We start from the raw sequence: 72,089 nt of genomic DNA, 5'->3' as shown, positions 1-72,089 counted from the left end.
TAGGCATTGATAACTGAAGCTGGTTCACAGATATGGGGAGGGGATGGATCAGAGGGATAATCTCATTTGGTGAACAGAAGTAGTTCTTTCACCTGCATTTCTGATAGAACTAAAACAGAGGACCGCATTTTGTATATCCAAAGCGCTTTCAGGTAGACTGCTCAGGGTCAGGTAATGTATCACGAGGAAAGTCTTGATAAATGTCTTCAGTTTTGCTTGGGAAGAAGCTGCTCAACAGATTACACATTCTTTAGGAAGGAGTAATATAAGACATGGTACTGGGGAAAGAGAGTTTATTGATTACCGCCTTGTGTCTCTAGTAGCGGTTTCCCGCCTGCATCTTGACATATTTCCCAGCTGACCGCTGGGTAGGACTAAAGTCCCCCAGCTAACTCCAGGTTGGGCCTAGAGGCTCTTATTGGTGCTTTAAAGATGTGCGGCCTCGTGCAGTGCGGGTGTCTAAAGTAGAAGTTTTTCACCTATATGTTGCCGCATTTTGCTACTGACCGCAGGGGTGGGACTTCGCCCCCCAGCTAACAGCAGGTCCAGGGCAATCCAAGAGATTCTCATTGGCGGTTTAAAGCGCTTCTAGCCTCCGTAATGTGGGATGCGCCCAGGCTGAGACAGGACCGTCTGCACCCATCCGCGGCTGGACTGGGCCACCCCTCTAACCTCTGCCTTCTGTGGTGAGAACCTTCTATTTTGCAAGCCTGGCTTTTTGCTGAATTGCACCTCATCATTTGTAGCCCCGTGGGCTCTTCAGTCTTTGACCGTTAATCGACTTTTAGTGTATCTTGGGTCCTAAAGGGCTTTTTTCACAGCCTCCTTCCTTTAGGTTTGCCCTTATTCTCAAGTTATCTTTAGGCCCTAGATTTGGGACATTGCATACAGTGGGCAAAAGGAAAGCTGCGTGGATCCCCCTACAATTACCTCTCTTCCAAGATCCCCTCTATGGATAGAATGTTGCGGAGAGCGATGGGGGTGGTCAGCTCCATGGAAATTGAACTTACTGAAAGGAGATTGTCCCTGGGATCAAAATCCTTGCAGGCATTGGTATTAGACAAGAGCTCTACTTCTTCCACCTGCAATATGCCCACAGTCGATCCTCTAAATGCCCCTCCCTCGAACAGGCTTGTAGAGGGGCCCCCCTTTTCTGACTTGTCTTCAGTCACTCACTCTGTCGAGGTGATCCCTGAGGTATGCCCCAGCTATTGGTGGCTGCTACGTGGCCTAGAAGGCAGGCCCAGAGTCACCTTTTGACCTTCTTGAGCAATTTGGAACCAGTGACTGTCTCAGGAATTAAGGTCATCTCGAAGCAATCTGCAAACTCTCATGTGGTTGATGGGTCCGCCATTGCCCTCCAATGGATTGCTCAATTAAAGGAGGACTGCATTACAGAGCTTAAAAATGTACTTGCTGCAGAACTTTAACCCATTCTACCTTGTTTGCTGACAATTGAACAAGGGCTTAGGGGTTTTAAGCCAGGGCAGTTCCAAGGTCCACAGGCCCCAAGCTCTGTCCCTAGGGATAGCCAGCATATTGTGTCCAGTCTGTCCACCTCTTCAGCCCTGTGGTCCCTGTTGTGACAGATGGAGTGGCAGTGAATTGCCCCCAATTTGTTCTCCTTTCTTCTCATGGCATACAGCCCCTATCCACCCAGTTACCCCTAGCTCAAGGACTAGGTCAAGTGGAAACTCAACGCTGTGGGTTGTAAGGGTAGTGCAACAAGAACAACACAGTCCCTGATAGAAGTCCATGCCCCATTTCAGAGACACCCTGTGATTGACCTTCTGCTAGCTTCCAGCCCCTATGTAGTGATATTTGCCAGCGTTCCACAGTTGCGTGAGGGCCTGAGGGAGGCCCCAGGTGAGCTTTTCAAAAAACCTTTGGCTTGGCCGGTCCAATACAGAGATTTTCCTCTCTCCCAAGTAAACAACATCTCAACATCTTGTTAACTCGCAGGGTAGGATGGCTGGGCCCAGAACAGGATGACCGCCCAGCGACTTTGTGCTCATCAAGTTTAGGTCCCCTGATCTGGTGGAGAACCTATTATTGTGCGATTGAAGCAGACGGGCGGGATTCTCAGCTATTGACTTGCTCCCATTGGGCTATTTTTACAACCCCAATTACCTTAGTAGGACAGCCACCCTTCATCAGCCCCTACGCTCACAGACCACTTCTGCACTAGCTCATGCTCCTAATGACTCTGATCTTGTGTGGGGTGTACTTGGTTTCTCTACCTCTAATCACCGTGACAGCCATGCTGATGTTGACTGATATATTCCACCATCGAGTTCCCGTAGACATGTTATACCCGTGGCAAACTACACAGTGAGCAGGGGTGTAGTGAACACGTTGTTGGGCACAACCAGGCTGTTTATGACAAATATTTGACCATTAGGGTACAGGCCTTCTAATTCACCTATGATTGGGAGTGCTGAGATGGCTGCACTTAGTGATTCCTTTGCTAAGAGACCTTCTGTGTAATTAAGAGGGTCATGTCTATGTTGGAGTTATCCATAGAGCAACCCACTGTCAAATGGGATTCAGCCAGTTGTTCTCCTATATCCCGTATCCCATTAAATCAGGCTTAGGTCTAACCCTGCCGGCAGTATGTTGGTCCCCTCTCTTAGTGTATCTCCCTCCCCTAGTCCTTGCACATACAGGGATGGGAGGGCAGGCAGGCATGACTCACGTGTAGCGTGCGAGCGATGGAGGGACGCAAGGGGGAAGTAGGATGGTGCGCAACATAAAATAAAATAATAATAATAAACTTACCTTCTCGCCAGGTCTCGTGTCTCTGTTCCTGCTCTCCTCAAGGAACAGGAAGCACAGCCAGGCCCCACTGACCAATCACAACGGTGCAATGCAGCATTGTGATTGGTAAGCACCCAGGCTCCCCTGACCAATCACAACTCTGCAATGCTGAGTTGTGATTGGTCTGAGAGTTCTTGTTTGACGCACAGCCAGGGAAGGTTTTTTAGGTTGAGGTAATATCCTGTCTGCCGAAGGCAGAACCGGAAGTACCAAGATTTAATGTTTCTTAGTGTAGACTATTTGTCCCGCCTCTGTTTTTGCCTCTCTCCCATTGGCTGGCTTCCTAAACGGAGGGCAGCCATTGGAGGAGAGACCCGTACCTCCGAATAGGCTCCGTCTTTTTCGGATTTGGGGGCGTACGTTTTGCTGTTCTTTAGACAGTGACGTAGTCTGTCACTCAGAACAACAAAACACACGCCCCCGAATGCGAAAATTACCATGCTTTCTCTGAGGCATTTCTGCTTTGCCTCGGAGAAAGACGGTGGTGGTTTCCAGAGCTGCTCTGCTCGTCCCCCCTCCCTCCGCCTGCAGCTCTCCTTCGTCCTGCTCTAGCCCCCCCCCTTCCCTAAATCAGTCTTGTGTGTTCGCTTGTTTTTTGTTTGCTGCTTCGAGGCATTTTACATCTCCATGTCTGCAACCCCCTTATATTCCTTCCATTGCTCCAAGCGTTAGACAGGGAGTGAATGCACAATGGGAACTGAAGCAGAGAAATGTTCCCTGAGCTTCGAGGCATTGAGGCAGAGGCGGGTGGGATTTAAATGGCTTGCCCAAGATCACAGGGAGTCTCAGTGACGTACAAAATGGGAGCAGGTGGCTCATCGCGCTTCCTGCCCCCAGGCCTACAGTATAGCTTTAACCAGTAGCCCCCCCCTCCAACCCGCCCAGCCCCCACCCGCGCTAATGACATGTGGTCACATGAGACGCAGTCTGCCCTGCTCCGATAGAGATGGTCTTTGTTGTGACGCTGCTTTGAAACAGGCCAGCCCTGTGTGATCGTTTACCAGATGCCTCCAGACACTTTTAGAGACATGAATCACCTGGTGAGAATTCTTGCAATGGAACATTTTCACAGGGACCCGCAGAACGCTGCGAGGTAAGAGTGACACTGTGGCAGCCGAGACACCTTTCTTTCAGTTGTGGCTTTTCAAGCAGTAATTGGAGAAGGGGGCGAGCTCTGCTAGCCGGAAGGCACGAGCTGGCGCGAGGCAGCGGCCAAGGCTGGTGGGTGGCTCATAGGAACCCGCAGCGGCCGCTCGCGCCTTACACACTGTTTACTGCTGAGGAGGCTGCAGGCGATGATGAGGATGAAGTAAATGTGCATGTCCTTTGCTTGGGGTGGTTATTCTAAACCCAGGCAAAACAGCTAATACATTAAGAACTAAAGAGCAGGGTCCCATTGTTATTAATGTATTAATTTTCAAGGCAAGTGACTTGTTGCAAAAAAAGCTGAGCTAGGTAGAAGGTTTGGTCAAACATTCTCCAAAATGGAGTCTCTCCAAGCTCAAGGCACGAGTCCTCAGCAGGGACAGAATGTCACACTCCCTAGATGTTTCACTGGCGACTAATATATTCAAATAGGCCTTTCAGACATGCACATTTGCAAAGCAAACTGGGGCACTGCAGGGAAGGATTCAGAGGAGTTTCCCACTAATGCCCTTATTAAGAGTGCCACAGTAAGATAGGGCACTGTACTACCAAGGGCTTTAAGTGGGATATAAAAACTGGGGGCCTCTCAAAGGGGCGTGGCCAATGTATTTAAGGGCGTGGCTTAACACACGTAAGTTAAAAATGTGTGCTTAGCTTTGTGTGCCACCCGACTTGTATTTTGCTGTTTCTGTCATTGCATCCAGATATATGATACAAGTAACATAACACCTTCAACAAGCCAGGACTATTGGCTTTGTCAATGGTTGTTAGTTGCATATAGTAAATGGGGAACGACTATGCCGTGTATATAATATTGAAAAATCTTCCACTTACAGTCCCGGTAACACCACGACAATGTTGCTGCTCCTGAGTTTCAAAAAGAGAAGAGAAATCCAGAGAGAAAATGACTTTTTAAAGGATTTCCCTTCCCTACAACGCTCACATGCCATGACGTCATGCCGTAACTTCTCCACAAGTGAGAAGTGAGCAGTGTGAGCACACGCACTTCAGGGCACAAAACAGAGCCTGATAGAGACCCGTTTCGAGGCCTCCTTTAAAAACAACTGCTGGTGCTCAGCACTGGTGAGACCCGGTCCACTTAAAGCCCTGGTACTACCAAAACTGTGTGGTATCATCTCGCCAATACAGCTTTTGCATCAGAGGTGAGAATTAACATGCAGGAATCAGCATCTTCAAATACATATAAGAAACCTCTGTACTGACCTATAATACTTTCAAAATAGAATGTATCTAAATATTTCTCAGAGATGCAACTTTGATAGAAAGTATTCACATAAACATATTACTCTTTAGTTTTTCATTTATTTTCATTTTCATAATTTCAAGAATTATTTTTTTGGGACATTTTATAGTTTTTTAGATATCATAAAGCTAGAAACATTAATTTGATTGGAAAATGGATAAACAATGTTTACAATAACAAATTCATTTTTGAACCCCACATAAAAACTACACAGTATTGAAAATCTTTCTATCATTCACTCTACATCACTCATTCCAACTCCACACATACTCTTATAAGTGAGAAATTACAATAAAACAACAAAAAGACATCAATACATCTGAGAATCCCATTTGATCTTTTATGAGTAAATTCCCATGGTTGTTCACTCTGTTAGATAATATCTTGTATATTGCTTCTTCTTTTTGATCTTATTCCTTGTATATTTCTTTGTCCGGGTATCCCAGATGTATAGGGCCTACGTACGTTTCGGTGAACTATTTAGTTTACATCACCTTCATCAGGGCCAAACAGATACGTAACAAACATATATTAAAATAAGGGGGTTCTTCACATCTGAAAAAAGAAATATAATATACTGCATATTAATTTGACAGTATATGTTGCATCCTGTTTCCCTAAAGCCAGACTATGTGCTTATACTTAGTTTCAACGTGCTGTGTTAGATAGTAGGCCCATAGTATGATGCCTCTATTAAAATAGAATTTATTGCAGTGACCAAAGAAGTTAGAGACCCAATAGATTTATAGCTTGTGACAGATTTTAGAAAAATCGTAACGGTTATATACTCAGATGAGTAGTGAGAAGGTTAGAAGGTAGGGACAGCTGAGAAAAGATTCTCACCAGTGTAACTAAGTTTTGAGAGATACATTATAGTATCAAAACATTATAGTGTCAAAACATCCACCTAGTAAGATTATATTTAGAGGTACCTACTATGAAGAGGAAAAGAAAACCGCTTGATAGAAATGCAGTTACTGATGTACTTTCAGATATTGATCTCTAATACTGTGAGAGGGAGAGAATACTTACAAAGGTTAGACTGAGGCTACTCATTATTGAATTCTGAGAGAGTTTCTTATTGCTTAAAAGCGATTCTACCTTGAAGCCGTTATCGGGCACAAACATGGTGTCTGTTTAGCAGATTTCAGAAGTCTGTTAGGATATAGGTGAAGGACTTGGTGGATCTTATGTCCTCCTTTCTCTTTTTATTGGCTGAGTCCTAAAAATTTGGACAAATGTATCCACTGTGATCAATAATGAGTAGCGTCAGTCTAACCTTTGTAAATATTCTCTCCCTCTCACAGTATTAGAAATCAATATCTGAAAGTACATCAGTAACTGCATTTCTATCAAGCGGTTTTCTTTTCCTCTTCATAGTAGGTACCTCTAAATATAATCTTACTAGGTGGAGGTTTTGACACTATAATGTTTTGATACTATAATGTATCTCTCAAAACTTAGTTACACTGGTGAGAATCTTTTCTCAGCTGTCCCTACCTTCTGACCTTCTCACTACTCATCTGAGTATATAACCATTACGATTTTTCTAAAATCTGTCACAAGCTATAAATCTATTGGGTCTCTAACTTCTTTGGTCACTGCAATAAATTCTATTTTAATAGAGGCATCATACTATGGGCCTACTATCTAACACAGCACGTTGAAACTAAGTATAAGCACATAGTCTGGCTTTAGAGAAACAAGATGCAACATATACTGTCAAATTAATATGCAGTATATTATATTTCTTTTTTCAGATGTGAAGAACCCCCTTATTTAAATATATGTTTGTTACTTATCTGTTTGGCCCTGATGAAGGTGATGTAAACTAAATAGTTCAGCGAAACGTACGTAGACCCTATACATCTGGGATACCCGGACAAAGAAATATACAAGGAATAAGATCAAAAAGAAGAAGCAATATACAAGATATTATCTAACAGAGTGAACAACCATGGGAATTTACTCATAATAGATCAAATGGGATTCTCAGATGTATTGATGTCTTTTTGTTGTTTTATTGTAATTTCTCACTTATAAGAGTATGTGTGGAGTTGGAATGAGTGATGTAGAGTGAATGATAGAAAGATTGTCAATACTGTGTAGTTTTTATGTGGGGTTAAAAAATGAATTTGTTATTGTAAACATTGTTTATCCATTTTCCAATCAAATTAATGTTTCTAGCTTTATGATATCTAAAAAACTATAAAATGTTAAAAAATGTTTTTTTCTTGCAAATCATGAAAATGAAAATAAATGAAAAACTAAAGAGTAATATGTTTATGTGAATACTTTCTATCAAAGTTGCATCTCTGAGAAATGTTTAGATAAATTCTATTTTGAAAGTATTATAGGTCAGTACAGAGGTTTCTTATATGTATTTGCTGCTCATTTCTCCCCCTCTAGACCTACAAGTATATTTGGGAGTACCCTTCATATAATATTTTTGGAATCAGCATCTTCAGCCTGGAGCTTTCAGAATCCCTTGGAATCAACCACAACGGTGTTACCGGGACAATCAGAATGAGGGCATTATAAGGGCTTTGGTCATGGGAGTATCTACATATCCATCTTTGTGGTGTTTATGTAGCGGGAACCTAGCCAATAGGCAGAAGCGCGCTGTACGGAGTCTGATATGCGCCATATATGTGCTAGTTACCTAATAACTAATTAACGATTAAGCTATCGGCAATGTAAATGACAATGCTATTTATTTATGATTTTAAAAAATAAAATAAAAAAATAAAAAAAATGTCATGAGCAATTCCAATAGCTCTACCTTTAATAATGCCGAGACCATTGCATTGTAAATGCTTGTTTTTTCTCCACGCAGGCTGTAATGCAGCCTGTATGGGGAACAGGGAAAGTGTGCATGACTGTTTTGGGCGGCCCGAGAGGGCCAGCCAAACAGTCATGTGCACTTAGGAGTCACCAAACCACTCCTTCCCTGCCCTGCTCCACGAGCAAAGCAGCCCCGTCCACCTACAAAGCAGCACAAACATACAATGATAACTGTGAAAGTTAGTATCATTTTATGTTTCTACTTCACACTGCTTGAAAGCAGAGGGGCGATGCTCCTCCGCCATAGCTGAGAAGCCGCCAATGATTGAACAATCTCTGCCTATTTCAGGAGACATGGTGCACTGAGGTGGTTCATCAGATGAGACATGTCAATTTTAGCAAGGCAGCTTTATCCACAGGCTAGGGTAGACTAAGTTGGTGCAGTCCTCACCTGCAAGGTGGAGCAACTTACAATCTCCTGTCCCGATATCTTGTGCATCTCCCTGACTGTCCCACAATTCACTTTGTATATTTACAATGTGTATCTCAGACTTGGGGCGAGTAATAGTGTCTCACCGACCTTGGAGTTGTTGTCCACACACATGGCATCTGCCCCAGATGAAGTCAGGAAATTAGTGGGTGGGGATTTTAGTTGTCAATTTAAACTTCTAGGAGATAATATTGAGTTTTTGGCCCCGGAGGAAGACAGTGATTGATCTATTCCCAAGTTAGGAATTCTCCCAATTAAAAATGGTCCTCCCTTGCACTCCAAATCAATACCCTAACATTGAATCAGGGCTTGCGAGCCTGCAATGGCAGAACTGGATCTGATAGTGAAGTCAAACATACTTTTAACTGTTTTTACTTTTAACTGTTCACAAAGTACCAGCCTCAGACTATATTCTGCCGGACGTGCGTGTCTGCCCTTATCTAACTGACATGGCAGACCTCCAAAGACAGGATAGTGATCACGACATACTCATTAACAACAAAGCTCTCCCCCTCCGTGGTATGGCAGTCAGTTCTAGCGAACCTTCTAATAAGAGGCTGAGGCCTACTAACCATATGCGTAAAGCAAGTGCCCAAGAGTTGGTGGAAGGCAGTCAACAAAATTGTATTAGAACATTTGGTAGGCCTTCTACCCCAGCAGGGTCCTTTGACTCTAGTGAAAATTAGGAGAAGATTGGTGTAGCTCACATTAGAAGGTTAGATGAGCTTTGAAAGCTCTTCTTTGTGGAGACCAAAAAGGCTGTTGGGATGCAGCCTATAAGCGGGCTAGCGTTTCTTGATGTAAGCCATAAAGCAACATGACAGGAACAAGATCCAAACCCAAGGGGCTGCATATAAAAGGGTCATTTACTTTACCAAAAGGGAGTGCAAGGCCAGGAAGTGGGAAGGGTTTTCAGATGCTGGGCAAAAGGAAAACCAGTAGACGTTTTGGAACCTGGAGCTGACAGGCTGGTAAGAGGGATTACACACCGTGGAAATCAATGACCCTGCTGCCGATTGGGTCATACATTTCTCTAGCTTATACTCTGAAATTGGAGAAGTCAGTAAACCTTCTTCAGCTCCCAGCTGTAATCTATTAGCAGGCCTGAGGCAGGTGTGTGACAGTGAGGAGTTCCCCTCTATCATACCCCAAAAAGTTAGATCTGTGATCTCTAAGATCATTCCTAACAAAGCTCCAGGTCCTGACAAAATCCCGGGAGACTTATATTGTAGTGAGATGGATATTTGGAGTACTTGTTTCTCACTTCACTGTAATGCTATATTGAAGGGGGCTCCCATCCTACCTGCCTGGTTGGGGGAAGAAATAATTCACTTAAAAGTGCAGAGTTGCTCTCAGTTCAGCACTATTTCACCGGCGCTGCACATGTACAAACTGCAGGCCATGGGGCAGCCCTTTATGGTGTGGAGCTCCGCGGTTATAAGGACGCAGTGGCTCTTACGACAGTTGTAAACCAATTCTTGCGCTGGTTGACGGAGCTTCCTGGTAGCACCTCTTTGCTTACCCTCAGGCTATATATGGGCCTTCTCCCATCTGAGAAGGGAAATGGTTGAGACCAATCCTTAATGGAGGCGGCCTTGGACCACCACTGAGCTCGTGGTGTACTGCCCGGGGTTGGAAGAAATCCTGGGCTTGCCAGGTTGTGGCAAAATCCTGTGGATAATATACATTAGAGAGACCCTTGCAAAGTCGGGTTTTAGGATTTTGTGGGATGAGCTGATGAACGCTGGGTCTGTTAGTAAGTTCACCATCAAAGCCAACCATGGCCAACATATAATCAGTTTAAGGAGTCACAACCTCCTTTGGCCCAGTCTGAGACTTTCCTTTTGGTGAAGGACAAATTTAAGGCACAGAAGTCCCTTGATGTTTTGTCATGGTACCCTTCCCCTGCTCTCTTTCGCCTCAGGTTGGGGCCAGTCACATGAGCAGGACAGGCTGGTGTGCCCTTCCTGTGGTGTCATCAAGGAAACAGTGGAGGTCGCGCTGGCCCTCTATCCTGCCTAATTGAAGGGAAAGAAAAAATTGCTACTCCCAGTATACCGGAACCTAGTGGTCAGGAAACATGCAGAGGCTCTTCACATTTTGAGATATGACATGAGACAAAGTATCGTCTTTGCTGTCTTCCGATAGGTGCTAACAATGGATAGGACTAGACGGATGATGTGCTGGCTTAACGCGGGTCCAGACATAACCAAAGCACAGAGTGACCTCATTGACTGGTTTTGCGACCGAATTCACTGAATTTATTTAATGTACTGGCTGTATTAATTTTATCTAATAACTTTTTTTTATCATGGCGCTGTTTTTTTAAACATGTTTTTATTGCTCTTGTTGGTGTATGCTTGCTTACATTTTAGTGTTCAAACATATCTTATATTTGTTTTACTTGTACCTTTATGTCTTTCAGATGAAATAAAGATTTCGACTGACTGATTACCACAAGCAGATTTTCCACACGATTTTTTGAATTTTTGATTTTATGTGTAAAATAATTGGGTTTTCCCTTTGAAATTATGTCTTTATATTTCTGTATGGCTACGGTATAGACAGCATTGTCAGCATCTAAGTAAATGTTTTCTCCAAATTGGTTCTAGACTTGTACATTTCTGTTTTAGGCTTCTCAGCCTGCTAGAGTACCAAAGACCATTTGAATAGGACCATCACCACTTCACCATATGGAGCGGTGCAATTGCATCCAGTACAGTGGAAACCCTTTCATAAAAACCAGTAGCTGCTAAATCAAGAATGTTGTGAAATATTAGTGATGTATTTGCTAAGGCAGCTGTCAAATTCCCTTGTTTCACCTTGGAACACATGCACGAGTGTTCTGCCAAAAGGAGAGCTATCCATTTTATCAGTTGGGGTATTCAATTGAAAATTAAAAGAAATAGCAATGTTGTCCGGCCATGTTAGTGTAAGCGAAGGCCTATCTTTATTAGGCTAAGATTATTATATGTAGCCAGCCCTGTGAACAGGAAAGATTAGAAGCTGAGTAAAAACCACTCATTGAACATGTCAGATAGAGCACTAGTGTCTACATTTTCTGTCATGTCATGATGTAAGTTCCTATCCCCTAAAATTTTCAGATTAGGTTTATGACCTAGTAGTTCTAGTAAGGGCTCCAGACGGTATAAAGTTAGATCTAGGTCCAGGTGGTCTGTACATGAGAACCGTTTTGAATGTACTTAGAGCATCCAATTAAAATGAAAATAAGGCGGCGGCAGATTGTGATAACTTCATCATGGAGATGGAGCCTTTAAACTTATCATTGATGTTATCACTATACAACCTCCCATCTTGTTAACCTGGTGCTTTCGGAGAAAAGAGTACCCAGCCAGGATTGTTGTAACGATGTCTGGGCCAGAAGAATCATACGAGCAAGTACCATTTAAAAAGACAATCCCTGGTTTATGAGTTTGCACAAACTCCCCAAATTCAAACTTGTTTTTAACCAATAAACAAATACTGAGGGAGAAGCTCGATATATGTTTCAAATTATCAACAGCAGAGCACGGATATCTGAAATGAGCATTGCTGATTGTAGTAGACTCTGAAAGGATAGCCTGCTTCTCTCTTAGGAACTCATGAATGGGGTACCACACTGCTGGCACACCAAAGACATACTGCTCGTGTTGAGTTAAAAAACGGATACAATTTTTTGCCGTTGGCTACTGGCTGGATCAAAAGAACCAGGTGTTGTGGCCCTTGGCGCGGTCTAGGTGCAGATTGGCTTACCTTCGACACTCCTGACAATGAATCATGTAAAGAATAAATGATAACGGGCTAAAAGTGCCGAACAGTCATGCCTATAAGATGAGCCTCAAGCTCAATCATAAATATATATGATTTCTGGTGCATATATATCTAGATCTGCTCACCTCAAATGTGTTGCGGGTGCTCTATACAGGAGCTGCTTTCCACCTAAACTTGAGAACTACCCAGAGTTCTCTGCTTCTTTTCTCCATAATTTATGCTTCACTCTAAGCCTGAAAGGGTATCGTTTTCACTTATACTGGATGCTCCCTTGTGTCTGGAGAAAGCTATACCTCTCTGAAGAGCTGTAATGAGAGCAAAACACATCAGGGTTTGCTTTTAATCATTTCAGGTTGGTATTTTAACAATTCAAAGCTGTAATACTGTGCCTGGAGTGGTAAAATGATTTTGTCATTTTACAGCTCAGCATGGACAACACTGTGCTAGTACTATGCTTAAAGACTATGCTGTAGAAATGGCAAAAGACTTGGTCCATTTCTATCTCGACGTGGATTGCACTGTGCTAATCCTATGCTTAAAGACTGATAGAAAAGCAGCCATATGAGGTGAGCAGATCTAGAGTTTCGCTGGTGTTGAAAGTGCTCTGTAAAGGAGCTGCTTTCCACCTAAACTTGAGAACTACCCAGAGTTCTCTGCTTCTTTTTTGCATAATTTATGCGTCACTCTATGCCTGAAAGGGTATTGTTTTGACTTATACTGGGTGCTCCCTTGTGTCTGGACAAAGCTATACCTCTCTGTAGAGCGAAACACTGTCAGGGGTTGCTTTTACTCATTTCAGGCTGGCTTGGTTGATATGTTACCAATTCAAAGCTGTAATATTGTGCCTGGAGTGGTAATTGGCTGTTGTCATTTTACAGTTCGGCATGGACAGCACTGTGCTAATCCTATGCTTAAAGACTTTTATAGAAAATGCAGACATTTGAGGTGAGCAGATCTAGAGTGTCGCTGGTGTTGAGAGTGCTCTATAAAGGAGCTGCTTTCCACCTAAACTTGAGAACTACCCAGAGTTCTCTTCTTCGTTTTTGAATAACATGTAGGTATATGTATGTATGTATATGTATATATATATATATATATATATATATATATATATATATATATATATATATATATATATATATACCCATGTAGCTCCTCCTCGAATGTCTCGGCGTCTCAGGCACAGCCTCGCACACCAGCAAACAAGGGAGACGGACCACAACGAATCAGCATCAGTGAGTTTATTAAATCACAGAGATCAGCTACGCGTTTCTGGCAAGTTATGCCCTTGATCACGCTGCAACATGAACGACAGACAGAATGCTTTTTTTTATGCAGTGTAGAAGAAACATCCCCTCACAATGACATAATGCATCATGTGATGAAAAAACAGTGAAGAAATACTGCCACTGAAGCTAGTACAATTAAGTCAGCACATTATCATATATCTGGATAAATCCAAAATTCGCTTGTATGAATCTCAAAGGTATTGATAGTATATATATATATACATAACTGCATGTGCAAGTTCAAAAGAAATTGACTGTATAAATACAGGACAATAATATGAAATACCTTTAGACATATACAATGTGACGGTAAATACAGCCTTTTTGTAATGAGCCTGTAGTAATGCCTAGATTACGCGATATGTGCCAATCTAGCTTAAAAACAGTGATAGACAATAAAGTGCTATGTGAGAGTAAAATATGTGCAAAAAGTGCAAGAGGGAAAGTGCAATACCGTTCATCATAAAAGAGATAAAAACATCATGATATAAGAAACTTCTCAGATCCCTGAGATCAATAGACTGCATTTCATCCATGAGTATAAATCATCTCTTAGCAATAAATAGTATCAAAATGTCAATTTTTTTGGTTAGAAACCCAATAAATACACCTAAATCATAGTAGAATTATATATATATATATATATATATATACATTAAAATATACACATATATATATACACATGAGAATAAAATAGTGATAAATAATCATGACTTCATATCATCAATAAATAAGCAGTAATACAAAAATATCAAGGAAAGAATTACATAAGAACCATACACATAAGTCTCATTTCATATTACTATATACATGTATAAAATTGCAAAAAATTATATATACAAAAATATACATGTACATAGCAAAAATTACACAGAGGAAGAAATAAATACATGATAGACAGAAAATACAGAAAGTACTGATTATATTAGATATGTAAGTAGGAGGACAGATATATATACATACTGAAGTGTCTACACCCAGCCTCAACCTCGAAATAGGGAACCTAACTAAGAGGGAATAGATCATGGATACTGAGTCTTAAATTCATACACAGGAAGGAACAGCTAGATAAAAAAAGGCATCATAAAAAATTATGCAGTTCTTCAATGTTGTTCAATCCATTGGGTCAAGGAGTGTCCAATTCCAGAATCATTTTTGTTTCAAGCTGTCTTAATAGTGATTCCCGGTCCCCACCTCTATTAAGAGGGGGTATAGCTCCAATCACAAAATATTTCAAACAAGAGAGATCGGTGTTATGGATTCTCTTGAAGTGGCGAGCTACCGGATAGGCCGGGTCTTATGTAAAATGGCGCGTAGATGCTGTAAAATCCTGACGTGCACCTGGAGCTTGGTGCTTCCCACATATCTTAGCCCACAGGTACACGTCAGGACATAGACAGCATGGTCGGTCTTGCAATTAAAATTGCCAGTGATAGATCTAGGTTCTACATCAAAGGGAGTAGAGTAGTGCAAGGTATTAATGCCGAACCTACACGCGCGACAGCTGGAACATTTGAAAAAACCCTAGATGGTTTTAACCGGGGAATTTTGGATTTTAACTCAGGTGCCGCTTTATCCAAAGCAGAATCTATGTTTCTGGCCCGTCTGAAGGTGATAATAGGATTGGCCGGTAACCTAGTGTTCAAAATATGGTCACTAAGAACAATAGGCCAATTCTTTTTTAATATTGCTTTTAATTTTCTATCCTCACTACTGAAGGCAGTAATCATGCGTGGACAATCTTCTTGAGTTCCAAGGCTAATCTCCTGATCTGATTCTTGCCGAGATTCGGGAAAGAGACTTTGTCTAGATCTAAGCTTAGACTTCTCAACTGCCATGTTCAAAATAGTATCAGAATAACCCCTGACTCTTAAACGTGCCAACAGATCTTTGAGGCAGTTTTCGTAGTTAGAGGGACAACTGCATATTCTTTTGAGCCTGAGAATCTCACCATACGGTATCCCTGCTATGGTGTGTTTAGGGTGCATACTTGCCGCATGGAGGGTCGTATTCCCGGCTGTAGATTTTCTATGCAATGTAGTGTTTAATTTGGAGTTAGCAATGTAAACTTCTACATCCAAAAACTGTATAGTCTGTCTATCAATGTGGGCTGTGAAATTCAAATTCATGGAGTTGTTGTTAATACTCTCTATAAACAGTAGTGCATCATCTTTAGAGCCTTTCCATGCGATAAATATGTCATCTATATATCTTGGATAACATTTCACATGATTGTTCATCCAGGCAGAGTGTAGTACGGTGAGGACCTGCTCCTCCCACCAGCCGACGTGCAAGCACGCGTAGCTGAGGGAGAAACAGGCCCCCATCGCCACTCCTCTTAACTGTCTATAGATGTCTTTGCCAAAGGTAAAATAGTTATTATCCAGACACCACTCAATGAGTCCCAAAATGACTTTGTTGTGTTCATAAAAAGCTATGGGTCTTCTGGCCAGATAATATTGAATAGCATTTAGGCCTTGAACATGATCAATACTGGTATATAACACTTCGACATCTAGCGAAATTAACCACATGTTTTCTTCCCATTCAATATCAGCAATTTTGAGCAAAAAGTCACTGGTGTCACGTACATAGCTGGAAAGATTTTTAACAATGTCTTGAAGGAAAAAGTCTATGTACTGGCCAACCTTCTCACCCATACTTTTAATGGCTGAGACTATTGGCCTACCCGGCACTACCCCTTTATGCACTTTGGGAATTAGATATAGTGCTGGCATGATGGGAAATTCCGTATACATAAACTTATACTCCTCAGAGGAGATGAGTCCTTCTCTTTTCCACTGTGCTAGCATCTGTTGTAATTTGCCTCTGGCATTAGCATACTCTTTCTGGGTAGATATCTTGTAGCATAGGGGGTCATTCAGCTGGCGTTTGGCCTCTGTGATGTAATCCTGCTTAAGCCAGATAACTAAATTACCCCCTTTGTCCGATTTTTTCACTACTATTTCGTGATTTTCACCAAGTTTCTTTATTAACTTCACGTATTCCCTTTTCATGTGTGCAACTTTCTTTTGAGATTTGGTGTTGGTCTGTATGTACACTTTTTTAATGTCATTAGTGACGCAGTCATGGAACACATCGATGGCATCTTTAGGCATCAAAGGTACATATTTAGATTTGCTCTTAAACGGGCTTAGCCCTGCTCCCTTTTGTGTAGTAGCATCAGGGTCAGATTCAGAGTCATTGGTAGAAGTATTCAAATCATAGACATCCAGGAATGTATGCACATCTGATGCTGCAAGTGCACTGACGCCATCGTTACTAAGTTCATCAGGAATTTCATTAGCAACTGAGGTCTCTTTGGTAGATTTTAACGCAAATTTTTTTTTCAATTTGAGTTTTCTTATATAGCAAAATAAATCAACCCTAGTCATGGCATAGTTAAAACTTTGGACCGGACAGTAATTTAGTCCCAATAATATATATATATATATATATATTGGAGCCCACAGCTTCAACTCACATAATCCTTAGCGCTGTTCTATCCAAGCAGCCTATCAGGAGGCGCGCTATTGCTAGGAGTGAATAGGGAAGTGCGGTAGTGCTTTTCATCCGCCAGAAGCCTCTAAAGAAGAAGTATCGAAACGCGTCAGGCAGGCGTGTGACTGCTAAAAGGTATCCGCTGAGGATTGTTTTCCATACCTATCAATAAAGGCTGAGGCTTGGAGCCTTCGGTGGTGTTCAAGTGATTCCTACAGCTACATTCAACCAAGCTAGAGCTTCAAAGAAACTGCCATAATGCTGTACGCCTGCCCTTCGGTGTCAGTGGCTGCAGTGGTGACAGAAGCCACAAATATGCAGAAAATCCAAACCTAAACGGAAGGAAGCGGCACACCACTTTTGTCCACGAGTGATTTATTCAGTGCAAACAACGCATTTCAGCCGGAATGGCCTTTGTCAAGTTTACGAGCCCAAATCCAGACGCCATTACATATACGTGACATCATCATAGACATAGAAAAAATCTCTTTTTGAAATAAATATATGAATTGATACTGAACTTAAAATGATGAAGCCAACAAATAAAATGTCACATGCAGTCATAAATAATATATTAATGTGAATAAATCAATTTCTGAAGTATTTCTAGAATATAATCAATTTCATTGTTATATACAACCATTAACTGAAACACGTTAACTACGCCACATTTCGAACGTCATAGAAGAAATAGTCTGAAAAAATTTCTCCTGTAAATGAGTCCATCGGAATTAGAATATATACGGTGGGAATATATATTGGCATTGATAAATAGCAAACTTCCTCAGAGCAAGTGCACCTTCAATGCAATACAATATCATGGATAAATTCATAAATACGGAACATGTAAACAATATCTTTGATTAATTTAACTACCCTTCAATATGATATGTAGTCGTCATATTCTCATTATCTAAATATAAGTTTCAAAAAGGCTGGTTCTGCAATAATGATGTTAAATGAAAATGGCTCAGGAATGGGTAGAAAGTTAGATTATTAAGTTTATCATAAGTGAGAATTGATAAAACATGTAAAACACAAGTATGTACCACGCATAGATAGTATAAAATGCTCCTGTATGGGTAATAATATAGATCCCCATCTGGAATATAAGCATAGACCATTCCATATATCATATTTATGGACGGTCAGACCCTCGAATGAGCTGGTATGACCCATATAAAATATATATTGGATAAGAAGACAGAATCCTGGGCAAGTGGCCTCATTCTTCCAATAATTCCATAAATGGCAATAGCATCTAAGAACACAGATCCCGAGTCTATGATCAGGGTTAACCGTGGTGTTTACTATGTGCACCCAATTTTAGAAATATGTGGTGAGAAATCTCATCAGAAAAAATATGAGAAAATAAATAAATGATGTTAGAAATGGGGTAACATTCGGGAAGCAAGATGGCGGCCGCTACTGCAGCCGAGTGAGAAGCTGTGTGGCGTCTACCTGTGGTCCGACCGGCTCGCTGCCTGATATTGCCGTTTTTCTTCGTCCCTCTTTTGCCTGGTCTCACTCGGCTCCGTGCTGTGCTTTGGGGACGGTGCGTTTATTTTTTCTGAGCCGAGTGTGGTTGTGGCCGGAGCCGCTGCGTTACAAAGACCCAAGGAAGGCTGCGAAGGAGTCCCCGGCTCATTGCGGAAGGTGAGCGGAGGTGCGCGGAAGGAAGGCGCAGAGGGAGGACGCCGGACTGCAGGCGCCCAGCTCAGTGAACCTCTAAGCTGCGTGAGACCGGCGGTGGATGCGGACGCTGATGGAGGTCAGAGCGGCTGTGGCAATGGAGCAGCTATGAGCGGTGAGCCTGAAAAAGCCTGGGAGTATATACATTGTTGCCATTCTCTCGGCGCCTGCGGTAGCTGAGCAGGCTTGTTCTTTATCTCTGCTTTGGACGCATGATATTTGGGACATTATTAACAACAATTAGCTGCCTTTGAAATTCACGGATACATTGGATTAATTGCTTTCTGCATCGTTATATTTCACTGACTATCTTTTTTTTTCGGGCAGTACAAAGGCATTTGATACAGTTATCTGTTCCTATTCCCACAAGTCCTGCAACTTCCTGCGTGATAATTATGGCCCCTAAAGGCAGAGGGACAAAAAACAAAAGCTGTCACTAATCCAGTTAATACTGTTAATTCAATGCCTAACAGTGTAGGAGATACCACTTTAACGCCAATGGCAGAGCCTGCTTTGCCCAATAGAGCTCTTCCTGAGACCCGAGCTCATCAACAGAATGAGGCAACTAAGGAGCCAGTAATACCTGACTTATTTAAAAAGAAGAATACAACTGCCTTATCTAAAAGTGCTACCCAGACAACCCGAGGTCCTACTCAAGGAAATGTGCAAGGAGCAGCTGACCCCCCTGGTACTGTATCTAAAACCCAGGCTGCTAACATCCGATTGACCCCCACAGACTTAAATTTACTCATAACTGGGGATAGTGGGCTTCCCCCCATGGAAAAGACATTGATAAAGATCTAGCTGAACTTTGATTAGCGGTAGGGGAAGTCAGAGTTTCGCCACGGGTCGCTGAAGGGGGCACCAGAGAGAAAAATGGAACTATAAATGATGTAGAATCTATTGAATCGGGGGGGTAATTCTATTCTATGTCCGATCTCTCGATAGGATGTGATGCCGAGACTGGCGAGGAGGTCATTAATGAAGGTCATTCGTTCTCAAAAGACTGGGCTGGTGACTGTAACCAAACCTCCGAGGAAGAATTTCTTGGTCCAGACCATTTGGGGATTGAAGGAACGTCCAACACTGTGCGTAGTGTTGTGGAGGTTCAGAACTCTATTATAGGTGATAAAATAGGTGTGATAGACCAGCCGCAGTGGGAAGGGGCTGGAGCGGCATCTGAGACTCAGGCTGAACTCCCCGAACTCTTGGAGGGGGATGAAGAAATCACACTAAAATCCATCTATAATTTGCAGACCTCGATGTATAGAATAATTATGGCGCATAGAGAGGAAACTAAGGCAGAAGGGCTCCGTACTCAAGGAGCGGTTCGTAAATAGCAGAATGTTGTCCGTCGCCTAGCTAAATCTAGCAACGAAGCTACTTTAAGAGTACAAGAGACTGAGGTTCGGATTTCCGTTGTGGAGGATGAACTCTCCACACAGAAAAAGTCAATTAAGGACTTGGAGAGTACTAGACAAGATATTGACTGGAAACTAACCGATCTGGAGAATCGCGCACGGCGCAATAATTTGCGCATATTGGGGAGTGCTGAACAATCAGAAGGAAGAGATACTCGTCGTTTTGAGGTGGATTTGTTTTCGGACGCTTTTCCAGATCTCCAAGGATGGGTCTGGGATAAAGAAATTATAAGAGCTCATCGCTTTCCTTTTAATCAAAAACGTGATCAGGGGGGTGAAAATAAGAATCCAAGAGCCATTCTCATATGCTTACAAAACTACTTGCTTTGTGAGATCTTGTACGACCTGGCTAGACCTCTAAAGACTAGAAAGGGTTTGGGGCATGAGTTCTTTGTACGGCCAGATTTTTGCCCTGCAACAGTGCAGCAACGTTGGAGGCTCAAACAGCTAATGGCACCCATCCAGTCTAAGGGGGGGGCAAGCTTTTCTACTAAACCCTGCAAAACTCAAGGTGGTGCATAAGGGGAAAACCACTTCCGGTGGTGGGGTTCTGGGAGGAGGGTGGGTTTGGTGGGGTGGGTTATGGGGGGGGTTTGGGTGGGAAAGGGGGCCACGCTGGGTGCAAGGAAATACAGCTGAATGGTGTCCATTTTTGGGGTTGTGGTTTTTTGTGTGGCGGTTGCTAAATTTGAAATTTTTTTGTTATTGCAAGTGTAAGCTCAATTACAGAATTGCTTTAATATATGAAAATGGTAAAATTTTCGATGTGTTCCATCAACGTTTGTGGCTTAAACGACAAAAGAAAAAGGGGCATAACGGCTCAGGTGTTTAAAGCTATGCGGGCAGACCTGATATGTATACAGGAGACCCATCTTGTCTGGACGAATAGAGGATGGCTTAAAGATCTTGGATTGGAAGTTGTGGGGTGCTCTCGTCAAAACTCTACGATAAGGGGGGTGGCCATTTTAAAGAAGTTTGGGGTGGGGGAAGTTAAGAGAGTCAAAGAAGACCCATTGGGTCAATGGGTTATTGCTGAGCTCAAATTTGGGGGCTCGATCATTACTATTTGCTCAGTTTACGCCTCCACTGTTGATGATCCCTCGGTGCTGCATCAATTAAGTTTGGAGTTAGCTATGTGGCCACCTCGGTTAATATTATGTGGGGACCTCAACCTGCATCTGGATGAAACATTTGACATTTGTGGAAATATTGCATATGCAGGGAGAAAAAAGAATGTATTCAAGGCAGTTAAGGGGACTGTTCAAGAATATCGACTGATAGATGTGGGGCACGAGAGAAGGGGGGAACTTATGGTTGTACTTTTTTTTCTGCCCCCCCATCAAAGACACTTTAGGTTAGACTATTTTTTTGTTGCTAGGACTTTATTTAATGAACTTGTTCAAACTGAGTATAGGGTGTTACCAAAAATCATATCAGATCACAACCCCATTAATCTTTGCTTTCAATTAAACATTCCATTTCATCCCCGGGCGTGGTCTTTTGATCTAAAGCTTTTGTTTGATACATCCTACGTTGGCCACATGAATACCTGGATTCCCGAGTTTTTTGCTAATAATAGGGGATCCGCCTCGGCTGAGGTAATCTGGGATACTTTTAAGTGTGGGGTTCGAGGAGAAACCTTGAGCTATTCAATAAGAAAACAGAGAGAGACTCGAAATAAAGAGGAAGCAGAGATGAATAAACTGAGATTGTTAGAGATTCACCTTATGCAGGCTTGTAATAAGGGTTTAGCTACAGATGACATCACTAAGGAGCTACTGGCACATAAGGTCAAGATTCATCAAGGGTTTGCCTCGAAATTTGCTCAGCAACTTGCAGCTTTCCGTACGGAGGTCTATGAAGTAGTGAAAACACAGGAAAACATTTAGCCAAGAGGGCGAGGCAGAAAGCTGTGTTTGCTAGTATTGATAAAATTAATGACAATGCATGGGTGACGGCTAACAATGCAGCTGACATACTTAAAGTGTTTTCTGACTTCTATTCAAAATTATATACTGAGGATGCGGCAGGAGATTGTACAGACCGGATAACTCTATTCACCGAATTTGCTTTGAATGGTATTTTATCTATAAATGAGAGGGAGAAGTTGGATCTCCCTATTACCTGGGAGGAGATTGAGTTGTCATTGTTATCTTTAGCTTCTGGAAAAGCTGCAGGTCCTGACGCTATTCCCCTGGAGTTCTTTAAGCACTTTCGTGGTATTTTAAGATTAGAACTGCTGGATTTATTTTTAAGAGCACAACAAGGTATTGCCCCTCAGTCGTGGCATGACTTTATAATAACTGTTTTTCTTAAAAAGGGTAAACCTTCTTTGCTACCGTCATCTTTCCGTCCAATTTCACTTATAAATGCTGATAGCAAAATTTTTTCTAAAATCCTTGCCTCACGATTATCTAATATTATTTCTCCGCTAGTCTCCAAATATCAACACGGATTCACTGCTGTGACATTGCGGATCATATTCGACGGGTGATCACGTTTCTCCATTGGTCCCAGGCAACCCAGTCTAATGTTGGTCTCGTATTTTTAGATGCTGAAAAAGCCTTTGACCGGGTTGCATGGGGCTATTTGTGGGACGTGATTGCTAGGAAGGGATTGGGCCCAGGTTTTATAACGGCATTAAAAACTATGTACATTGCTCCAAAAGCGTGTATTCGAATTAACGGCCAACTTTCCCCTATTTTTTCTATCACTAGGGGCACCCGTCAAGGATGCCCTTGCTCACCTTTACTTTTTGCACTTTATATTGACCCTTTAATTAACCGCTTAATTTTGGAACAAAAGATTAGCCCCATTTATTTAGCTAACACAAACTATCGGGCATTAGTTTATGCTGATGACATCGTGATAACTACCACCGATGTCCGGACTGCACTTCCGGCAATTAATGAGCTTGCTAAACAATTTGGATCATTTTCTGGTTATAAACTTAATCTGGAGAAAACGCAGATCTTATGCTCTGGACCCAATCCACCATTGAATATCCTTATTATCCCAGAGGTTATATATTTGGGAATTAAGATATCATTGCCCATAGAGAAAATACCGGAACGTAACATTAACCCCGTGATAGCCCAAATTAATACTATGCTACAGCGCCTAGACCACTTACATTTATCACTGTATGGTAGACTTAACATTTTTAAAATGCTGATTCTACCAAAAGTGCTATATATGTATCGCACCATACCGTTGGAATTTCACCCCTCCTGTTTTAAAAACTTGGAAAGGACTACCTCCAGGTTTTTATGGGGCTATAAACGCTATCGGAAAGCCCTTAAAAAAATGGTATTAAGTAAGGAGTGTGGGGGATGGAATGTTCCCTATTTTCTATTTTATTACTTTGCAGCCACACTTCAATTCATTAGTCCGCTTATAATTGGAGATATAGTAAATATGTCTGTTTGTCTAACTCCAACTATCTTTGAAATGATTAAGGGCGAGAAGGTGAAGGGTAGCTTTCTTAAGGTTGTCAAGCCCAGCTACTACAAAAAAACCAAGTATAAGACGTTGAAAGCAGCTTTTGGAGTTTGGAAACAAGTGCAGAAGCACTTGGATGTATCTAAATTAAATGTATATACCCCCGTAGCTTCGCCTGGTCTTTTGCCAGCTATTTTTTGCGACTTAACGGCTTATAGATGGGAGCTGAAAGGAATACGTTATTTGGGTGATCTATTTATTAATGGTCAAATTACTTCATTCCAGCAATTAGAGAATACATTTTCTTTGGCAAGAGTTTTTTTTTTTAATTTCTTCAAATTCATAGTTTTTTACAGAGTTACCCTTTTACCTCTTTAGCTAAAATGACAAGAACTCCATTATTGGAACTTTTGCAGAAAAAAGCGCCTATAGGCTCTCTGTATTTAAGTTTGATTCAAGAATGCGGGGACGATATGCAACAGTGCCAGCTGAAATGGACTAATAAATTAGGTACCCCCGGTATTGATGTTTTGCTTTCCGTCAAATGTGCTTCAGAATGGTTAATTACAGGGATGATGAAATCTCAGCATTTTATGTGCATACACAACCTTTATTACACTCCAAGTAAGGTTGTCAAGTGGAGCACTACTACTGGAACGAACTGTAGTCGCTGTGGGCTTTACGCAGCTAACGATATGCATATGTTTTATCACTGCCCTAGACTTAGGACCTTTTTTCAACAAATTGAAAGCTTTCTTGCTGTTGTTCTCAGCTGTGATATCACTGTAACCCCCAAGATGGTGTTACTAGGTCCTCTATCTCTAGATCAAAGCCAGTAACTTACTTTTTATTAATTTGTATGGCAGTAGCCAGGGCCTGTATCACTAGCGAGTGGATTAATTCAGACCCCCCTTCTTTTTTCACTTGGCGTGAAAAATTATTTTTTATGTACAACACTGAATCTGCCATCTATAAGTTAAAGGGGATTAAAAGAAGAGCTCTGGGGGAGAAAATCTGGGCACTAATTGCTGATTGGATATAGTCATTTTTTGTTTGATTCTTTTTCGTTTAATTCTGTATTTTTGTATGTATTACAGCTGAATTTTTGTTGACTCTCATGTATTGCTGTATTTCCTTGCAAAAAAAAACAATAAAATCCCCCACCCAAAAAAATAAAAATAAATGGGGTAGCCAATTCTACGGGGGGGGGGGTAGCATGGTGCAGAGCGGGCAGGCCAAACTCCTGATGAAATGTGTGAAGCATCCACGCAGTACCCACAGACGACACACCAGGCACTGCACAAAAAGAGACACAACACCAGTTTGGATGAAAAAGAATAACTTTAGTACTGTACTAAAGATGCAAACGTAAAACACAGTAATCACAATGGGGCGCCAACTGGCGCCAGGGCAATGTATACCAGGGGGATTATTTACAGGGAAAACGGGGAAAGCAATGTGTGTCCATTAGTTTCCAGGCTGTAGGGGAAAAACATAAAGCAACCTCGTAGGGTATAGAACATCAGTAGGCATATAACAGCGGGCACTCTGCATAAAGGTAAACATTAGGCATAACACGCATTAGCGTCTCCTGCAAAAAGGAACCATAGGCGTATAACATTACCATCAGGCCTAGACAGGTATAATCATATGAGTATTGGGCCTAATCGCTATACAGGGCACCTCAATGTCACCAGGCACATTAGGTACACCAGTGTAGGCACGACCAATCCTGAGCAGGGGGCGTGGTAACCTAAGCACCCAGCATTAACATCGGGCATAGGCCTAAATCAGGTTTAACATGGGGCCTCAACTTAACGTCTGGCAGGGGCCGCAACCTCTTGAACAGGCTTTATCTCCTCCATTAACATATGGGTATCAGGGCTTAAACATCAGGCATTCTGACAGGGGCACCTCTTTCATTAACATAAACCCCTGGCGCATCCCCGTGGCCTGCAGACAAGAAACCTAGCCCGGGGGCGTAAAGCATTTAGGCATTTCCCTCATAGTCCTTTCCCACTATGTCAGGCATCCTGGATAGTGAGGCCCTCAAGTTAACCAGGCCCCCAGCGATGGCAACTGCCCTCTGTCCAGCCCTGATCTTTGGACTGGGTAAGAGTGGTCTGCTTAATTCAGGCACTCTGTTCATCACCACCCCCTTTTCTGAATCATTTTGTCCACCATAAGCGTGGAAGGGTATACTCAGATGTGAGTCCCTTGCTCATTGCACCATCAGGATTCAAGCAAGCCGGGCCGAAGACGCCTGAAATGGCAGAAACCGGTCCCCGGAAGCTTGTTTCCTTCCCAGTACAAGAATTGGCTTGGTAGTTTGGTTTGCCCTGTTCCCATCATGCACTGGGACAGGAACAGACTAATTTGCATATAGCCAAGTTCTGAGCTGGGATGGTGCAGTGTGCTAAAAAACGGTGATGGATCATGCCCTGATCTTTGGACTGGGTAAGAGTGGTCTGCTTAATTCAGGCACTCTGTTCATCACCACCCCCTTTTCTGAATCATTTTGTCCACCATAAGCGTGGAAGGGTATACTCAGATGTGAGTCCCTTGCTCATTGCACCATCAGGATTCAAGCAAGCCGGGCCGAAGACGCCTGAAATGGCAGAAACCGGTCCCCGGAAGCTTGTTTCCTTCCCAGTACAAGAATTGGCTTGGTAGTTTGGTTTGCCCTGTTCCCATCATGCACTGGGACAGGAACAGACTAATTTGCATATAGCCAAGTTCTGAGCTGGGATGGTGCAGTGAGCTAAAAAACGGTGATGGATCAAGCCCTGATCTTTGGACTGGGTAAGAGTGGTCTGCTTAATTCAGGCACTCTGTTCATCACCACCCCCTTTTCTGAATCATTTTGTCCACCATAAGCGTGGAAGGGTATACTCAGATGTGAGTCCCTTGCTCATTGCACCATCAGGATTCAAGCAAGCCGGGCCGAAGACGCCTGAAATGGCAGAAACCGGTCCCCGGAAGCTCGTTTCCTTCCCAGTACAAGAATTGGCTTGGTAGTTTGGTTTGCCCTGTTCCCATCATGCACTGGGACAGGAACAGACTAATTTGCATATAGCCAAGTTCTGAGCTGGGATGGTGCAGTGAGCTAAAAAACGGTGATGGATCAAGCCCTGATCTTTGGACTGGGTAAGAGTGGTCTGCTTAATTCAGGCACTCTGTTCATCACCACCCCCTTTTCTGAATCATTTTGTCCACCATAAGCGTGGAAGGGTATACTCAGATGTGAGTCCCTTGCTCATTGCACCATCAGGATTCAAGCAAGCCGGGCCGAAGACGCCTGAAATGGCAGAAACCGGTCCCCGGAAGCTTGTTTCCTTCCCAGTACAAGAATTGGCTTGGTAGTTTGGTTTGCCCTGTTCCCATCATGCACTGGGACAGGAACAGACTAATTTGCATATAGCCAAGTTCTGAGCTGGGATGGTGCAGTGAGCTAAAAAACGGTGATGGATCAAGCCCTGATCTTTGGACTGGGTAAGAGTGGTCTGCTTAATTCAGGCACTCTGTTCATCACCACCCCCTTTTCTGAATCATTTTGTCCACCATAAGCGTGGAAGGGTATACTCAGATGTGAGTCCCTTGCTCATTGCACCATCAGGATTCAAGCAAGCCGGGCCGAAGACGCCTGAAATGGCAGAAACCGGTCCCCGGAAGCTTGTTTCCTTCCCAGTACAAGAATTGGCTTGGTAGTTTGGTTTGCCCTGTTCCCATCATGCACTGGGACAGGAACAGACTAATTTGCATATAGCCAAGTTCTGAGCTGGGATGGTGCAGTGAGCTAAAAAACGGTGATGGATCAAGCCCTGATCTTTGGACTGGGTAAGAGTGGTCTGCTTAATTCAGGCACTCTGTTCATCACCACCCCCTTTTCTGAATCATTTTGTCCACCATAAGCGTGGAAGGGTATACTCAGATGTGAGTCCCTTGCTCATTGCACCATCAGGATTCAAGCAAGCCGGGCCGAAGACGCCTGAAATGGCAGAAACCGGTCCCCGGAAGCTTGTTTCCTTCCCAGTACAAGAATTGGCTTGGTAGTTTGGTTTGCCCTGTTCCCATCATGCACTGGGACAGGAACAGACTAATTTGCATATAGCCAAGTTCTGAGCTGGGATGGTGCAGTGAGCTAAAAAACGGTGATGGATCAAGCCCTGATCTTTGGACTGGGTAAGAGTGGTCTGCTTAATTCAGGCACTCTGTTCATCACCACCCCCTTTTCTGAATCATCTCTGTCCAGCGGGGCAGTCGTGTAGGAGCAGGCCAATCCTGGCCTGACACTGTTACCGGGGGATGGGCACCAACAGTATGCCCCGATACACCCCCCAACACAGTCTGATTGAGCCCCCACTCACCGGTCTCTAGCGGGGGACAGGCACCGATCTGTGCCTCGACCATCCCCTGCTCCGTGGGGCTCTACCTGCTCACTCCGGCACTCCTGGTTCACCTGACGGCAGGGCTCCCTCGCCACGCGGAGCCCTGCAGGTGGCACTCCGCTCTTCTCTCAGGGCACTGGACGGTGGGGTAGGCTCCCGCTTGGCTCCACCGATGACACGGGGCTCCCTCTTGATTACGGGAGCTCGACAACACCTTCGGCCGGCTTCGAACTCCCGGCACTCCCTGCTTCCTCCCCGATGGAGCGGGACTTCTGGTTTGATCAAACCCAGATCTTTTGACTGGGTGTGAGTGTTTGATTGGTTCGGATGCTCCATCCATCACCACCCCCTTTTGTATATCCATTTTAAATAGAGCATTTCACCAGGGTGCATTTCCACAATGGGGGTGTTAATAAGTGCACGCACCATTGCATTACATTTTCATATTAAACAGGGCATCTCATACCACACATGGCCTATACAGTTTTCATACCATGGGGGAGACATCCTACAATAGGGGGGTGAAAGCGAACATTTTTGGGGAAAAGTGGCCAAGTCTAACAAATGAGAAATAAGGAGGGGAGGGTATTACAGAAGGAATGTATATATTCAAATACTGAACACTGCAAAAAAAATGCAGAAATGAGGGAAAGGCTGAGGATCTAAATTTCTGTATGTGTCGACAGTTCCTCCTCCCTGTTCAGACCAAAAGGCATTCTGGTATTGAGATATAACGGGATTTGAGGATGCGTAGATGTTTCTCCCTATCGCCACCTCATATATGTTTCATTACTCTGTAAATGCCACAGAACTTCAAAAGCTTGTTGTTACTGTTATTCGTATTGTAAAAGTGCCTGGCCACCGGGTAATTGAAGTCAAGGTAAGTTATCGCTCTTTGATGTTATAAGATGCATTTTTTCAGTTGTGCTCCCTACATATTCAAGTCTACAGGGGCATTCCGAAACGTAAATCACATTTTCAGTGGTGCAAGTAATGAATTTGGAAATTGGTTTCTCCTTGCCACTATGCGTTTGAAAGTTTATGCAGCTCTGACTGTGTTTACAGGCTTTACATGAGTTGCATTTATGGAATCCTTTCCTTGTTTGTAACCAATTGGCAGAGGGTCCGGTTTGTAGGAAGCTTTGGACTAATTTGCCCTTAAGGCATCTTGGCCTCCTATAAGTCACTATGGGGGAATCCCCTACACTGTGGCCTATTACGGGGTCTGCTTTGATGAGACCCCAATGTCTTATCATGATTTTTTGAGACTATGAGATCTAGCATTGTATCCAGTAATAATTCTGGGAATGGTGGTAAGTTGTTGTTCAATAGTTGTTTTTGTTTTTCTATTGCTGAACAAAACCTCCATCTGCTTCACATTCTGTAGTTTCATACTAGCCTGAGATAATATCCTGTCAGAAAGCCCCAACTTTTGAACCTTTCTACCATAGTATCCCATTCCCGTTCATATCCAGCATCTGTGCTGCAATTTCTGCGAGCACGTAGTAGTTCTCCATATGGTATGCTATTTAAGAGGGAGGCAGGAGGGTGGCTACGTGCATGCAAAGTACTATTGCCGGCAGTCTCTTTTCTAAAGAAATGTGTCACCTACTTGTTGTTCAGTACTGTAATCTGGATATCCAGGAATTCACAGGCGGTTTCACTCATACTGAGTGTAAAGTATGAATCCAAATTATTGCGTGATAGGGACTCGATGAATTCTAGGGCTAGTCCCCTCCCTCCATCCCAAATGATGAAAAGATCATCGATGTACCTTAACCACACATGTACATGTTCAGTATATTAATCATTTGTGTCTGTCCATAGCACCTGCTCCTCCCACCAGCCCAGGAACAAATTTGCTAAGCTGGAGGCGAAGCAGGTGCCCTTGGCAGTACCAGATTTATGTTGATACAGTGTTTGATCACATAAGAAAATATTTTCCTTCAAACAGTATAACATCATTTATTGTATCATAAGAGTATGATCCAACTTCTCGACCTGCCCCTGTGGGCGTTGACTCTCGCTGAGCCTTGTGGTCTTTGTAGTGCCGTCAGTATTACTACAGTGAGTTGCTTACATGTGGTGAAAATTCAGCATATAATCCCCGGTGGGTCTGGAAAGAGTCCCGCTCTCACTACACCGCAACTTATAACTTCCACAAAACAACCTTTCTGCCCATTGGCTGCTCGTAGGTTGACAACAGCACGATCGGCATTTATGTGGCAGGGTGTCTCCCACGACCGGGACCATCAGTGTACAAATCCAACTAGAAGTTTTACCCATTTAGAAGAGCTACACGCAGTTAGGTAAAATTTCCGTTTAAGACGGGTTTGGGTTCCCTGTGAACGGTTTAGTATTGGCATTGGATGGGGAACAGAGACAACAGCAAACCCACTGGGGTGTTTTATTTATGAAGGTGAGCCACAAAAGAAACCCACTGAGGTAATCGACTGCAGGAGTACAGCTAACACAATGCCTGGAGGCCGGTGGGCGGGGTTTAAATGACATTAAAAGTACATCACTGCTTTTTCATGTGTGCGAGTCCGTTTTTTCCAGCGATCAAGGGCAGGAGCCCGAAACGCGTATGGCATCTGATTTTAGCTGTATGTGTCTGCCTTTTCTGCTGTACCTTATAGTTATTCTCCGTTGTGGGAGCATATTGTAAATTACACAAATGCATGAATGCATGCCTGTAAGAAAAGTATTTCTTCCATCTCTATGAACATGTGATTCACTAGGGGGTGGTCACCTAGCATTAAAAAATGTAATGGCGGACATTAGTTTTCATGTGTGATCAAGGGCACACGGTGCTCAAAACGCATCGCAGAGGGAGAAAATAAAACATTTGCCTACTTTTATCTGTCTGGGTCCGTCTCTCTCTGTTTGCCAAGGAGGGAGTTCGGAGAGTGTGCCTGGAAAATATATATATATATATATATGAGAGCCGGTTGATTACGATGGTGGGTGGAAAGCCTCCTCGCGACAGTCTGAATCTCCTCGATTGCGTCCTAGCCCTTCCGACAGGATCGGTCGGTTTCCTTTCCAACTGCCCGATTAGGATGTTCACAGTCGGAATGTAAACCGTGTGGTCATTCCGAATCGGTTCCGAGCGACTCGCGGAGTATTTGTGTCGGTGGATACCATTTCATACACCCCTATGGACAGCGTTTCCGCCCTCGGTATTACGATGCCGATTTCCAACAACCTTTCCGCATTGGCCTGTCAGACACGGGAAGGCTGTCAGAAAGTGACTTTGGGGGCCCCTAGCAGGGCCCACTTGTCCCGCGCTTTATGGTTGATGGCCAAGGAAGAACTCCCCTGTAAAACCCTGCACTGTGTGGCAGGCACCGTGGGGTTCCTGCGACAGGGTGCAGGGTCTTCTGCAACCATCCTATTTCCAGATAGTAGCCTGTGTTAAGGCCAATTGTCTGGCAGAATACAAGCTCCCATAGGGAACAATGGGACTCTGGACAAACAATGTTTGGTCGCATCGTAATTCGGCGGTCGGAACTGCCAACCGCAGGTGTGTCTGTAGTGATTCCGTGTCAGTGGCTTTCTGCCCAGCATCGGAATGAGCCCGTAAATAGGTGACATATTTATATGCCAAACTGTAAAAAGCAAGGGGCATATCAACAAGGGGCGGCGATAATATTGTCGCCACTTTAGAGCCCGTTTTCGGGCAAAAAGCAGCGATAATACTATCACATTATCAACAAGGACACCCTAATGGGTGTTAGCACCCCTTATCAGCACGCCTCCAATTGCATCGCTGATGAGATGCAAAGGAGGAGTACCTGACAAAACACCATGGGAAAATATTGCTAACTCAGCTTTGTCATATTGACAAGGGTTAGCTATATTTAAAATCATGTTAAGTATGCCTTAACGCAGGAATTTAATGTCTGTTAAATTCCTGACTAAGGCATACCTAACATGGGGATGGGATTGTGTGGCTAAGACCACAGGCCCTATCACCAAGGATATCACCGTTTTCCATGGAACATCGCTGGAAAACCACCAATGTTCCATGGAAAACACTGCTATCACTGGAATAATTATCGCCATTGCGCTATGCGTTGTTGATACAGCGCTAGCATGGCGATAATTTCCAGCAATAGCCGGCGATGGTAAACAACCTTTACAACACAACTTTTACATTGCAGAGCCTTCACAACGCAACCATTACAGCGCAAACTATTACAACGCATTGCTCTGGGGGGCGCTCTAGGATAGGGAATAGGTTAATTTACTATCCAATAACCTTCCCTAGTGTCCACGGGGACTGAAGTTGGAATAGTAAATTAAACTATTCACTATCCAGCACCCCAAAGCACTATGCGTTGTAATGGACTGCATTGTAATACTTGCGTTGTAAAGGCATGCGATGTAAAAGCATGCGTTGTAATGTCATACATCCACCGGCGATATGCATTCTCACCCTAAGAGCGGCCAGCAATAATTATCAATGCCGTTTGTTCAAGTACTTTCAAGTTATACCCTGCAAAAAAGACGTTTAGAAACACTTAAAAAAGGGTTATAGTACACCAAAAGGTACCTTAAACTATGCAGGTCGTTCACACTGCGACCTGCCTCAAATAGTGCAGACAGCTTAGATTTTGTGGCAGCTGGAGCTTTTAACCCTCCAAAATGGCACCTCCTACTGGCCTTGGGGTTAAAGATGGACCCCATGAAGAAAGGCAATAAATGTAAAGAATAAATAATAAAGGGCCAGATGTAGGTGGCTAAATACCGGTTGGTAACGCCAAATTTCAGTGTTATCGACTGGTATTTAGCCATTCCTAATGTAGGTAAGGAATTGGTAGATAAGGAATCGGTATATACCGATTCCTTAATACCGATTCCTTATTGCTCCTGCATTTAAGGAATCGGTAATACCGATTCCTTAAATGTAATGTAGGGAGCACATTAAAGAGTGTTTTTGAGCCTTAAGGAATCGCTAATTACCACCAACTTCAAGTTGGTGGTAAGTAGCGATTTTCATTCAAAAAGCACTTTTTTCCTTTTTGAAATGTGCCATGTGGCACCCATCCATGCCCTTAGAGCATGTATAAGCTCCACATGTGCACACATGCACATTTCAGGGGTGCAACAGGGTGTCCTTTGGACACCCTGGCACCCTTGAAATACCTCCCGGTATTACCGATTCGGTAATACCAAATCGCTAATACTGAATCGCTAATACTGAATGTCTTCACATTCATTCCTATGAGCCTCCAAGCCCATAGAAATTAATGGGTAGGTATTCCTTATTACCGAATCTCAAGTTACCGATTCGTTAATAAGGAATATTAAGGAGTCGGTATTTTTTACTGAATCTTTACCTACATAGGAAATACCGATTTCTTAATAGCGAATCGGTAAAATTCGCTATTAAGAAATCGGTATTTCTGATTTACCTACATCTGGCCCATAGTGCCTAATAGCGGAGCCTGTAGCTCACTCAGGAATATATATATATATATGGTAAGCAGGCGACAAGCTAAAGGCAGATTTATATGCCAAAATGTAAAGTGCTTTTGAAGTTATGCGTTTCAAGTTATTAAAGGTACGTTTTCAGGTAATCCCCGAACAGATTGACAGTAATTTACCAAAACACATCGTAACGGTTAATGGAAAGGTCACAGGCTTCCTAAAGGCCGTGGGAACCTCTCCTTTATTAGTTTTTTTCATTGATTCAAACAGAAATTCTGTAGTTCATACATAATAAAAATACGTGCATATACATAAATATAATCCTTCGCCCAGTCCTTGTCACATATTTATCTGTTGAGTTGATGTGTCATTCACATTAAAAGTTAGACAGACCGACAGCATGCACACTGGGGCAGTGGGTCATCTCACTTCATCCGTGTGCACGGCGTCTTGAAAAGATGTGCACCTCAATGGAATTGTTGCTGTGCCTCACACGAATGTTGGCTACTCCTCGATTATATATTTTCACAATATTTTGCATATTATATGTATTTGAAAAGACAAACAAAATGCACACTGGCCATGTCTAGACCCATTGCCTGTGCTAATGCTTGTTTTATTATCCAATATAGTCATATTCGAAGAGAAATATAGAGTTACTTTTTATTTTGTATGCATACTTTTACATAGGTGAGATAACAGATAACGTTAAAGGATATTGGAGAACTATTTACTGGTACAAGAAACTGCATATGTTCAGACTAATCTTGGTAAGAAAAATTGTTGATTATAGAACTATTCAGTTTGTTTATGGCATACAGGCGGTTACTGTGGACTAGTGATTTTTATATAGATTAAATGAAATAGTACAAGAATGGTGACCCTGTTGTTTTATGTCTATAAGCATGTCCGACTACCAGAATGCAAGGGTATAGCAGGACTGCTTCTCACTGTGTCTGGCCTTCTGGAACCCTTACTAAACATAGTCTTCAATGTTGCCATGTCAAAGATTATCATCCTCTGGAAATGTTTCCTAGTCCAAAGGTATAAACTTTCACGAGGACCAACCAATAATCGATATTTGACCAAATTCACTCGCAGTTCTGCCTCCAAGGGTACATAGGTGGCGGTCAAGAACATTTCAATAGGAAAACATTGAACATCTTTAGCCACTGCTTATTCAAGGGGTGGTTTCTGTTTTATTTATAACTTTTGATCCCTGCGTTTGAATTTATTGATTTGTTGTGATAATTTTCATGCTTTATGTTTGACATTCTTGCATTGGCCAATTTGAATTCTTTATTTCTTCTTTTTTGTACTAATTGTTGTACATATACTTCACATGCATTTTCTGTGCAAAAGCATTGCTGCCTAGTCCAAGTTACCAAGAGTGAGTGAGAAAACATTTTTACCTTTGTGGACAGATTGGTTGACTTTTTTGGGGTTCAGTCACAGCTCAAGACTACGACATCTTTCTCTCTCGCTCTCTCTCTCCCGTGGCTGAAGACTGATTCCGTACACTCTTGCCTTGCTGCTGATCATGGACTGCGTCCGTGATTGTTACCAGCTGTTGCAGTCATTAGTTACTGTTTCCATAGAGATTGGTTTCTTCCTTACCTGATGCTATGTACCTTTGCCCTGCAATGGATTACACCCTGCTTCCATACTGAGTGCACTCAGTAGTTACCCTTTCAACAATCGCAAGTTTAGTTCCTTGCCAGTCAAAAGTCACCCACCCCATAGATTGTCGCGTGCTCACTTGCCATTAGCTATCTCTAACCTACTAAGGATGTGGGTTGGTTTTCCTTCTTTTAACCCCCCAACCCCCTCCTCCTCCCCCCCCTTGTGTCAGTCTCTGCTTACCTCCTGGTGTTCTTAATCCCATGTCTATGAATTTTGAAGCTGGACCAAAGAAGCAGCTTATGTCGAACGTCCGCTCATCAAAAGCCTTCAACCCGAAGTAGGTAATGGGCAGGCCCTTGTAGTATTGGGCATCAGTGCTCACTCCCTTGGTATGGTGTGCCGCATTAAGGATGTGTGTGATGCCAAGCACACCAAGCTTGTCTTTATCCATAGCGGAAAGTCTGTTGAAATAAAGCATCACTTCATTATAGACTGTGTTTATCTAATGGAGATCCTCCCAGCATTTTAACTCCCAAAGCACACTAACCATCAGATGTGGCAGCTGTGCTCTTCCTTTCCCCTCTTTCACTTTTGACTTCTCTCTTTTTCATACATTTATGCTTACGCATGAACTCACATACATGTACGCATTCTTTTTCGTTCAGTCACACACACATACTCACTCACACACACTCTCTCTCTGACTCCCAGTTACACATTTTAAAAAGAAAATGAAAAAGCACAGTCATAGAAATTAAAGGGAATGAATAAATAATCCTGCTTTAACCATCACATTAATTACCTAAAATGAAAAATTGTTTAGTACTAGCACTCCCTTAACCCAGTCACATTTTGTACTCTTCGTCCAAACTATAGAGTATAAATAAATACAAATATACTGATAATACAATTAGACAACTCTTAAATGACTACGGCGCTGTGTCATCATAGATTCTCCACACTGGACGTCAATTTGTCTTCTTTACTTTCTTATAACAAATTCCCAGCAATAGATAAAAGCCAACACGTGTTTCGTCTGTACATAAATAAGTATTCAGACTTTTTCAAGGCAATCACATTGGTCGATTCAAAAAATTACCGGGCCGTCTGGTGGTTTGGCCACAGATATTCAAAGGAACGGAAGAGCAAAAAAGACCATGTATAGCCAAGAAACGATGTATAGGCCAAAAAATATATTAAGTATGCCTGGTGAATTGTCAATCTCAGTTCATCAGAATCCGTAGAGTCATACTTTCCTTGCTAAATAAATGGTGTCCACACCGTTGTGCACTCTCAATAAAGTACTTCACAAGTCGAACAAATTCTTGGTATGAAAGCACCTGTTCAGTTCCTGGCCCGCAGGCTCCTCAAAGCGTCACCTTCCTCGCTAGATAATTGGCTATAATGCTTCGTATTTTCTTTAAACAGTTTCTAGTCAAAACTCAAGTAAAAACACGCCGGGCAGTCCAACCTTGATAAGCTGGCCCCCTGGTAACAGCAATACTCCCGCCGAACCAGTCTCACCCAATCAGCTCACCGCCACACATTAATTACCTAGATCAGTCTAATGCCTCTTTACAATATTGTTCAGGCTGCTTCTAAGTAATACCTGATTAGCCCTTATGAGGTTAAGAAATGTGTAAAGATCCAATGCTCATATTACTTACCAGTAATCTTCATTACTCTGATCGCTCTTTCTTATTAGTCCCATTCCTTAACTTTAAAGTGAGTGTACCCATTCGATCCCCATTTCACACCCATAAAGCGATTTTCACTTTCTATGAAAGGGTCAAAAGAAGCCCCCTCCCCAATCTCTTCCAATCATCTATTTAATCCCAAAATAAAAGGCAGATGAAAAAATAGGAGGGCAGGTGGGGGATGAATGGAATGAGATGAGTAAGGAAGAATTGGAATAATGAAGATTACCAATAACTAAACAGGGCATTACCTCATCAACTGCGTTTCCTTATCCCATTCCTTTCCTGTGGGGGTATGCCAAAGCAGGAAGACTTTTATCAGCCAAAGAAAACACCAACACAGCAAAAACATAGACAAAATGAACTTTATTGTTATTCAGAACCCGCTAGTGACCCAAGGAAACATTAACCCAAAGGTTGCTCCTGAGCATCACATGAAACAGAGAAACCAAAAATAACAGATGATAGCAGAGAAAAGAGGCACTCCAAGGATTCATGTAAGCTATAAATGCATGAGAGCCGAAGTCCAGTTTGGATCTCTAAGCATCATTCCACATATAATGTTAAATGAAGGTGGATGGAGAAGACCAGGTTGTGACTTTACATATATCCTTTATCGAGACACCAGGCCAGTCATCCCCAGACGCTTCCATTCCTCTTGTAGAGTGAGCCTTGACCCCCTCCAGCATCTCCCTACCATCTCTCAGGTAAGCTGCAAAGATAACAGTCTACACCCCCCTAGCGAAAGTTGGGGAAGATGGTTTTTTGCTCTTTCTTCGCAAGGCTAGAAGTCACAAACAGACTGTTAGATTGCGGAATCTCAGTTGATTGGACAAGGTAAATCCTCAAGGGAAATATTACATCCAGGAAGTATATAAAAGAGTCTGGGTCAGAGACTTCCTGTTGCAGTACAGGCAGAAAGATCCCTTGGTCAGAGTGAAATGTAGGATGAACTTTGGGGGGAAATTTAAAATCAAGACACAGCACTATTGTGTTGTCAAACATCTTCAAATAAGGTGGATGGTAGACTAGAGTGTTCAGTTTTCCCTAAATGCCTTGCAGAGGTGATGGCCCCTAAAAAGAACACCTTGAAACTGAAAACTCTCAGGCATAGAAACAGAGACAGGGGACAAAGATTTTTCCCTGCACTAACAATCAAAAGAGCTACAGTAGTCTTCATATGCTTTATAAGTTGAAACCCTCCTGGAAGACAAAAGGGAGTGGAAAACTGATATGGAGAGGCCCCTATTTGAGAGGCCTTCCCTCTCAATCTCCAGACTGAAAGTTTTCACTTGATAAGAGGTTGAAGTGGAAGAACAGAATGGCTCAAGGGATTTGGGTTCACAGGTAAGAACCATCCCTCTTCGAGGGACATGAGTCTGAGAAGAGGGGACCAAGACCTCCTGAGCAGAGAAGAAGAATCAGAACGACCGCCTTAGATTCTCTGGGAAGATGAGCCAGGAATCTGGGGATCAGGGAGATTGGAAGAAAGGCATAAATGAGGCCAGAGACTAGTTAGAGCATTGATGTCTGATACCCCCTTAGTTTGGAATCTTGAGAAGAAATGAGGAACTTGCACGTTCAGGGGAGAGACAAAGATGTCTACTATGGAAATACACCACCTTTGGACGATCTGATGGAACCTTTGGGGATCTAAGCTCCTGAGAGGACGTAAACACCCAATTTTATGGTCTGCCTGAGAGTTGAGCATCCCCTGAATGTGAATGGCCCAAAGTCTCAGAAGACTGATCTCAGCCCAAGTACTGATCAAGAGTGCCAACCTGTTGAGAGAAGAGGACCCTGTGCTAAATTTGTGATTCACTTAAGACACTGCCACAATGTTGTTTACGCTAACCAAAACCACTCGACCACTTAGGAGAGTTGAAAAGAAAAGAAGAGCATTCAGAACCGCCCTCCTCTCTTTCTAGTTTGAGGAGTGTTTGCTGTTTACTACAGTAGATAGAACCTGAGCTGTCTGACACTCTAGCATAGCACCCTGCCCCAAAGTGCTAACATGAGTAGTCAATATCATGGGCTGTGGCTGAAGAAGAGGAGTGTCTCTCTCCAGAGCTGGTGTCAACCACCAGAGAAGTTCCTAGCCGCTTAACGTGGAGACTGGAATCACCCCATAATAATCTTCTTGAAGTGAATGCCAGTGGGTCAGTATATGATTAAACAAATGTCCCAGGTGAAAATGAGACCATGAAATGCAGTTCTCAGTTACTGCCTAAACAAGAAAACACAAAAAAGAGATAAACTCTACTGTCTGAAAAAAGATTTCTGAAAAAAGGGGTCAAGTACTCTGCTTACCATATGCTCACGGAATCGTAACCAATGTCTCGCCAAAGCTTCCCATTTCTGTGGAAGGATGTGGATGAGATTTTGCAGTCTGGAGCATCTGGCATTGGGAGAGAAGACCATACCAATGGAGAGTGTTGAAGACATCCCCTTCATATCTCACTCTCTGAGAAAAGCAAAGAATGAACTTTGTGTGGTTCACCAGAAAACAAGACTTTCTCAGTGTTTCCAGAGTCCCTGATGTGGCTTCCAGTGTTTTCTGTGAAGAGGGAGCCTGTGTTAATAGGCCGTCCAAATAAGGGTGTATTATAATTGACTGGAAATGTAAGAGCCCCATCACTGGCGCAAGAACCTTTGTAAAGACCCATGAAGAGATCTGGAAACTGCCAGTGTTGAACACCGAGTGAAAATCTGAGAAACCTCTGTGAGATCAGAGCTACCGGGACATGGAGATAAGCATCCAGTAGATCGCTTTTTTGGCAAAAACAATAGCTGGTGACTCAAGGAGAATCACCTGCTGCAGAGTATTAATTTTTAAATGGACTGTTTGAAGGAACTTGTTAAAAAACAAAGGTCTATTATCATACAAAAATTGACTGTGACCTTCTTCACAAGGATAACCGAGAATAACAGTTGCAATCTCTCTCCTGAGAGGAGACTTCCACTCCAGCGTGTTTCTGTATCAGGAAAGAAATGCTGTTCTCCAAGGCCTTTCTCTGGATCTCCTCCCTGGGCCAGTGTGTCTTAAGAAACCGAGTTTCCTGAAAATCCAAAGAAACGCCCAGTACTTAGATCTGAGATATGACTTAAAGGACCTAATTGTCAGGACACTGCATCTTCCATACGTTTTGAAATAAGAGACGCCACCCCAGCAGATTGGCTTGGGGAGGCAGGCCTGGTCAGGAACCCTTTTTGGACCCCCCCCTTTACACCAGACTGATGAGAGGATCCAGAAGACTGTGATTGCTTGCGCTGAAAATGAGATTGGTTCTCAAAACGTTTGTCAGTAACGGAAACGCGCCACATGTTTCTGACTTTTGAATGGCTTCTTGAGCCCTTCTTTTAATCCTGCCTCAAAATCTTGATGCCTGAAAAAGGCATACTCAACAAACAAATCTTTTGTCCCACCTCCACCTTCCAGCCTCGCAGATGAGGATGTCTTCTTGAAGGTACAGAACTGGTGTAATCCATATCTGAGGCTTTGAAAGAATTTTTGCCCGTACCACCATAAACCCCAACAACTGTGAAAAATTCCCTCGCTCTTGGAAAGCCGAAGAGAGCACCTGAAAATCCTTAACCGAAGACTTGAAGGAGTATACAGCACACATTTCTTATCCTAAAGAGAGTCTAAGACCAGTGTGGGCTCTCTTTAAAGCTGCCTCCACCTTCCTGTCCACAGGGTCTCTTAAGGTGACATCCTCAGTCAAAAGAAGCAGGAGAGTGGAGGGGGAGGCGAAATATACCAAGAGGGAAATTAGAGGAAACTGCCCTGAGAGATTACAACCTATCCCCTTATATAGGGGAAACACAAAGTCAGGGTAAAACACAATTTTAGGAAATGTCCACAAGTCTATCATTACTCCATGTCTGTCCATTTTCCAGGCGAACAACGTTCTTGCCTTCTTTTTCCACTCGTAGGGGAGCATGATACTTGCTCGACCCAGGTTACACATGAGTGGGTTTCTTGACAACCACTGGGGTATCAGCCTTGCACTCGTGGTCCTTGACTCCCTGTTTTTTGTCTTACCAACTCTTATATTTTTGTTGGTGTAGATAGATTGTCTCCTTATTCTGCTCTAGGTCAGGCATTACTCTTTTTCCACCTTGCAACCACCGGGGGTTCATTTTGGTGCTGCGTTCCCTCCCTCTCAGGGACATAAAAGGTGACACTCCAGTGATAAGGTTGGGTGTGGTGTGGTATGCCCAAATGCACTCTCTTAGAGAATCTTTGACATTGAATCCATTGGTGATGGCCAATTGAATGTGTTCTTTCACCATGCGATTTGCCCTCTCTACCAGACCATTCGCTTTTGGACAATAGAGTGCAGTTTTCTCGTGTCTTATATTTAGATCTTTCCAGAATTTCCTTATTGTCTCCGAAGTGAATTGCAGCCCATTGTCTGTTACGAGAGTAGCTGGTATGCCTTCGTAGACAAAAATACTTTTCAAGAAAGAGATGAGGTTGTTTGTCATGGTGGAGGGTGTAAACTTGAAATTGACCCAATGGGAGGTGTAATCGGCGAGAAGAAACTTGAACTTTTTCTGGGGACACAGAGCATCCATTGGACCATTTATGTCCATGGCCAGCTTGGTCCATGGTACTTCCGGAACATCGACAGGAGATAGAGGAGCTTTATGATGGACTTTGCTTTTGTCGCTCTTAGCACAGCTTGTGCATTCTTTGACCTTGAGTTCGACCATTGAATCCATTCTTGGAAACCGAAAGCAACTTCTGACTTTGTTTTTAGTGAGGCTCCTGCCTAAGTGTCCTTCATGGGCAAAGTCGATTATTTTGTTCCTCAAGTCCATAGGTGGATTACTTTTCCACCTCGATTTATCCTACCGGACATGAGAGATAGTTCATACCTTACCTCCCAATAATCTTTGACAGCATCTGGAACTTCAGATCGACTTTTAGGCCATCCATTGATGATGAAGTCCTTGAGAACCTCCATGTCTTTGTCTTTCTTCACACTCTCATCCCATTCATCTTTTGTTAGTGAGGGGAGATGCTTGGCAAATATGGGAACGTCTAACGGTTCCTTGCTATGATTGACCGCAAGGGGAGACCTGGATAGGTATTCCGCAACCACATTATCAGGTCCTGGTAGGTATTCTACCTTAAAGCAGTAGTTTTCTAGGCCCAGGACCCATTTGTTTATCCGTGGAGACTTGTTTTGGGCATTTTTGGATGAGAACATGAAAATTAACGGCTTGTGGTCAGTGCATATAACAAACTTTATGCCCCACAAGAAAAATTTTAAATGTTGCACTGCCCAGAAGCATGGCAACGCTTCCCTCTCGATGACTGCGTAGTTCCGTTCTGAGGGGCTGAGGGACCGGGATGCAAATGCTATGACAGTTTCTTCACCCTCTCCTTTTTTAGAGACCATAGCTCTCAACCCTCTACTGGATGCATCAATAGTTAGTACAGTTTTTTTTGGAGGGTCAAACGCTCCTAAGGCTGGCAAATCAAGAATCTGTTGTTTTATTGTCTCAACCATTTCGTTATGTTTCTCTTCCCATTCAAACTCTGTGTTTTGTTTGAGGAGGTCACGTAATCCATCACATAAATCAGCAAAATTTCTTACGAACTTGGACATATATTCCACTAGTCCGAGAAATGATTTGAGTTCATCTTTATTCGATGGATACAGTGCATCCTTGACTGCGTGGATTAAGCTGTACTTGGGCCTAAAACCATCTTTGAAAATACTGTGCCCCAAATAGTCTACTGAAGTGACTTTGATCTTGCATTCATCTAGTTTCACTGTTAACCCTGCATCAGAGAGTCTTTGGCACACTGTGTTGAGGGTGACATCATGCTCTTCCTCCGTCGAACCGTACATCAGTATATCATCTTGGAAACAGAGGGTATTGTCGATGATCTCAAGGATGTGTTGCATTACTTTTTGGAAAATGGATGCCGCTGATGCAAGGCTGAGCGGCATTCTAACAAAGATGTAGGCCCCAAAAGGCGAGGAGAATGTTGTCAAAGGTCTTGACTCTAGGTGTAGCTCTACTTGAGGTAGGCCATCGACAGATCAATGACTGAAAAAAAACATGCCTTACCCATGGTGCTTAACATTTCGTTTATGTTGGGGAGAGGGAATCTCTCTACCCAGATGTTTTTGTTGAGACAGTGGAGGTCCACACAAAGGGAGATGCCTTGTCCATTAGCCTTAGAAGCCAGAACCAAAGGCTTCTATGGGTTGGATGACACCCATCTCACACAGTTTATCTAATTCAGTCTTGAGAGTTTCTCTAAGGCGCAGAGGTACCGGTCGTTCCCTGTGCACTATCGGTTTAGCGCCTTGCCTAACTTTGATTTTATGTTGGAAGTCTCTTAATTTACCTAGCTTATCGTGAACAGGTTAGGAAAGGCATCCTGCAGGAGTCTGTTGCTGTTGGGAATGTCAACTAAAATGACTTGGTTTTTGTCATTGGGGTCCAAAATGATTCCTAACTCTTTCTGATGTTGCCATCCCAGAAGATTCGCTCCAGTCTCAACCACATACACCTTGCCCACCGTGGTTCTTCCTTTAAAGTCTATATGGCTATTTACCATGCCAACAAGGGAAGGGGGTCTCTGGTGTATCCTTCTGGCGAGATATCCGGAGGGTTTAACATTGCTTTGCTACGACCAGAGACTTCTCAAAGTCCTTAAGGTTTATTAACGTGAACGGGTAATAAGAGTACTACACACCTCGGGTAATTGGGTTTGGAGCATCCATCACTGTCTCATAATTGGAATATGAACTTAGCCCATGGTTCCTCGCTTACGCTGACCACATTGACTGTACTACTTACTCCGTCTCTGCACACTCTAGCTAAGTGCCCTCTTTTATTGCATATTTTACACAAGACACCTTGAGCTGTGCAGAAGAGGCTGTTGGCCAAATGGTTGCTGCTGCCACATCTAAAACATTTTTAACCATGGCCCTCCTTAGTAGACTTAGTGGTAGGTACTTCTTTAGTGCCCTCTTTGTTGGATACTTTGAGTACTTCGCTGTTAGTGGCTTCAACTTGTACAGAAGCCACTACTTCTTCTGTAATTTTCATTTCTTTTACACACTTAGCTGTATGTTCAATCAACTGTGCTATTGAAATTGCATCTCTGAGTGTGGGGTTTTTAGCGAGTAGCTTCTCTTGAACTCTGCTGCTGTTCGTGCACCTGACGAGTTGGCCATTGAGATCCCCAAACTCGCATAATTGTGTGAGTCCTCTTAAAGCTGCGATATAATTATTAATGGATTCGTTCTTCCCTTGTACTCTGCTAAAGAATTTGTGGCGTTCAAGCACCACATTGACCTTGTCCCCAAAGTGTGTCTCTAATTTCATGAGTGTGATGTCATAAGCATCAAAATCGTCATCATCTTCCAAATCTGGTTAAGGTAGAGTTTTGTAAACTTTGCGCCCGTGAACACCTAAATTATGCAGTAATGTATGTTGTTTACGCAAAGCTGAGAATTTCTTTCCCCCCATTGCAATCAGGTAAGATTCAAACAATTTAGTCCAATCCTTCCAGTGAATTTCAGGGTCTCTACATTCATTTAAGAAGGACGGTGGTTAGCTAATACCTGGAGTACCCATGGTGGAGAGTGATGTAGGGCATGCAGGGAGGGTGGGGAGAGTGTCTCAGTAAGGATAGAATGCTCACAGGATAAAAGTGTAAATAATATTCTGCCGAACAGGGAACGAGAGCAGATGTAACATAAAGCACTGGCAAGAAACACGCACTTCAGGTATGCAAAATGAGGGTCTCTATTATTGACACTCAGAAAGTGTGGAATGAGACAAGAAAGGTGTGTGTGTCATCGAGGGTATGGTGAGTGTGTCACCAGAAACCCAAGGGGCTCCAACATGCACAGGTGCACTTGAGTATGGGAATTTTATGAATGACTCGCACAATGTGAGCGTGTCACGGAGTTAGGCTGATCCAGGAATGACACCCAGGTGAGCGTGTCATCAGAGGCCCCTGAGGATACAGTACAGAAAGATCTTACTTGGTATGAGGCAAGACAGAAACGCCAGGCAAAGTCCCTTTGCAGCGCTGAATGAGCCAGCAGGAAAGAGGAGTAACGCAAAGGACCGGCCCCCTGCAGGTTTGTGCGCCGGAGACATTCTGAAAGGCAGGAAGTCCGTAGGCAGAGCAGTGTTACCCCGCTTACAGGAAGGCACCCGCGAACTTGGCCACCGATAGAAATTCTCTCTGGGACTCGTGAGGCAGCAGACACACTTGACTAGCGCAGGATAGTGTGCCGGAGACGCTATGGGAAACGGGGATTCTGTGGGTGGAGCTGCATTGACACGCTGACAGGACGGCAACGTGGAATGTTGCCAAAGAAGAGATTCCCTGAGGTAATCGTAAGGCAGCTCACACGAAGACCCTGAAGCACGGCCCCAGCAACAACAGCAGGTCCGGGAGGGGAAACGGCCTTTACAACGAGGCCGTTTCCACGAAATCTTTAACCACGCATGCAGTACAATGCATGCGTGGTTACCACTAATGCCTTTACCACGCATGCCTTTACTACGATGTTTGTAGTAAAGGCATATGTGGTAAAGGTAAAAAAAAAGGGGGGGGCTTGGGGGGATCTCCCCCCCAAATAAAACAACTCACCTGAAGTCACGTCGGCATCAGAGTCGATTAAGAGAAATCGGGAAAAAATGCCGTTTTCTCTTAACGACGTATGACGTCACCACGCAAATAGTCGAGGAAATGTTTATGCGTGGTAAACGAATTCCGTTGTAACGCATGCGTGGTAAAGGCATGCGTTGCAACGGAATTCGTTGTATCGTCATATATTCGTCCGGGAGTCGTCAGTCATGTGCATTTAAGTGGCCACTGGCTGATCACTGGATTTTGCTAGGCCTGCTGGCAGAAATGTCTCCCGTCGTGCAGCTCCCGACAACGGAGTAGAGAGGCAAAGGGCTGGGGAAGAACAACTCATCAGCCTCTAGGTAACTGATATCGCGGACAAGCAGCACAACCAAGCAGCTGACAGAAGGACTCCTGAACGTGTCACCCAGGGGGGAGCTCAGGGCTGAGGCTCCGGAGGATGACCCCAGGAAAGTGATGGGGGACTAGTGTCTTGAGTTTACCTCACAGGCCGGAGGTGCTGAAACAGAAGGCAAAAGTCCGAAGGTAAAACCCAGAATTTTCGCTTTCGCCTGGCAGAACACAAGACAGGGGTGCTGGAGCGGAGTAGGACGCTGCTTCACAGGGAAGAACAGTCCACTGGAATCCGGGAGACACTCTTGAAGTGACAGTAAAGAGAACCGTATCCTCCACCGGTGAATAGCAGGAACTAGGAGATAGTACACAAAGGGGAGATGATCAGCTGCCCCCTTCGCAGGTCGTCGCCAGTGTTGAAGTTCATGAAAGAAAGGCAGACTCCAAAGCAGGTAAGATCCTGCACTCTTTATTTTGACCATCCACTCTCCTCACTGAAGGTTCTCAACATTCTATCTTGAACTCTAAAGGAATGTTCTAAGGAAGCAGGAGAGGGGAGGGGGAGGTAGAATGTACCACGAGGGAAAATAGAGCAAACTGCTCTGAGAGATTACAACAAGATGGCTAGCCAGTGGGATTAGACAGAGGTCGATCAAGAGTAGGAACCTGAAGCAGCTCAGTCTCTCCCTTTGATAAAGGGTACAATCTTCCCATGAATCTGGGTACAGAGACCCTCTCTGGATCCCTCAATTCCTACTATAACAAGTTCTGAATGGCAGAATGGACTACGTGTTTCTGGAATTGTCTGAACCAATCTCCACTCGTACTGGGCTGCTCATCATCTGAAGGTTTTGTGAAAAATATTCAACAACTGGCTCCAAATTTTCTTTCAAAATATACTTACCTCTGGTAGAATAATCTGATGGAAAAATGACTACTTCCTCGTTATAATCCAAGAGGCCCAAGAAGACACAAAGAAAGGAGAGAAAACAGACCAATAAGAGACCAGTGAAGAAGTTGGAGAAATTGGAAAAGAACCTCTGCCACAATCCCTATTATTGGCTTCTGACACCTTTTTCATCATGTCTTGGAGTTGTGCCTCTGGAATAGAAGGTCAGTGGTATCTATGACACCCCTCATGAACACCTTGAAGGGCTCTAAGAGGATCCATGGCGAGTTTTTTTTTAACCTGTTTTATTTCTGCACACATATAGCCGCAATATACAGTACAATCACATCTATCTATATAAATAAAAATGTAACTCTTCGTTTGTTCAAAATCTCAAATCTCTGAAAGTTCTTCACTGATTGCTTCGAAATTTGGACACAACGTTGCATTCGAATACGCAAGTGTTTTTATATACACAACGTTGGATTCGAATACGCACGTGTCGAATACGCGCGTGTTTTTAATTGAAAGCACAAACAGACACATACAAATGTCAATGTGCGTTTGATAAAAATCTTAAAATTACGAAAGTTCTTCACCGATTGATTTGAAATTTTGACACAATGTTGAATTCGAATAAGCGCGTGTTTTATATACACAATGTTGGATTCAAATACGCGCATGTCAAATACCCACGTGTTTTTAATCTAAAGGACGAACAGACCCTATCGATTGGGTTGCTGCGCAACAACTACAATAGATGCATAGAGACAGTAGTCTACATATATTAGGATGGACAGTTGGTGTCAGGATGGCAGACCGGGAAGTGGGTGGAGGGAGGGGGGAGGAGTTGGTTCACTTGGCAACATTAAGAAAGGATGCATAGAGACAATAGTCTACATATATTAGGAAGGACAGTTGGTGTCAGGATAGCAGACCGGGAAGTGGGTGGAGGGAGGGGGGAGGAGTTGGTTCACTTTGCAACATTAGCGCGTGTTTATATATACACAACCTTGGTTTCGAATACGTGCGTGTCCAATACGCGCGTGTTTTTAATCAAAAGGCCGAACAGACCCTATTGATTTGATTTCTGCGCAACAACACAAGGGACGCATATATAGTCTACATATATTAGGATGGACAGTTGGTGTCAAGATGGCAGACCGGGAAGTGGGTGGAGGGAGGGGGAGAGTTGGTTTACTTTGCAACATTAGCGCGTGTTTATATATACACAACCTTGGTTTCGAATACGTGCGTGTCCAATACGCGCGTGTTTTTAATCAAAAGGCCGAACAGACCCTATCGATTTGGTTGCTGCGCAACAAATACAAGGGACGCATATAGACAATAGTCTACATATATTAGGATGGACAGTTGGTGTCAAGATGGCAGACCGGAAAGTGGGTGGAGGGAGGGGAGAGGAATTGGTTCACTTTGCAACACGAACAGACCCTATCGATTTAGTTGCTGCGCAACAAATACAAGGGACGCATGTAGACAATAGTCTACATATATTAGGATGGACAGTTGGTGTCAGGATGGCAGACCGGGAAGTGGGTGGAGGAAGGGGGAGAGTTGGTTTACTTTGCAATATTAGCGCATGTTTATATATACACAACCTTGGTTTCGAATACGTGCATGTCCAATAGGCGTGTGTTTTTAATCAAAAGGCCGAACAGACCCTATTGATTTGGTTGCTGCGCAACAAATACAAGGGACGCATATAGACAATAGTCTACATATATTAGGATGGACCTTATCGATTTGGTTGCTGCGCAACAAATACAAGGGACGCATATATACAATAGTCTACATATATTAGGATGGACAGTTGGTGTCAGGATGAGAGACCGGGAAGTGGGTGGAGGGAGGGGGGAGGAGTTGGTTCACTTTGCAACATTAAGATAGGGCGCAAAGGGACAATAGTCTAAATAGATTAGGATGGACAGTTGGTGTCAGGATGGCGGACCGGGAAGTGGGTGGAGGGAGGGGGGAGGAGTTGGTTCACTTTGCAACATTAGTGCGTGTTTATATATACACAAAGTTGGATTCCAAATTGCACGTGTCCAATACGCGTGTGTTTTTAATCGAAAGGCCAAACAGACGCTATTGACTGGGTTGCTGCTCAACAACTACAATAGACGCATAGAGACTATAGTCTACATATATTAGGATGGGATGGCAGACCGGGAAGTGGGTGGAGGGAGGGGAGAAGAATTGGTTCACTTTGCAACACGAACAGACCCTATCGATTTAGTTGCTGCGCAACAAATACAAGGGACGCATGTAGACAATAGTCTACATATATTAGGATGGACAGTTGGTGTCAGGATGGCAGACCGGGAAGTGGGTGGAGGAAGGGGGAGAGTTGGTTTACTTTGCAACATTAGCGCGTGTTTATATATACACAACCTTGGTTTCGAATACGTGCATGTCCAATAGGCGTGTGTTTTTAATCAAAAGGCCGAACAGACCCTATTGATTTGGTTGCTGCGCAACAAATACAAGGGACGCATATAGACAATACTCTACATATATTAGGATGGACCTTATCGATTTGGTTGCTGCGCAACAAATACAAGGGACGCATATATACAATAGTCTACATATATTAGGATGGACAGTTGGTGTCAGGATGAGAGACCGGGAAGTGGGTGGAGGGAGGGGGGAGGAGTTGGTTCACTTTGCAACATTAAGATAGGGCGCAAAGGGACAATAGTCTAAATAGATTAGGATGGACAGTTGGTGTCAGGATGGCGGACCGGGAAGTGGGTGGAGGGAGGGGGGAGGAGTTGGTTCACTTTGCAACATTAGTGCGTGTTTATATATACACAAAGTTGGATTCCAAATTGCACGTGTCCAATACGCGCGTGTTTTTAATCGAAAGGCCGAACAGACGCTATTGACTGGGTTGCTGCTCAACAACTACAATAGACGCATAGAGACTATAGTCTACATATATTAGGATGGGATGGCAGACCGGGAAGTGGGTGGAGGGAGGGGGGGAGGAGTTGGTTCCCTTGGCAACATTAACAAAGGACGCATAGAGACAATAGTCTACATATATTAGGATGGACAGTTGGTGTCAGGATGGCAGACTGGGAAGTGGGTGGAGGGAGGGGGTGTAGTGTAGTTCCTATATTCCCAATAGGCTCTGCGCATTGGAATAACATAAACAATAGCTTAGACGTAGGACTGAGGTCGCCTAGGTCTCTATTGAATATGTTAGACTTAATTATGAAATGCCAGCTAGCTCAGAGGTCACTAGAAACTTTCTCGAGTACACAAGAAGGGATTCGTTTCTGACAACCGCATAAACATGACAACTTTGCTCCCTCCAGAATAAGGAGTATAACTCCAGAGTCGCGGAAACAATAGATAGCTATTTTACTCAGTCAATAGTGCATGCTTAGTTTCAACAGAAGAGCAGAGAAACAGAGAGACGGGCGTTTTCAATAAAAGAGGTTGTTTATTGAACAGTCTTCTTTCTCATGCAAGAGAAGTGAATTGCTACAATTGCAATACATGTCATAAAGTAAAGTGCGTATAGTAAAAAGAGTATTACAAAGTAATACTGTAAAAGCATGGTATGGTTTCTAAGCCATACGGTGCTTAAAATGGGTACAATACATACAATGATAAAATAAGTACTAAACGCACTTAACTGGTGCTTCTAAGATACGCCTACCCCGGTGTACCTAACCTAAGCCTAGTACGTGGGAAGGAGTAAGTGAGATATAGTTTTTAGTTAAGGTAGTTTCTGCCAAGAATCTAATCAAGAATTCTCTAAGGGTCTAATCAGCTCCGTACCTTGGTTATAGAATGAAGGAGGTCTTGTATCTCTCTCTCAGGACTCGATATCCCAGCAACCCGCCAGGGTGACAGGGAAACACTGGAGCTGGATTTCTCGGCAGGAGAAAAGACAGCGTCTTTCTCAGTGCTTCAATGGGAGGGTCGTCTTCCTTCGGCACTGGCTACAGCAGGGCGTCGGGCAAGTAGACAGTCGATCTGCTCCAAACCATCGTGTGTTTTGCTAGGGCAGATGCTGGTATATTTATACCTGGAAGGTGGCGAGTTTGACGTAAGGTTGGAGATAAGACGTTACTAAGAACTCGTAGTTCTTTCAGGACTCCAGGAGTTCTAGGACAAATCAATACAGAAGCAGAGGGAATTCCCGGGCTGCTGGAGGTTAGGTTTGTTTAAGAAAACATTGTGCTTTCTAGGAGTCTATGGGAGTAGCCTTGCCGTATTTGGACTGTATTGGCTATGTCTTAATATGGGTATGATTCTTATGCCTTTATAGGGATATTATTTGATATAACCACATAAGGGCATAAATCGGGAATATTTAATTAGAGTCCTAGATTCGTCTACAACACCCACTCCACGTATAATGTCCATCATTACTAATTACTAAGCAATTATAAACATATCTAAGCATGTGTTTTCCATCCCACCCTAAAATACATAAAATGCATTTGAAATGGTATATACACAAAAATGAGTATTATACTGTACGTTTTTCAAGCAGTGGTATCATTCAGATAATGCATATATGGTACATTGGAATGTTGACTGAATTAATCACGAATATTTACATTTATGAAATGGCACTTAATACAGAAGAGAAGGTCGAGACCATTTCATCACATATTTATACAAGACTGTACATGCTCTAGAGGCTAAGTCATAATATTGTCTCTACAGTTTTAAAAATAGAAATTTTGGTCTTTAAGAATAGTTCTACTTTAAGCAGAGTAACATGTGCCAAAAAGGTAAATATTTTGGGAACGGGAAAAAATAATTTCGCTTTCAGTGCAAAAATAGTTCCAAAAAGTTTTTTTAAAAGTTCTGTTTATCAAAACTGAAGGCCTAATTCAGAGTTCAGGGAACGCTGTGTGCTCCTGTTTTCAAAAGTTATTCTCGTTGTTAGGGGAGAACATTAACTCAGATAGGCTGGCAAAGAATTTGTCTACAACACTAGGTGAAAGTTGGACCATGTCCGAAAAAGTAGAAATAGTGCATATGTGAGATGCATTGCTGTCATCGGTGTTTAGATCAGCAATGGTCACAGAACATTGTACCTGCGTGCCGCTTTCATCTTGTACCTCACCACCACCTAGTCGTAATGGTGAGGTCTCAACGAATGCCGTCATCAGAATGGGTAGCCGCTGGGGACAACACGTTGCATGAACCGTTACCAAACCAAGCAAAGTATCGACATCTATAGGTACTGCTGATGGGAGTGTGAGACAGACATCTAACACGCATTCTTCTCCACAGAGCAGGCATCATAGAACAGGTAGGATGCAATATTGCCAGATTGGTCTGAACAAAAGAAACCATGTGGTATTCAGATCTCTTAGCCGAGCCAAGCCGAGGACTTTAGTAATCCGGTCTCGGTATCGTATTGCCAGGAGCGTTTCTTCCATTGTAGCCTGAGTTTTGTCTGTGACTGGACTTGCCATATCGGAGCAGAAGGAACAAAAATAAGATTCCTGCTACGAGTCCCAAGATGAGAGGCAGGCCGCCGAACACATGTGCACGAAATTCGGGAAGATGCCCAGGACTGCTTCAAAGGGTGCTAACAGTCCCGAAAAAATTGTCTTAAATACATGTGCGATGCCACTGGTATCAGACATGTTTAAGATTTGACTTAACATTTCTGCGAAATGCACGGGGCAATTTGTTGATAATAATGTATGTATCTCTGCTGCTGTCCTTGCGACTTGCAGATCATACGTTTCTCTGGACGAGGTTAAAGGCACAGTTGTTTGTAAAAGAATAGACTTCATTCTGCTTAAAGTATCAATTCGAATAGAAGAGATATTCAGAGAAGGCCATATTGTTGCCTCCTTGTCTGGTTTGCTGTTTGGATACAATACTTGCATACAGCAAGTAATCTTGGATGTAACACTGACGAGATAGGCCCTTCCTGGCATCATGCCACAACAGCTGCGGTCCCTTAACATAACGTAACTGCCGTTGGAAAGTTGTCTGAAAAAAGGCTCTATTTGTGTAGCAGGGGTGCCCTGCAGATGGCATGAAAGGTTATTTGACGAACCTTCGCAGGCTCCATGCAAGTTAATACCTTTACACAGAAGTGTACCGCTCAGTGAATTTTTACAGTTGTTACCACTAAGAAATACCTCTTTTTACCCCCCACTCCAACATCTATGTGTGTAAGGTAAAATCCAGGTTGACTTGATGTACCCTTGACCCAACCTTTCATACAGGCCCGCTGGTATGCGCTTTTGGCAATATTGAAACTGAAAAGTCGTTATCGGAATTGTAATGGTGCCATGTATTATCCATTCAATGACAGGTCTTTCGGAGATTGTCAATGGTAATCTCTCAATTTTTTCAATGCTTAGCACCGTATAGTCTTCCCCTCTTTGTGCCAAAGAGGTTTGTTTATCTGTAAGGTTAAAGACAGAAAATAATGACGTTGTGTTGATTAGACGCCATGGCACGTAGCCTGAACGGAGATTTTGTAACGTCCAGCCTAACTGTACAATAGAACGTAATTGGGACTGGCCATGTTGTAACATTAGCATATCCTGTTCTATTATATCAATAGCAGATGATCCAATGCTGTTTAGTGAATAAATTCTGGAGGAAAGAGTCATTAACCCATTGTCCACTAGAGAAAGTAATTATCTAAATTAATACGATCAATTTCTCGTATTTTTTCTGCAGTTTCAATTTGCGTTTCTTTCCAAGCTTCGTTGTAAGCAGCATATATACCGGCGAATAGGAAACGTTTTTGACGCTGTTTGTAAGGTCCCAATCAGAAATCTCCCAAGTCAGCACCTTCTTTAAGTAAGGTCAAGTGTTGCTTAATTTCAGGTAGTGTGGATTTCTGTAGCCATTCGAGGCATAGTTTTCCTACACTGTATGTTGTTATTATCCCTGGATGTTGTCTCTGGGAATATCTTGGGTCTGGCCTGTTCTGTTTGAACCCCTGTGTTTTGTTCAGGAATCTATCTTGACAGTTATTAGTGTCTGTGGGCCAGATCAACCATTTTTTTCAATCAGGATTAGTTCTGTTTTGGTGTAAAATATGGGATACGTCTATCTCCATATCCGTTGTGGAATTACTATCAGGTATGGGCTTTGGTATAGACGGTTTGTTTAAGTCCTTTATCCTGGCTAAGGCAAGATAGGTTGTTTGTTGAATGGTGTCATTCAGGAACATTATTTGTTCTGGGATCATACAGGCTCTGAATAATGATTCTAAACCTTGTACCTGCCAGTCTTTTGTACTCCAGACAGTTTTTGTCTCAATGTTGTTTTTCCAAAATTCAAAACCAAATGTAGAAAAATGTTCATAAAATTTTGCAGAATATATCAGTTTAGTATTTGTCAACATGTTTTTCATTCCTGTCTTATTTACAATCTTCAAATAAAACGTTTCTGGATCAGTGTTATTAAACCCTGAGAAGTATGGGAATTTCTCATAAAATGTTTTCGAGCTGCCTTTTGGAGGTGTCGGACAATGTTCCCATTAATTATAAGTGAAAACATTTCTAGGATTAGCAGATTTATGCAAATAGTGGTTCCCATTATGATTAAATCATTGCATTTCTTCATAATCTGATGAACCTTCTAAATAATCATGTTCTGTACATTTTGCTGACATTTCTAAGTCTGACATCATATTATTAATACTTTCAAAGTCCCAATCATCAGAGAAAGTGCTTGGCGATACAAAGTCACTTAAAGAAACCTTGAACTGATGTGGATATTTCAAGAGTTCAACTGGGCCATAGATTTCATAATCAGTAGCGTCCCAATCTACACTACCAGGTATAGTATTGGCTGTGATGTTTACTGATGATAGTTCTCTTTTTTCAATGTGAGAAGATCCGTAAGGCTTTAGAACCAGGTTGATGTTCTGACTTGCTGTGTCCATTGTACTGTATTTTCCATCAATCATTCTTCCCAAGCTTAAAACCAAAATGAGCCAGAGTAGGAGGAAAAGTACACCTAACACAATCCACAATTCAATCCATGGTGAAATCAGATATGTTTCTCCAAGTTGATGAAAGAGTTCAGTTATTTTGTCTTTGAAAGTTTTATTTGCTGGCTTTTCTTCATGTTCACTTGGATCCTCAGAAAAGTCATCGAAATTGATGAAGTAGCCAGATGCAGTTCTGTAAATTGTTGGAATTGCTTCAGGATTCTTATTAATCTTTGCATTTGCATCTTCTTTTTTCATATTAGAATAGTCAGAGGATACATTATTGTAGACAGGTGTTTCACGATGAGCTGTTGCAATTTGGGTTTCAAGAGGCACAAGTTCCATGGCTTTGTTGCATGGTCCTTCTTTATTGACTGCAGGTTTATCAAATGTGATTAGTCTTTCAGTTTGAACCTCTTGAACGGATGTACATTGTTACCACGCGATGTATTATATCGCGGTACATTATAACGCGTCTTTTACAACGCAAGTCGTTACCACGACTTGCGCTGTAGGGGTGCTGGACTTAGGAATAGTTACATTTACTATTCCAACACCAGCCTACGTACAGTAGGGAAGGTGTTGGATAGTAAATCTACTATTCCTTATCCTCGAGCGCCCTCCAGGGCAAGTCGTGGTTACGACTTGCGTTGTAAAAGACGCGTCGTAACTGCACTGCGGGGTAACATCCGCGTTGTAAAGGATGTTCCCCTCTTGAATTGTAGCAAGGTTTGGTCTTCTGCTACATCTTGGGAGTCCACTGGGCCTACTACTTATTATTGGCCACATGATTGTGGTTTTACCAGGTCGATTGATACAACTCTGTTCTCCTTTTTACCAGCAAGGGGCGGTAGTACTACTGATCTTGTTCCGCTGATTGCCAAGACAGGTACTGCTTTTCTGTAAGAAGGCCCAAATTTCTTCTTCACTGCGATCTTTTCTCTGACCAGATCCCCAATCTTTGGAATCCAGACAATTCTTGCTGGGACAGGTTTTTTTTCTTCAGTGGCCGTTGGCTTTAGCTTTGTGTTACTTAGACTTCTTCTTGTTTCATTTAAGTACTGTAAAACAGCCAAACGATCTTTGATATCAAAGGTTTTTTGTTCTACCACTGAAGTCTGACTATCGAGGTCTTCGATTATCATTCTTGTACCAACAAAAGTTCATAAGGAGTGATTCCACCCAGAGAATTTCTTGGCAGATTATTAAGGCTATGTTGGACACTTGTTAGATGTTTGACCCACCCATCACCGAACCTAATACCCTCGCTGTTATAGATTGCTTTATGTCACGGTTTTTTCTCTCCACTACCGCATTTCCCTCGGGATGGAATGGACTAGAGTACCGCAATGCAATGCCGAAGCTGGCCATGGCCTCCTTGTAAGCTCGAGAGCTAAACGCAGGACCCTGGTCAGAATGTAGCATGCCAATTGCGTATGTGCCGATAAAGACTCGCAAATCTTTTATATCAGTTCTGGCGTCAGCCGAGCGCTGGGGCCACATCCAAATGAATCTCGTGCAGGAATCCACTGCGACCATGATATATTTATAGTTGCCATCTGTTTGTAAGGGACCACAGTGGTCCAGGTAAACACATGCTAATGGTTTATCTGAGATTAGAAGGGCTTCTGTGCTGGTCGTTTCACTGTTGATACCTTTATTTTTCGGTATATTTCACATTCTAGAACATAGTTTCTAGTCTGTTTTCTCATGCGTGGCCACCAGTATCTCTGTTTTAATAACGATACTGTGGCGGAAATACCAGCATGTGCAGAAGCGAGCCCTTCGTGTGCCGCTAAAATTAGTCCTAACCTATGTTCCATGTTTGGAATTGCCCTATCCCCCACTCCAGGGATTGTAGCAAAAGGAACATTATTTGCATCAGTTTTGTATGAGTACTTTACTGGAAAGCCTTTCGGGAGTGTCTTACCATTGTTTTTTACTGAAGCATTGACAGCTTGCATTATCTTGCTGTCTATTTTTGTTTTTGACCGGGTAATGGCAGCTACGGAAGCCGTTTGCACAGCTGCCTTCGCGGCCTCATCAGCCAATGAATTCCCTGCAACGGGAACGCCATCACGTTGATGACTCAGTGTATGGATCACGTGAGTCTTTTGTAGTTCTTTCTGTAAAAGTACTACTTGTTCCCAAAGCATTTTATGCTTGATTGTGCCACCTTTTGCATCTTTGAAACCATTTTGAACCCAGTTCTGCAAATATTCATTGTAAGACTGGATGCAATAATACGAATCGCACACTATTAGTGTGGGGAATTCGCGATCGGTATTTTCAAGCGCCATCTTAAAAGCCTGTAGTTCAGCTTGCTGAGCTGTAGAGTCTCCGAGTGATTGAGTTTTAGTGACCAGGGGTTTAAATTTTCCTTCGTGCCAACGACCTTTAACAATCGCGCACGCAGCACTATATGCATGTTTACCCACAACGTAGTGTTGTGCAAATCTGTCTGTGTATATAACACAGGTGTACTGTTCAAGAGGCAGAATTTCGATCGGCAGAGGACATTCATATTCGTATTGGAGAAATTCTTGCGTTTTTAAGTTAGGATCAAATTCGTATACTACGTCTGGTGCAGCAAGAGAATTAACCCATTGTATCCATCTCGGATGTAAAGCCTTAGCATTCGGAATGCTGGCTCTTGTAACCGCCTCTAGGGCAAGTACCGGTGTAACGATTATTATACGTTTACCTTGTGCTAGGGTTCTTTCTTTTGCTACATCAGTTTGGACCACAGTCAGAATTTTTTCAGTAGAACTGAATTTCATTTCAGCTTGTGTGTACAAGTGTGATTTATAAGCTATTGGTACCGTTTCTCCCTCATTAGAGGTCAGGTATGTAAATCCGCATCTTTCTGGGATGACTCGGATTACAAGGTTGCGTTCGTTTGCGCGTGTTTGCAGTTTTGTTTTAGTTAACATGTCTGTTTGTATTGATTGTATGATTTCTGTGTCCAATTAATTGGTTTGAAATCAGGTTTTATTAATTCGTAGAGTGGTTTAATCCTCTCTGCGTAGTTTAGAATGTAAGTTCTTCAGAAATTCAGGAAACCTAGAATTGATTGTAAGTTTTTCAGCGTTTTTGGAGCTTGGAGTACTGCACACTTCTCTAAGAAGTTCTCTGCTAGGCTTTTGCCTTCACTTGATAACTCATATCCTAAAAATAGGACAGTGAGGTGGGCAATTCGTGATTTTTTTAAGTTAAATTTGTACCCTTCACATGCGAACCCAAGTATAATGGTGTTCACTCTTTTCAAGTGTGTCTCCAGGTCATCGTCTGTAAGATAGATGTCATCGACATAAGATAATGCCTCATCATCATACATTTGTAGTAATTCTGTTACCCTGGCTGAAAATAATCCTGGGCTGTTCTTGAATCCCTGGGGGAGACGAAGAAATTGCTTTAGGCCCCCATACAGGAGAAAGCGGTCAAATACCTGCTTTCTGGTGCACTGTTTTGACAGAAGAAACCATTTGAAATATCTAATGTTGTTTTATATTTTTTGCGCACAATGTTATTCATTAGTGCTGCACTGTGTGAGTTTTGTACTGCAAATGTTTTGCAACAAGAGTTTAGGTGTCTGTAATCCAAAACTAGACGATATGAATCGTCTGGTTTGGAGACAGGAAACAAAGGATTGTTTTTAAAAAAAAACATTTGTAAGTTTTTTTTAAACCTTTATTTAAAGTTTCATAGGAGTACAAATGGCAAGGAAGAATAAAATTAACGCAGGGACATAATAAAATAAGCATAATGAAAACAATAAAAGCATGATCAAACAATAACAGTGCAAAGTAATATCGAATGATGACAGTAATCGCAATGCAACAAAGGATATCCATGAAATATGAACAAAAAGGACGTATACCAAAGTGAGTTCTGAAAGGAGAGTGCTCCTACTTCTCCACATTGACTGATACCAAAGGCCAACAAAAACACAACGGTGAGGTAGGACCAGGGGAATATTTAAAGACCTGGCTCTGAATACAGTCCCCAATTACCGAACAACTACAAAAAGTATCAGAGGGTCTAAAACAGGGATGAGTTTAAAGGTGACAGACACCAAACCGACAGTACAAAAACCCTTACACTAACTAAACAAAAGCATGGTGTGCAATAACATCTCAAGTGGATGAGGAAAAAACCCATCAGTCACCACTCGGATCCGCCCTTTATCATTTGGGATTTATCCGGACCATCCGTGTAAGTATGTTCTATCACAGTCATAAGAAGACCAGGTGAATAAAGGTCTTCTTCGCTGTGTCACCAACAGTATGGTCTACCACTCGGTAACAACTAATGAGTGGAACAAGAAAGGCGATATGACTGGGGTGTGCAGTGCAAATAAATGTGAATTAGAAAACAATAAACAATGTGTTATAAAATTGGATGAGAGAGCACAGAACCAACTTTATTCAATTGATGCTCACTGGACCAAGATTAAAATATATGTCAAAGACAGTTGAGTTACGTGGACTGTCTAAGGTGGAACCAGGTCGACATGTTTCAGCAATTCAGGACTCCTATGTCCTTGCTTTCATCAGGACCATATAAAAAAGAACAGTGCTACTGCACAATAGTGAAAAAAGAAAAAAGAAAAGTGACAACAAGACAAACAAGTGCAAATGTCACCTGAATTTTCAAAGTACGATTACAGCTAGTGTTGTTCACTGTGGAAACAGAAAGAAAAAGAGGATTGAGTGTCAGATAAGATAGCCTACACCTTTTAAAACTCAATTTTGGATTTTTAATGGTTAAGTCCATTCGGTATAGACCTACAACTCTGTCAGAAATTACTGGTGCTGACATGTTCACTCTTCACAATAGAGGATCAGTTGTATTTATTTTGGATATATGTTTTTACATTCCAAACATGCAAGACTGCAAAAATTCTTACCATAGTCTGTAAGAAAGGACGACCTCACCCCGCCTGGCAGTGGCTCAGGGAAAGAGTGAAGCACCGCTCTAAAAAAACATGTAAAAATCACAACATGTTTTACATAGTGTGCAAGAACCTTCATACAACTACCTTCTCTCTAAAGGACAGTCTAAAAGGAAAACAAGTCTATCGAACGATTGATTTGCCCAGTTATTTTAGTTCGAGGCTGTTTTAAAAATAGTAAGCAAGCTTGCTCCTCTTTCTTCTTTTTTCCACCACAGCGACAGTTATTTAGATTAGCCCTCTGATTCATTGTGCTCCCTGCCAGTGATATACAAGTGGCTTTACTACTATTTTTAAAACAGCCTCGAACTAAAATAACTGGGCTAATCAATCGTTCGATAGACTTGTTTTCCTTTTAGACTGTCCTTTAGAGAGAAGGTAGTTGTATGAAGGTTCTTGCACACTATGGAAAACAAGTCTATCGAACGATTGATTAGCCCAGTTATTTTAGTTCGAGGCTGTTTTAAAAATAGTAGTAAAGCCACTCGTATATCACTGGCAGGGAGCACAATGAATCAGAGGGCTAATCTAAATAACTGTCGCTGTGGTGGAAAAAAGAAGAAAGAGGAGCAAGCTTGCTTACTATTTTTAAAACAGCCTCGAACTAAAATAACTGGGCAAATCAATCGTTCGATAGACTTGTTTTCCTTTTAGACTGTCCTTTAGAGAGAAGGTAGTTGTATGAAGGTTCTTGCACACTATGTAAAACATGTTGTGATTTTTACATGTTTTTTTAGAGCGGTGCTTCACTCTTTCCCTGAGCCACTGCCAGGCGGGGTGAGGTCGTCCTTTCTTACAGACTATGGTAAGAATTTTTGCAGTCTTGCATGTTTGGAATGTAAAAACATATATCCAAAATAAATACAACTGATCCTCTATTGTGAAGAGTGTACATGTCAGCACCAGTAATTTCTGACAGAGTTGTAGGTCTATACCGAATGGACTTAACCATTAAAAATCCAAAATTGAGTTTTAAAAGGTGTAGGCTATCTTATCTGACACTCAATCCTCTTTTTCTTTCAGTTTCCACAGTGAACAACACTAGCTGTAATCGTACTTTGAAAATTCAGGTGACATTTGCACTTGTTTGTCTTGTTGTCACTTTTCTTTTTTCTTTTTTCACTATTGTGCAGTAGCACTGTTCTTTTTTATATGGTCCTGATGAAAGCAAGGACATAGGAGTCCTGAATTGCTGAAACATGTCGACCTGGTTCCACCTTAGACAGTCCACGTAACTCAACTGTCTTTGACATATATTTTAATCTTGGTCCAGTGAGCATCAATTGAATAAAGTTGGTTCTGTGCTCTCTCATCCAATTTTATAACACATTGTTTATTGTTTTCTAATTCACATTTATTTGCACTGCACACCCCAGTCATATCGCCTTTCTTGTTCCACTCATTAGTTGTTACCGAGTGGTAGACCATACTGTTGGTGACACAGCGAAGAAGACCTTTATTCACCTGGTCTTCTTATGACTGTGATAGAACATACTTATACGGATGGTCCGGATAAATGCCAAATGATGAAGGGCGGATCCGAGTGGTGACTGATGGGTTTTTTCCTCATCCACTTGAGATGTTATTGCACACCATGCTTTTGTTTAGTTAGTGTAAGGGTTTTTGTACTGTCGGTTTGGTGTCTGATACCAAAGGCCTCCTGCTTATCGGATATCCGTCCATTGACACAATTATGTACAGAAAAAGAATGCCAGAAGAAAGATGACTACTCAATAGTGCCACAGATATCAGCACCACACAGTCCCAACATAGAAACTGAAGGGTTTTAACCCACTCCGGTTGGGGTGATGCCGGATTGTGTCAGGGCCTCCCGGGCCAGCCGTCGCCGGCAGGTGTAAGCTCGATAGGGTTCCCATATATCAATGGGCCTGGAGGTGGGGGGGAGTAAGGTGCTGAACTCCTCGCAGTTAGTATTACAAAATGCTAAGCTGTTCAACCATGAGCGGAGAGTGGGGACCCTTCTACAACCCCAGAGCAGTGCTATTTCCCTTTTGGCCAACACAAACGAATGCGCTGCCAATTTGCGAATGTTCCTAGGGAAGTTCACGACATATCCCAGCAGTGCAATCTCAGGGGTGGGCAGGAGTGGTGTAGAGAGTATATCTCCCAATGTGGAGTGAACGTCTAACCAGTATTGATGTATCTTGGGGCAGGTCCATGTTAAATGTGCGAAATCAGCAAAAGGGGAAAGACATTTCCGGCAGTGGTGGGGCCGGGAGTTGTGTATTCTGTGTGCACGAGCTGGGGTGAAATACATCCGCCGGAGAAATTTAAACTGTAGTAACTTGTGCTGGTTATTCAGGGAGACATCTGTCGTAGCCTTACAACAATATGTCCATTGTTCATCCGAAATAGGACCACCCAGGTCCTTCTCCCATTCGGCCCGGAGTTTGGAGTCATCACAAGTGCAACGCATTGTTTGTACAACTTGGAAATCAGGTGCTTGCTGGATGGGGACTGTATCACTAACGTAAGAGGGGGGATATCCTCTGGGGATAGAGGAAAGGATGGAAAGCATGCCCTCAATGCTGAGCGAAGCCGGGTGAGGATAAATGTGTCCATAAAGGAGCGGTCAGAAAATCGTGCCTCCTCTGTCACAGAGAATGCGTGACCATCGGGGAAAAGATCTCCGATGGTACCGATAGAAAAGTTCTGCAAGGTATGTTTTACCAACGCCTCTTCTGTAATGGGAAGGAGAGAGGAGTTGGGAAGGGGTAGCACCGGTTAGTAAAGCACATCGAATCCTAAAAGCTTACACAGTTTAACCCAGGCCTAGCATGTGGTGGATACGGTTTTTATATCGCGTGGATCTCCAGGAAAGCCAGTGGGGAGAAGTGTGCAAAGCTGTCTGGGAAGAGCTAAATCTGCCTCCGGGCGTAAGTATGTAATCCGTGCGTCTGGGTGGAACCACAAATAGGAATAGGCACATTGGGCAATTAAATAATACAAGTAGAAGTCCGGTACACCCAGCCTGCCCCTGTCAGTCGGCATGGTCAAGACTTTCCAGCTGACACGTGGTGTACGGTCACCCCAGACCAACCGGAGCAGGAGTGAGCGCAGGTGTTTGAAGAAAGCTTTGGTTAGGGGAACCGGTATGTTATTGAAATAGTACAAAAAACGAGGAAGCACTACCATTTTAATAATCGCAACTCTACCGGCCATGGAGGGGGGTAGCCTAATCCAGCGTGTAATCTGTGTTTCCAATTTGGTGACTGCGGAGCCATAATTGAGGCGTATCATCGATGCAGTGTGTAGGTGGATGTGTATTCCTAAATATTTAACGGAGTCATAGCACCATTCCAGCGTAAATTCAAAAGACCAGGGTGAAGTGCTGGGTGTAAATGGAAAAATGACCGATTTGTGCCAGTTAATATGCAGTCCCGAGAATACTCCGAAGCGTATAATCTCCCGTATTAATGGGGACAGATTACAGTGGGGGTGCCTGACGTACAGAATCATGGCCTATGTGTACATGGAGATCAATAAAGGGCCGGTACGAAACTGCAACCCGCGATAGAGGTGCTTCTCCTGAAACTGCCGGGCCAGTGGATCGAGAGCTAAAATAAACAAAAGAGGGGAAAGAGGGCAACCCTGTCTGGTACCTCGCGACAAAGGGAAGGGATCAGATAACATACCATTGAGTCGCAGCCGAGCGGAGGGCCTGGTATACCAAAGAGCAACAGTTGCAATGAAGCACTCTGGCATGCCCATATGGTGCATGACAGAAAGGAAGAAGGGCCATTCCAGAGAATCAAATGCTTTCTTCGCATCCAATAAAATCGCTGCGGCTGGAATAACGGGGTCAATACGGTGTAAAACCGTAAATAGGGTGCGGAGGTTAAGGGAAGTCGACTCATGTGGGACAAAGTCTGATTGCCCGGGAGAGATGATAAATTCCATCAGAAGGGACAGTCTGATCGCAATCACCTTGGCTAGATTTTTCTGTTCTGTGTTCAGCAGTGACAGCGGCCTATATGGACCACACAGCATTGGGTCTTTCCCCTGGTTTAGGCAGTAGAATTATTACTGCTTCACGAAACGTCAGGAGGAGGAGGCCCACATCCAAGGCCTCTGCATAGACCTCAACCAGACGAGGCACCAGATGGTCCTTATATGTTTTATAAAAGTCGGCAGAGAAGCCGTCGAGTCCGGGGGCCGAGGAACCAAGCAGGGCGTCAATAGCCTCCATGTTGCTGTCCGCGGTAATAGGGGCTAAAAGGAACTTCTGCATGTAAGGCTCTAAATACACAAGGGCTACCTCCGACAGATACTCCTCTGGGTCGGTCTGATTCCCGGAGAGGCGCGAGGAGTAAAGGGTCTTGTAGTACTAGAGGAAAAGCTCACAGACCACCGGAGCAGACTGTACTGGAGAGCCGTCCAGACCAGACATGGAAATGATGCAAGTTGGGCCTCTAGCGTGTTCGCTAATAGGCGACCAGGGCGTTCGCCCTCTCCATAACGTCGTGCCATGCAGTGCTTATTTATGTTAAGTTCCCTATCCGCCGCGTCACGGAACTTAACATAAAATGCTAAACAAGTGGCGGTCAGGGCGTCTGAGGCGGCAACGTGTAGTTCGCTGTCAGCGGCGGAAATTTCTTCTTCGATCTTGTCTAAGGTGGAGCGCAGGTCACGGAGGATTCCTGCGTGTTTTGAAATGCACACCCCTCTAATATATGCCTTAAAGCCCTCCCACAGGACCGCCCATGTGTCAACAGAGCCAGTGTTTAAATCAAAGTAATCTTCGATGGCTTGTCGCACCTCCTCGGTGAAGACGGGGTCCAGAAGCACCCGTCCAGGGAAACGCCAACATCACTTGTATCCCCCCTCCCTTGGGACAGACAGTTGGAGAACAACCGGGCAGTGATCGGAGAGAGTGAGGGGGAGAGTGCTGACTGACCCCAGCCAGCTAGCAATCACTGGAGAGACTAGCCAGTAATCCAGTCTGGTCCATGTGTTGTGAAACCCAGAGTAGTGAGTGAAAACAGGATTGCTAGAGTGTAAATGTGCCTCAACGTCTACAAGGGGAAAATCTGTGCAGATCTCTCAAAGGGCCCTGCGGGAGTGGGGCTTGGAATCAGGGGTGGAAGCGGTACTGTCTCTATCGTGATCCATGAGAAGGTTAAAATCCCCGCCAACAATCAAGAGTCCAGCGTCAATAGCAAGGAGGTGGGCGTAAAGGGAATGGTAAAAAGAGGGAGTGTCAGTATTCGGGCTGTAAACACAGACCAATGACAACCTATGTCCCAATAACTGACCAGTAACAATCAAAAAACGACCTTCAGGGTCGCATTTTGTGGCAAAGTGTGTGAACTGGATGCGCTTATGTACTAGGATAGCCACCCCTCTTGAATACGAGCTATAGCTGGAAAAATACCTATGTAAGCCCCACCCCGATGCCAGGCCATCTGCCGTGGCGCCTTCCAAATGAGTTTCCTGCATAAAAAGAATGTCTACCTTGTGACGTGCCACATAGCTCAGGACCTGTCTCTGTTTTTTATTATCGTTCAGGCCCCGTACATTCCAAGTTAACAATGACAGTCCGGAGGTACCGGGCACATTTCCTAGCACAACCATATCAACAATATCTTAGAAATGGAGTCAATACATCGGCAAGCCATAGCACTCAAAAAAATCCTCATACTTTGCAAACTGCGATAATCAACAAAAATAAAAATAAAACACAAAAAGCCCCTCCCTCCCGCCACCCACCCTCTCCCTATCCAGAAAGAGGAATACCTAAGTACTGTTCCCACAAAAACAAACCATGGAGGTATTCACCATGGGGCATGGTGACGCCACGCCAGTTGGGCAACCAGCATGCAAATAGCTCAAACAGTAGAATGGTAAATATGCATTCGAACGAGCAAAAACCACCAGACATATTGGAAACCAGTGAATAGTATAAACCAGTCATTCAGCCACTCCCAGATTGGGAAAAAGGTCCACACTGGATTGCGAGGACTGCTGCGAGGGAGAGTGCGGACGTGTGCCACCAGGTGAACCATTTTTGTTGTGCTTGAAGTTGCGGAAGTATTCCTGTGCGGATTGCGGGGTGTCAAAAATTCTTGGTTTGCCATCAATGTCCACCCTGAGTCGGGCCGGGTAGAGCATACCATAATGAAGTCCCAGATTCCTCAGCAGAGCCTTGACGCTCTGGTATTTCCGCCTAGCTTCCTGCACCCTGATCGTGAAGTCCGGGAAGAAGGACAGGCTGTTGCCCTGCCATTGAATGTCGCCCTTCTCACGGGCCGCACGGAGGGCCGTGTCCCGGTCGCAAAAGTTCAGAAGCCTTGCAATTATCAGTCTAGGGGGTAGGCCAGGACGAGGGCGAGGGCCCAGGGACCGATGCGCTCGTTCAACCACAAAGCCCTGGGTAAAGGACTCTCTACCAAAAAGGTCCGACAAGAGCTGTTCCACCAATGTGTCCAGTCGACCAGTGGGCGTCGTCTCCGAACGCCAAGAAGGCATATGTTATTGCGTCGTCCCCTTGCCTCCAAATCTTCGTTCTTCACAGCTACGTCTTTAAGGATCTTCTCGACTCTCTCCAGCCGTTTCAGGGAAGAAGAGGCGCCATCCTCGAGATCAGAAACCCTGGACTCCATAACATCAAGCCTGCGGTTGTGACCTTGAATTTTAGCGTTCATGTTGGCCAGCTTTTTATCTAGGTCATCAAAGCGGGCGTCCAGGGCCTTGAAGCCAGATCTCATTTCGGCTATCATGGCGGCAGCCAGTGAGTTCGAGTCGGACACCTCAGTCGGGGGCTCCGCCGCTGCGGCTGAGTCTGCAGCAGGGTCCGCCGAGGCATCAGAAGGCTTTTCAAATTAGAGTTTAGGCTGTCTCGGGTCTTTTTTAACCATTTCGGAAAGTGAGCTGGTGCCCAGGGAGGGCGACGCGGTCAGTAGCGTGTTGGAGTAAAAATTATCCGGTCAACTGGGGTATGGCAAGCCCACTGGTCAAAGGGAGGATGTAGAAGGGCAGTCCCGGGCGCGATCCCGCGGAATAACCTCAACCCCGGGGTGCCCAGCGCGCCAGGTCCCAGTCGGGGCGTCTCCAGAACAGGGGGTCGATGAGGGCCCCACAGCACCAAGCAGAGTTACTGCGCCAGTGAGGGTAACCAAGAAGATGGTAGGCGTGGGGCCACCCCGGCGGGCCGTTGTCAAGAGACCACCAGGGGCTGACGTACTGCAAAAGAGAATCCCACCGGGGTTCCCCTCCAGGTGCAGCTGGTATGGGAGGCAGGAGGTCACTGATTGCACCGCAGGGCGAGCCAGACGCGTAAGCTCTGCCAAGGGAGGGCCGGGAACAGGATGAGGGCGGGAAACAAGGCCAAATCGTCCCCACCGGTCCAAGAGCGCCGCCCCGGCGTCAAGAAGAGGGGGAAAGCACAATCGCCCTAGCCCCACCGGCCTACCGCCACCACCCGGCGCCCCACCCACCAGGGCGTCAAGCCCGCACCACACGCGCCCGGGCCGGCCCCCAAACCTACTGCGGGCCCCAGCGCCAAAGGCCGGCACCGCCGCAACGGCCGCGCGGCCCAACAGAGGGGGGCAGCCGAGAGAGAGGGCGCAGGGACCGTCCCCTGAGCGGCGGAGGGCCGGGCGAGGTACACGGGCGGGCAGGGAAACAGGCGAGGGCTTACCCCAGCTCCGACGGCTTCAGCGCGATGTCGGCAGTGCCTCGATGTAGGCCTGGTGTCTTCAGGCACGATCACCGCCTCAGGAGTGCCGCAGCCGCCCCAAACCAACATCCTCCGGCAGCAGAGTTCAGCGCGCCGACGGGGGAAAAGATGTAGTGTGGTTCCGCTCGCTCCACGCCATGAGAGGGCTGCTGGAAATGGCCAACCGGCGGAGCTCTATGCAGATGCGGCCATCTTGGTCGCCTCCGTAGCCACGCCCCGGAAACAAAGGATTGTTCATATGAGAGGTGCATGTTTCAATCACCCCCTGGTATTCAAGTTGATCTAAGAATCTCCCTGACTTTAGCTTCTTGCTTAACAGGATACTGCCTCTGTGCAGTAGGTTGATTTTTAAACTGAATTTTATGATGAGGAGAATCCTCATCCCATCCTACATGATTTTTATATAATGCAGGAGCTTGGGCAACTGCCCATTTTCTAGCATATGTGTATTTTTTATGAATTGGAATGTGATTTGAGAAGGCAGGCATAATCATTTCTTCGCCATGTGGGCACTCCCTGACAAATTGATTCCAGCCAAAACGGTTGTTGGGATACGCACTCCCTTTTGTAACCAAATGTAATCAAGAGTCTGTATAGGTGGGTGGTGCCCGTGGGGTTGAGCCCCCTGTACCTGGGTTTGAAACAACTATTTGACGCACTGTTCCCTCGAGAACAGTGTCTCCCCAGAGCACTCAGTGCCAATTTCAGTAAATAGTTCCAAAACGTGTAAACAAAGTTCAATATATCCTTTTAATTATTCATTTTTGGTTCATATCATGATTATTCTCATGTTCTGATAACATTTGGCCCGGTGGCCCAATGTATTTCGGGCTTTAGCCCTTCTTCAGGGGCCGTGTACAATCCTGTAAAGTAATCAAGTACAGTTTCAAAAGCAAAATTCATTGTCATGTCCTAGTATACAACTTCATACTTATTACGACATTTGTAAACATGCAAGGCAAGAGAGATCACATTGTGAATCTTAGTTATGCTGCTTAAAAAGGAAAACATAAAGGTGACTTCATTACATGCTGGGAATTCTATTTAAACTCAAGGTGTGTGCCTTATTGTTAATACTGTCGGTACACATGGGGGTGCAATCGTGAGGGTTTAGACGTAATATCCGAGCGGCATCAGTGCTTGAGTGTGCTCTCTAAGAATGTGTAATTCAAACCTGTGGCTGACACTTTGCCGACGTGCTTTTCGCGGGTGTAGACGAGCCTATAAAAACAAGGTGGAGAGGGTCGGTCAACGAGTTTACTCGGTAGCAAACTTGCTACGCTGTATATCAGAAATTGCTATGATTCTAACAGATAGGTTACGCGGCTTACCGAAATGATGATATTCTCGGCGTGTTCTGTATTCTTCCGTTCGACAACATTGAACGCACTCAAAATTTTGCGTTCTAAATGGGTGTACTGAGTCACGTGACTCCTAGTTTGCAATCAGGATTCTGATTGGCAGGCGTTTGGTCAACATTTCTCAGTACTAAAAGATGCATGTAAAATAATGTCGGATAGGTGGACGCTTGGTCACGTGTCAAAACAAGGAAAAATCCACGTGTAAATCAATGAATGTACGAAACGTGTACGCTGGTGCTATATGGTAATGATGATCATAAGTGGCATTGGTTAGTGAAAAGAAAATGTGTACAAACGTGATAAACATTTCATACTGTGGTGATGTACTAACTGGTGTGAAAGCGGATTAATGAGAACATCTAGGGTGACCTTCGTAAACTGGAGAGTGCAACAATGGTATTAACATTTCACAACATGATTGACGAATAAAAGTAAGTAATAAATAAAATAATAAATAAAATAAATGCAGTTAACTATATTGTTCCATTGGCTAACAGGTTTGATCAATAGTCTTCAATGATCTGTTTATCACGTTTGTACACATTTTCTTTTCACTAACCAATGCCACTTATGATCATCATTACCATATAGCACCAGCGTACACGTTTCGACACGTGACACGTGACCAAGCGTCCACCTATCCGACATTATTTTACATGCATCTTTTAGTACCGAGAAATGTTGACCAAACGCCTGCCAATCAGAATCCTGATTGCAAACTAGGAGTCACGTGACTCAGTACACCCATTTAGAACGCGAAATTTTGAGTGCGTTCAATGTTGTCGAACGGAAGAATACAGAACGCGCCGAGAATATCATCATTCCGGTAAGCCGCGTAACCTATCTGTTAGAATCATAGCAATTTCTGATATACAGCGTAGCAAGTTTGCTACCGAGTACACTCGTTGACCGACCCTCTCCACCTTGTTTTTATAGGCTCGTCTACACCCGCGAAAAGCACGTCGGCAAAGTGTCAGCCACAGGTTTGAATTACACATTCTTAGAGAGCACACTCAAGCACTGATGCCGCTTGGATATTACGTCTAAACCCTCACGATTGCACCCCCATGTGTACCGACAGTATTAACAATAAGGCACACACCTTGAGTTTAAATAGAATTCCCAGCATGTAACGAAGTAACCTTTATGTTTTCCTTTTTAAGCAGCATAACTAAGATTCACAATGTGATCTCTCTTGCCTTGCATGTTTACAAATGTCGTAATAAGTATGAAGTTGTATACTAGGACATGACAATGAATTTTGCTTTTGAAACTGTACTTGATTACTTTACAGGATTGTACACGGCCCCTGAAGAAGGGCTAAAGCCCGAAATGCATTGGGCCACCGGGCCAAATTTTATCAGAACATGAGAATAATCATGATATGAACCAAAAATGAATAATTAAAAGGATATATTGAACTTTGTTTACACGTTTTGGAACTATTTACTGAACTTGGTACTGAGTGCTCTGGGGAGACACTGTTCTCGAGGGAACAGTGCGTCAAACACTCCCTGACAAACTCTGGTGGCCAGTCTTTCTCTGCTAGAAGGATATCATAGCCTTTAGATAGATTCTCCCAAAAGAGACCTCTTATTTTCCTATTTTTGTCCCCTTCTATACGTAGTGTTATTTCATATAATTTATGGGGTACACTAACTCTGGTGTCTGCAGTTTCCACTTGAATATATTCATTCGTGTCCACTGTCTCCAGAAGATTCATCAGGATCTTGCGAGCTATGGTCACTTTTGCTGCGCTGTCTAGCATTGTCTGGGCCCATTCTCCGTTTTTGAGTTGTGTCCTCAGAATCCTCGGCATGTTTTATTTTAATACTAGCTACCTTCTTTTTGGGAAATTGTAATTTTTTACTTTGATGAGCAGGTTCCTTGTCTTTGGACTTGACGCGCTCTTCTTTATGTTCTGACCGTCCTCTTCTTTCCGATTTCTGTGAGGACGTCTGAAAAGATCGAGAGGGACGTGTATCATTATCTTGATATCTGTCAGGTTTTCTCAAATTATCCCTATTTCTAAGGTTGTACCTTTTTTCAGAGGGCTCCCTTTGTGGAGACATGTCCCCCCGTCCTGGAGATCTATCTCTCAGTTGGGGAGACCTTCCTCTGGACTGGAACTGTTTTTCTCTGAGAGTGGTTTGTTTATTACCCTCCCACTTCTTTTTTGGAGTAGTGAGATTATTTTTAATAAAGCTTTTTCCAGGATTTTCAGTTAGTTGTGATTTTAGTGGTTTCCCACCCAAACTATCTCTACCTAATTCTTCATAGCACTTTTCAATTATTCTGGCAAGTTCAAAAGGTTGCTCTGTTACTTCTGTTTCTTTTCATTTTTGGCAGATCGCCACAGATGCTGCTTCTCCTTTTATGTTGGCTAGTAATATAGCCGACACTTGCTTAAAGTCTTTCAGTAATTTCATACCTAGATTTAAAGCAGGCTCTGGACCGTATTCATTTTGAATCTGTCTTAGTACGTCTGGTATAACCGCCATAGACGGAACACCATGTGTTTTTGTGTATATTGAAGCAAAGACTGTTCCCCAAGTGTCACAATCCTCCACATGTGGTGCGATCCCCATTGGTAGACCGATTGTCTGAATTCTGTGTTTCTCATTAAGTGTAGTATCAGGAAATACTGCCTCTATTTGAGTAATTTCTTGAGCTAAGCAAAACGGAATTTGTTCCCGTTTTGCTGGTAATTTGGCAATGACTGATTGTATAGTCTGTGGTGTAATTTTATTTGTGTTCCCCTGGTGAGGGGTGTGCTGTGGAATTTGTATTGCTGGTTGGACTGTTAAAGTCTGCATGATATACTGGACCAATTGTCTATGAATTTTAATTAATTGTTTTAGCTGAACTAAAAGTTCTCCGTTTGACATTTCTTCAATGTCAGGATGTGGTGTATAGCTGGCTAGAACCGGCCATGTGGCTCCTGGTCTACCTAGTGGACCAAGCCTGGTGATGTGATTTTAATGTTTTAGGGCGCCATTAAACCAGAGCTGATGCTCTTGGTAAGTTAGTGGAATTTCAACGTCCTCGAAAGGGACGTATTCCATTGGATGATCCTCTGCTTTGTAGTAGTCGAAATCGCGTGTCACAGCATTTGCTGCTGGAAAATGTATCCATGAATAGAATACCTCTGTCTGCTGATCTTCATGTGCCTGTACCACAAATATGACTGTACCACCTCTTGATGATACTCCATTATTTATAAGTTTGTAAGTTACACTCTTTCTTACATTGACCGGGAATATTATAGCATCCAGGTCATTCTGTTGGAGAGTTGTGTCTTCTAACAACAGTTGAGCTGATAAAGCCGCTCTTTCGTCGTCACTTTCCGGCATTTTTGCTGACAGAAAGTTTGCAGAGCAAGTTTCAAGGAAACAAAGATTAGGTGCACAATATTTTGGAACACTATATCCTTCAACGTTGACTAAACCAAAAACGAATTCATAGGATTCTCATCCTACTTAGTTCTGG

The sequence above is a fragment of the Lissotriton helveticus genome, chromosome 5_1 (genome assembly GCF_964261635.1).
Source record: "Lissotriton helveticus chromosome 5_1, aLisHel1.1, whole genome shotgun sequence".
Taxonomy (NCBI): domain Eukaryota; kingdom Metazoa; phylum Chordata; class Amphibia; order Caudata; family Salamandridae; genus Lissotriton; species Lissotriton helveticus.
This window is presented reverse-complemented; position numbering follows the sequence as displayed.